This window comes from Zingiber officinale, chromosome 7A (genome assembly GCF_018446385.1).
Source record: "Zingiber officinale cultivar Zhangliang chromosome 7A, Zo_v1.1, whole genome shotgun sequence".
Taxonomy (NCBI): domain Eukaryota; kingdom Viridiplantae; phylum Streptophyta; class Magnoliopsida; order Zingiberales; family Zingiberaceae; genus Zingiber; species Zingiber officinale.
In genome coordinates, this window is record NC_055998.1 from 15,506,046 (window position 1) to 15,577,600 (window position 71,555).

The window sequence follows — 71,555 nt, forward strand, 5'->3', positions numbered from 1 at the left end:
CTATATGATTTTAGTACTAGTTTTTGCTATTTTCTTATATATTGTTAAAAATAGGAAACACCGCATTGTTGATCCTACACCGGCCACGACCCCTTCTACAGATCCTAGGTTCCCCTCAGAACAACATAGGGTAGATTTTGCTAGGTTTACATTTGAGTCTATTAAACCTAGGTATGTAGGTAGGACATTTTTTACCTAGTTCTGTCACCCCGCAGAAACTGGTTTACTGCAATAATACAGTAAACCAGGATTTGTGTGCACAGTTCTATCACAACCTCGAAAAGGTTGATGATAGTACGTACTCCACCAGAGTTGGTGGAACAGACATCCAGTTCACTCCCTCCCTGATTCGCACTAGCTTAGAGCTTAGGGAGTCTTCATGTACATTCCTATGCTACCCGAGTAGGGATCTACCATTCGATGATCCCTATTCTCATATCACCTTAGACACCATCTACATGCATTTTTTTGGGGAGGAGAGACCATTTGGCCTGACTGAGTTCAGGTCGACTCTTCTTAGGGTTCAGGACTACGTTATGTACAGAGTCCTGACAGCATGCATTTTGCCGATCACATCTCGAGACGTCTCGAAGATGTGACCGCCCCACTCATTCTTTCTATACGCCCTGAGTCAGCGCCTAGATATCGACATTGCACTGCATATGTTCTATAACATTATACATGCATCTAGTACAATCACATCTGGAGTAGTCCACATGCCCTACTGTCATATCTTGACTCAGATCTTCTCCACCTCTAGGATAGACACGACCATAGGGACACTCATCCCACTTACACTATACGACGAGTTAGGGTAGCGTAGTCTTCGATTAGCAGGTATAGAGGTCACCGCTGAGGGGATTCTGGTCTGGAAGGGTCGGCCACAGCCAGCCGCTGCTCCTATTGCTCCAAAGGCCGAGGATGCACCGGGCGAGGGAGAGGAGTGGCCCGACTTCCTAGCCGAGGAGTTTTTCGCAGATCCGTTACCTTCCACCTCTGTCGGGCCTTCCACATCAGTCGGACCTTCGACTTCGGCACCACTTTCCGTCGAGGACAGACTCGCTCAGCTCGAGATCCAGTCCATTCAGATTCGACGGGCTGTACTAGATAGCCATCGCTTCCTCCGATCTCTACGATCCGAGATAGCTGCAGGATTCGCTTCTCTCTGGGGTGAGATATGTCGCTAGGGACAGCCTGAGCCTGCACCCGAGTAGCCCCTTGCACCACCTCCAGCTGACGATCCTCCAGCTGATGATCCTGCTTTTTGATACTATCATGTATCTTGGATATTACACAGACATCTCCATTTTCTACTCTAGTTGTACTAGTGTTAGAGAACTCTACTTATTTATGCTTACCAGTTTTATTTGTTTAACTCTACACAAATAAGAATGTGTTGGGTAAAATAGATCTTAACTTTAAAATTCTTGTTGTTCTTCAAAAAAAAAGTTTTTTTAAAAAATTATTTTAAAAACTAGGAAAAATAATATTTTCAAAATCCCAGTTTTCTTAGTTTTTTTTTAAATATGGATTTAGCCTAGGATCCTTCTCCTAGAAATCATGTTCCCCTAGTTTCAGCCAAAGCATATCACAAGCACACTAGGCATAACTTGTTTGTGGTTGCAAAACTTAGAACGATGTGAGATGCATATGGTTCAGTCTGGACTCCAGAATGCTTATTTCTGTGCATCATAGTGAGTCTAGGCGTTAAAATATGTTATATACATTAATCAACTTAAGTCATCCAGCACTAGTCAAATCTAACTGGATCTATAGACTTAACTTGACTAACCAAGTGAAAGTTGTTGCCCTCTAGGCAATCAGCTAGTAGTTAGATGGTTAGACATGTGGCCAAGAACTTAAGTGCTTAATTTTAATTTTTTTTACTCATGCTTAGACATTAGGGCTCTGATACCTTACTAAAAGAAATTAATTAATTTGCAATCTCTTTAACTCAGCCCATGCTTGGACATTAAGATTTTAAGCTTATTAATCCTCCTTTGCCTTTAAATATTTTGGACTTCTTTTTCGGTTAAATATTTTGTTAACCTTTCTTAACTTTCCAAATTATTATTCAAAGAACTTTTTCAAAATTAAGAAAACATTTGCTAACAAAGCTTTTCAAATTTATTTAAGTCTTTCAAATCTCTTCAAAATCTACTAAGTATCTTTTAATAAGTTTTGAAAATTTAGCTAAATATTTATTTTTTAACCGATTTTGAAAATTTAGCTAAGTATTTTTCTAACAGATTTTGAAAATTTAGCTAAATATTTTTCTCACGGATTTTCAAAATTTAGCTAAGTACTTTTTTCTAACAGAGTTTCAAAATTTAGCTAAGTAATTTTTTCTAACAGATTTTCAAAATTTAGCTAAGACTTTCAAAGTATTTCCTGAAGTATGTTTCAATATGTTTTTCAAATTTTACAACATATTCTTCAAAGAGTTCAACTAAGTTTCAAAAATTGACTAACATTATCCTTCAAAGTCAACGTATTATTAGCCTCTTAAACTCAGTTGACGAAATATATCTCTTTAGACCCTTATTTCACTTAATTAAGAATTCTATAATTAATTTCAAAAAGCTAAGTGTTATCAAAGTATCTTTATCCCTCTTTAAAGCCTAATGTTTATTTAATTCTCTATGTTTCAAACTATAAAATCTGTTTGAAAAGTTAGAATTATTCAAACTTGCTTATTTTTGATAAATGGCAAAGGGGGAGAGTAGGGAAAATTCAAAGTAGGAAAATTCAACTTTATAAAGAGAGCCTTTATTAAGGGGGAGCCTTACAAATTTTAAGTTAGTTTTGGCTTAACTATGCTTGCATTCTTTGTAACTTAAACTTTGAAAAATATTTATCCATTTTACTTAACTCTGAATTTCATTTGCCATAATAAAAAAATGGGGAGATTGTTGGTGCAGGAAGCATCCGATGATCGAACCGTTATTTTGATAATGGCAAAGGAATTCATAGTTAAGGTTATGTTGTTATCTAACAAGGTTCATGGAGCTTGCAGGAAAGTCCTAAGTGGTACTTAGGCAAAAGTCCTAACTGCGGTTAGACAGGTGGAAAACCCTAGGGGGCGGTAACCCTATATTATAGGGGGTGGTAACCCTATGCGGAAAGTCTTGTGGGTCAAGGGCTTCAGGCAAAAGTCCTAGGGGGTGGTAACCCTAGGTGGAAAGTCCTGGTGTCGTGAACCAGGTGGAAGACTGGACGAGCCGGGAAGCGGGAGTCCAGCAGAAAGTCCGGAAGCATCGAGCGCCGAGCAAAAGTCCAGTCGATCTGGAGGATCGTACTAGTCGATCTGGAGGATCGTACTGGCAACAGATAAATCTCCTGAGTGGAGTAGGTGAGGACGCGTTCCTTGTAGAGGGAACAATAGGCGTCGGGTCGACCTACGATTATCGGTCGAAAATCCGAAGTCAGACCCGGACAGTCAGAAGACTGTCATAATATTCTATTATCTTGATTAATATCTGTGCTAACTTGGTTTTGTAGGATGTGTTTGTGGACTAAAATGTTTTGCAAGGATAAAAACTAGAGTTTAGCCTCGGAGGAACAGTGTCCGAGGCGCCTCCATAGAGCTTGGAGGTGTCTCGAGTGCAAACCGAAGTCAGCTATCCAGAGGAGCTGGAGGGGCCTCAGACCAAGGCTGGAAGGCGCCTTAAGGAGGCTTGAAGGTGCCTTGAACCAGATAAAGTTCGACCTGGTCTGTGCTGATCCACCCGTGCGACTCGACGGGCTGGAGGCGCCTTGGACAAGCTTGGAGGTGCCTCCAGCACAGTATAAAAGAGGGGTTCGAGGCAGCACTCAGTACAATGAATTCCAAGCAATCCTTATGCTGCAAGCTGCTTACGAGACGATCCCGAAGTGCTGCAACAACATCCCGACGACCCGAAGCTTCAGTTTCCATTTTGCTGTTATCGGTATAAGTTTCATTTGCAGTTAATTTGTACTTAGCTTGTAATAGATTTTACGAAATATAGTTGTTGCCCACCGTAAACGCTCAACAAGCGTGGGCCTTGGAGTAGGAGTCGCTCAAGGCTCCAAACCAAGTAAATCTTGGTGTGTTTTTGTGTCTTTGTCTTTATTTCATTTCCGCTGCTTAATTACTCGAACGATTTACGAAAGTTTTACGATTCCGAAATGCGAAATAGCCACAAGCGCTATTCACCCCCCTCTAGCGCTTTCGATCCAACAGTTAACGTTATTCAAGAAGTTGTTGGTGTGGGAAGCACCAGACGATCGAACCTGTATTTTGATTATGTAAAGGGTCCAAAGTTAAGTTGTCTTATGATCTAACAAGGTTGATTGAGCTTGCAGGAAAATTCCTAAGTGTTCTTAGGTAAAAGTCCTAGTGGATTCTAGACAGGTGGAAAACCCTAAGGGGTGGTAATCCTAGGTTCAAGGGGGTGGTAACTCTAGGTGATGAAAAGTCCTAGCTACGGTTAGACAGGTGGAAAACCCTAGGGGGTAACCCTAGGTCCTAGGGGGAGGTAACCCTAGGCGAAAAGTCTTGACAGGTCGAGCGTTTTAGGCAAAATCTTAGAGTCAGAGACTCTAGGTTGAAATCCTGGTGGTCGCAGACTAAGTGGAAGTCTGGATAGGTCGTGGAGTGGGCGTCTAGCATGAAGACCGGAAGCCTCGGGCGCTGAGCAAAAGTTCAGTCGGTCTGGAGGATCGGTCTGACAACAAGTAACTTCTCTTGAGAGGAGTAGGTGATGATGCATTCCCCGAAGAGGGAACAGTAGACGTCGATTCGACCTAGAGTTTCGATGAAGCTCTAGGTCAGAACCGGACAGTCAGAGGTTGTCAAATCTCATTTTATATATATTATTTTATGCCTAGACTAACTTTATTTTACAGAAAATAAAGGGCTGGAAAAAGCTGGTTTGGGCGCCCGGAGTTGGTCCAAGCGCCCGAAACTCAAAAGTTATCTGCAAGCTGATGTGTCGTGCGTCGATTGGCCAAACCACATAATCCAGGCTTCCGGAGGGGTTCCAGACACCCGAAACAACCTATAAAAGCAGGCTTCGACCAGGAGATCCACAACAACATTCCGAACAAGTTTCGCTTCTTCGAGCTACTCAAAAAACGCTTCTACGACATCCGAAAGCTCTGATGACGATTCTATTGAAGATTTTCTTATACAAAGTTGTCGGTATTCTTTAATTTTCAAATTACTTGTAAAACTGTATTTGTACTCTTTCCGACTGATTAATGATTATCCATCGAAAGCACTCTCACGTGCAGGCCTTGGAGTAGGAGTCGCTGCAGGCTCTGAACCAAGTAAATTCTTGGTGTTTGTGTTATTTATCTTTATTTTCCACTGTGTATTTACTCAAAATGAATGAATTAGTCACGAACGCTATTCACCCCCCTCCCAACACTTTACGATCCTACAGAAGCTTCTCTGACTCTAGTTTATAAAGAAAAAGAGGATGTACAGATTCACCCTGACTGATTAGAGGCCATCACACATATCGCAGCCGATCTGAGCCCCGAGAACAAAGTAGAATTGATTGTCTATTTGACGCACAACAACAATGTCTTCTCTTGGACTCCCCAAGCACTCACGGGTAACTCACTGACAGTGATGGAACACATGCTTCACATCTGCTCGGATGCTCAACCGGTTAATTAAAGGAAAAGAGACTTCGGAGCCTAGCAGAATCAAATTATCTTAGTAGAGGTGGATAAGCTGTTTGAAGCGGGGCATATTCGTGAAGTTTAATTCTCGAACTGGTAAACAAATGTGATGCTAGTGTAGAAGCCTGGTAATAAATGGCGGGTTTACGTAGACTTTAGAGATTTAAACAAGGTGTGCCCAAAAGACTATTAATTTACCACACATAGATTAGGGGGTCAACTCAACAACTGGTTGCGAGGTGGTATGCATGTTGAATGCATATCAAGGCTATTATCAAGTCCCCTGGCAAAATAGGATCAAGAAAAGGTTAGTTTTATCATTACTAAAGGAACATTGTTATAATGTCATGTCGTTCAGATTGAAGAATACGAGAGCAAGATACCAGTGGCATATAAACAAAGTATTTCAAAAGCACATCAGCAGAAATATGAAGGTATATATAGATGATATAATAATTATTGGTGCAATATCCCTAGGTCAAGATTGACTAGGTTGACTGAGCTTGAGTTGACTCAAACGTGAGTCTTGATGTTTGAGTTGATCAGTGGATCGATTGAGCAAGGTTCAATCAATTGAGTCCCAACCCAATTGATTGAAAAGGCTGATTTTGGCTAGGAAAGTCTGATTTCAGCACTTTAAGCCACTTTTAGCCTCATTAACTACTCCTAAACTCTTGGAATATATTTATATACATTTAAGGGTAGTTTTTGTTGGTGCGAGAAGCATCCGATGATCGAATCTAAGTTTTGATAATGGAAAATGGTTCAAAGTTAAGGTTATTTGTTATCTAACGTGTTTGAATGAGCTTGCAGGAAAGTCTTAAGTGTACTTAGGCAAAAGTCCTAGCTGCGGTTAGGCAGGTGGAAAACCCTAGGGGGAGGTAACCCTAGGTCCTAGGGGGTGGTAACCCTAGGCGGGAAGTCTTGGCGGGTCGAGGGCTTTGGGTAAAAGTCCTAGAGTCGAGGACTCTAGGTGGAAAGTCCTAGTGTCGCGAACCAGGTGAAAGACTGGGCGGGTCATGGAGCGGACGTCCAGCGGAAAGTCCTGGAGCCTCGGACGCTGAGCAAAGGTACAGTTGGTCTGGAGGATCAACTGACAACAGGTAAACTCTCTGAGTGGAGTAGATGAGGATGCATTCCCTGGTGAGGGAACAGTAGGAGTCGGTTCGATCTAGGGTTTCCGGTTGAAAATCCGAAGTCAGAACCGGACAATCCGGTGACTGTCAAATTATTATGTTTAATTTATTTTGTTGTACTAAATTCTATCTTGTAGGATGCGTTTTATATTTTGGACTAACTGATCTTGCAGGGGGTGAAAAAGCAGCAAAAGCCTCGGAGGAACAGTCCTGAGGCGCCCTTCATGGAGCTTGGAGGCGCCTTATGTCATTGGTTGATGACCTCTGCGCAGCAGGGCAGAGGACACCCTCATGAAGCTTGAGGACTCCCTGGACGCTGAGCAGAGGGTGCCCTCATGGAGCTTGAGGGCACCCTGGACCCAGGTGGAGGGTGCCCTCCATGCGGTTGGAGGCACCCTCACACGGATAAGCTGTGAAGTGGTCAGAGCTCATCCACGCTGCGGATTCGGTGCGGATGAGGGCACCCTCCATGGTGTTGGAGGCGCTCTCAACGGGCTTTATAAGGCATCTTCGAGTAGTAGCAAAGGACAACAACGAAATCGCAATCTCTCTTCTCCGTGATGCTCAAAAGATGATCCAGAAAAGCTATAGCAAGATCCCGACGACCAGGAACTTCAAACTTATTATTTTCTGTTGTTGGTATATATTTTATTACTGCTTTAATTGTATTTCAAACTGTAATATTCCTGTGCTTATAGTGATTGCCCAAAGTAAACGCTCAACGAGCGTAGGCCTTGGAGTAGGAGTCGTCCCAAGCTCCAAACCAAGTAAATCTTGGAGTTCGTGTGATTGTTTGTTTATTATTTCCACTGCATTTTACTTTGAGTTTTCCGAAACGAAAGTGAAAGCCATGACGCTATTCACCCCCCTCTAGCGCTTTCGATCCAACAATTGGTATCAGAGCAAGGTTGCTTCGAATTGGTGAAACCACCATTCAAGAAATCTTTTTCTTTCTTTTGTGGTAATTTTATGATTTTTCAGAGTCGATCGGAATCAGTTTAATTGCCACCTTCCGATCCATTTTTTTTTTGCAATCGAAGATTTTGCTCGAAGCTGGTGCAACACCACTCGAGTTCGTGTTTTAATTTCTTAATTCTGCACTACTAATCCAAGACTAAGTCTTGGAATAAGTTTTCTATTTTTTTTGTGTGTGCGAGATTTCCTTTGCTATAATGGCCCATCAAGAAGGCTACAGCATAGCCCGCCCTCGACTCTTCACCGGTGAGGACTTCGGCTACTGGAAGGGCCAATGGAGTCATATCTTCAAACTCAGTTCGAGATATGGATGATCATCAAGACTGGGATCACACTTCCACTCTATAGCTCTGGAAAACCGGTACCATGCGAGAATTGGGGCGCATGCATAATCAAGAAGGTCGAGGTCAACGCTAAAGCAACCTGCACCCTCCAATGCGGACTAACAAAGGAGGAGCTGAACCGAGTCATCCCATTCTCAAGCGCGAAAGAGCTATGGGAAAACTGATCGAGTTGCACGAGGGCACGTCTGACACAAAGGTAAGTAAGCACGACTTACTCTTTAATAAATTATATAACATCAAAATGCAGGAAGGAGAGACAGCAAGCCAACTTCACGCGCGAATTTAAGACTTGCTGAATGGACTCCACGTGATCAGACAGAAAGTGGAGAACCGCGACGTCATAAGGTACGCATTCAACGCCTTTCCAAGGAATACATTGTGGGCATCAATGGTAGATGCCTACAAAGATTCTAAGGATTCTCAGGATTTGTCTTTAATTAAACTAGATGAGTTATTTTTCAAATTTGAATTACATGAATAGACTAATGCACATCCAGTCGAGAAAGGTATTGCATTGATCGCAGGTACAAGCAAGACAAAGGAGGCAAGAAAGAAGCTTCAGATCAAACATGAGTCCGAAGAAGAATCAGACTCAGACAAAGATGATGAAGACGAGGACGACGAAATAGCGATCGAACTCGTCAACCTAGTACGCAAGCTCTATAGAAAGAAGAAGATGCTCACAAAGAAGGATATCAAGAAGGTGGTTCAATCCAAAAAGGTACAGACAAGTCCAAAGGTGAAGTTCGAAGTAACCTGCTACGGATGCAATCAAAAGGGGCACATCAAGGTCAATTGTCCAAACATAAAAGAAGCAAAGAAGCAGAGGAAGAAGAAAGCACTTCAAGCCACATGGGACGAGTTCTCTTAAGAAGATTCCGACGAAGAGCTCGAACAGACGAGCTTTCTTGCACTGACGACCTGAGAACACATCGACGAATCGGAGACCGAGAGCGAATCGGAAGCTGAGTTCGAGCGAAGCCACGGATCCGTATCCGTTTCCGAAGGGCCTAAACCCACTGTAAGTGCTTGTCAGATAGATAAGTTATACAATTTAGTTAATTATTTATTGCGTAAGTTAGCTAAATCTAATGTCCAGGTCAAGTCACTTCAAAAGGAGGTAACAACCTTTAAAGAAGTGACTAACCTTAGCTCCTTGACTGATCTCGATCAGACTGGAACCTCAACTCAAGTCCAAAAGCTTGAGAAAGAGAATTCTAGCCTGAAAGATCAAGTCAAGGAACTAGCTAAAGGAAACATTGAAATGGTTTACTCTAGGTTCCAAGAATCTTGATATGATTCTTGGAAAACAGCGAGTCGTTTACAACAGATCCAGACTTGGATTTAAAACTATGCGCAAATACAAGTCTTATTTATCTCTTGTTAATAGAACAAATAGCAAATTAGTCCAAGCATGGGTCCCCAAGTCTAACATGGTTAATCAAGTTGGACTTGGACAATATTGGGTCTCTAAGGATCAAATCCATTACCTTGATAGATCATATCGAGGCTATGATCCAGGGGGAGCCAATAAGAAGACCATTTTTAGAATTGTTTGATGATTACTTTTACTGCTTTTATTATACATGCTTAGATTAGGCTAGATAAGGACCTAGGCGTAATTTACACTTGACTAGTTAGACCTAGGGGTTTCAAAAGGAAAATTAAATATCCAATTTCTTTGAAATGCTTTGTCTAGTAGTGGTGGATGATCCCATATCCAAGAAGGTCTAGTGTCTCGCCACAGCTTAGAAGTTAATCTTTGAAATGTATATTTAATTGACTAATTGAAAAACCTGAGTCTAACCCAAATGTAAATTAATCCTTAGACATAATTTAAATCAAAGATAAAATTAACTATTTCACAAAATTCATAAGGTTTCCTGATTGATAACTTAGAAATGGGTGAGATGGACTTATGTAAAATTTAGATATAATTAATTTAACTTAAAATAAATTAAATCAATTAACTTATTTAAGAAATCAATTGTAACTTAATTAATTAAATCAACTAAATCAATTAACTTATTTAATAAATCAATTTTAACTTAATTAATTAAATCAACCAAATCAATTAAACTTATTTAATAAATCAATTTTAACTTAATTAACAAAATCAATAAATAAATCAATTTAACTTAGTAAATCAATCTAACATAATTATCAAAATAAGTTAAAAAATACTTAGTCTAACCAATTTAGAACTTAAAACTGATTAACTCAATAAAATCATCTCACAATCACCCATAGGGATACCATGTTTGATAACTTAGACTGGGTGAGATGGAATATTAAAAGTTAATTTCAATCAAACTATCTTTTTATCCATCAAATTGAACCAAATCAAATACTTTATGTGTAGGAACATAAAGATTTGGATCAATAGATGCTAGATAATGGATGCTCTAGGCACATGACTGGAGATAGATTGAAATTCACTAAGCTGAAGTTCAAGAACCTAGGGGTCGTTGCAGTCGGCAACGACAGAACACTCAAGGTAATCGGAACAGGTAATATCCAACTGAGTTCCAATTTCTATATTCAAAAAGTTTTATTGGTTGATTGATTAAATTTTAACTTACTAAGTATTAGGCAATTATGTGACTCAGGGTACTTAGTCACATTTTCAAAATCTGAGTGCTTAATTAAAAATGTTGAAAATCCTAAAATCACACTTAAAGAAATTAGGAAAAAGAATATCTATTCAATTAATCTACCAACCTCCTCACTTAAGTGTCTATTGACACAACAAGAGGAAACTAAGTTGTGGCACAGAAGACTGGGTCACACTCATACTAGACTCATTTCTAAAATGAGTCAAAATGGCTTAGTTAGAGGCTTGCCCAAATTAAAATTTACCAAAAATTCAATTTGTAATGCATGTCAACAGGGTAAACAAACCAAGTCAACCCATAAGTCAACCAACTTAAGTAGAACTAACTCAATATTTGAGCTCTTATACTTAGACTTGTTTGATTCACATGGAGCTAAGTCACTAAGCAAAAACCAATATTTCTTAGTAATAATTGATGATTACTCAAGATTTACTTGGGTCAAATTTCTAAAATCTAAAGATGAAACCTATGAAATCTTTAAAACCTTTTGTAACTTAGTAGAAAATGAAAAAGATACTAAAATTAAAAGAATTAGAAGTGACCATAGAGGGGGAATTTGAAAACCTCAAATTTATTGAATTTTGCGAGATTAATGGATATAAACATGAATACTTATGCCCTATAACCCCCCCCCCCCTCCCCCAACAAAATGGTTTAGTAGAATGGAAAAATAGAACCCTACAAGAAGCCACTAGAACCATGTTAAATGAATACACCTTAAATAATCAATTTTGGGTTGAAGCAATTAATACAGCTTGTTACATTCAAAATAGAATTTTAATCAATAAAATTTAAAATAAACCCCCATATAAAATATATTATAATAAAATTACCAACTTAAACTATTTAAAGGTGTGTGAGTGTAAAGTGCTTATTTTAAACACTAAGAACTACTTAGGAAAATTCACGTCAAAATCAACCCCAGGAATCTTTTTAGGGCATTCCACAACCAGTAGGGTCTATAGAGTTTATAACAAAAATACCCTAAAAGTTGAAGAAACAATTAATGTGGTTTTTGATGAAGAAGATAATTTACCTAACTCAATAAATGAGAATATTAATCAAAACACTGAAAATATCAATAAAAGAAACATAGAAGATGATAAAAATGTTCAAATTAAATCTAGTCAATTATAAGAACCAATCATTGACACTAACATAAGACCATCAAGAACAAGTACTAATCACCCATCTGACTAAATTTTGGGCGATCCAACCTTAGGAGTTTGTACTAGGTCATCTTATAAAAATCTAAGTCAAATAACCCTCATTTCTATAATTAAACCCAAAACTATAGAAGAAGCCCTATCTGACCCAGACTGGACATTAGCAATGCAAGAAGAGTTAGTCCAATTTGAAAGAAACCAGATCTGAGAATTAGTACCTAAACCCATAAATAAAACCATAGTCGACACTAAATGGGTATTTAGAAATAAATTGGATGATCATGACGAAATAGTAAGAAATAAAACTAGGTTAGTTGCTAAAGGGTTCAGCCAAGTAGAAGAGTTAGACTACGATGAAACCTATGCACCCGTAGCCAGACTTGAATATATTAGAATGTTGTTGGCTTATGCACACATAAAGGATTCAAGCTATATCAAATGGATGTAAAGTCCGCCTTCTTAAATATGTTTATTAAGGAAGAAGTATATGTTAGTCAACCCCCAGGATTTGAGGAGTTGGACCATCCAAATCATGTTTTTAGATTAAAAAAGGCCCTAAATGGACTAAAACAAGCACCTAGAGCTTGATATGAAATACTATCAAATTATCTAATATCTAAAGGTTTTAAACAGGGTCAAATAGATCAACCCTTATTTGTAAAAACCTTAGAAAAAGATATTTTTATAGCCCAAATTTATGTAGACGATATAATCTTTTGCTCAACGATAACTAAATTTTTAAAAGAATTTACCAAGTTAATGGAAAGTAAATTTGAAATGAGCCTAGTAGGAGAACTCAACTTTTTCTTAGGCTTACAAATTAAACAAACCAAAGATGGTATTTATATATTTCAAAAAAAAATATGCTAAGGAATTAATTAGAAAATTTGGAATGGAAAATTCAAAAATTATAAATACTCCAATGGCTACTAACATTAAAATAGACTCAGACTTAGAAGGAAAGCTAGTAGACTTGAAATACTATCGAAGTGCGATAGGAAGTCTACTGTACCTAACTGCAAGTCGACCGAACATCCTATTTGCAGTAGGTATGTGCGCAAAATATCAATCTTGTGCAAAAGAGTCACACTTAACAAATGTTAAAAGAATACTTAGGTATATTAAAGGTACCCTAAATGTAGGACTTTGATACCCTAGTACTTGCATCTTTGACCTAATTGGCTATTCTGACTCAGATTATGTCGGGTGTAAACTAGATAGAAAAAGTACAAGTGGTAGCTACCAATTTCTAGGTCAGTGCCTAGTAAGTTGGTCAAGCAGAAAGCAATACTTTGTTGTTTTATCCACTACTGAAGTTGAGTACATAGCCCTAGAGAAATGCACATCTCAACTATTATGGATGATGCATACCTTAAAGGACTATCAACTAGAATATAAAAACACAAAAATTTCAATTGATAATATAAGCTCAATCAACTTAACTAAGAATCTAATTCACCACTCAAGGACTAAACACATAGAAGTAAAACATCACTTTGCAAGGGATCATGTAGTTAAGGGTGACATTGTACTTAACTATGTTGAGTCCAAGTCAAACCTGGCTGACATTTTCACAAAATCCTTACTTGAACTTGAGTTCAATACACTTAGAAGGCAAATAGGGATGTGCTTGGTAGAATAGAGAATGCTTTCAAAATTGATTCTTCTTTTGCAATTTCAAAAATTATACTTTGATTTCAAATTCTAGGAAAAATATTTCCAAAATCCCAATTTTATGAGTTTTTCAAAATATTGGATTTAGCCTAAGAATTTACCCCCAAAGCATGTGCCCCTAGTTCTTAGCTAGAGCATCTCACAAGCACATTAGGATTACCTTGCTTGTGAATGAAAAATACTTAGAATGGTATGAGATGAATAGGGTACTACCTGGACTTTAGAATACTTATGTCTGTGCATCGACATAAGTCTGGGCAATAAATATAAAATTTATATTAATCAAATTAAGTAATCCATGTTTAGTCAAAACTAACTGGAACATTTGTCTAATTTGACTAACCAAGTGAAAGCTACTATCTCATGGTAAACAACTAGTAACTAAATGTTAGACATTTGTTTGAAAGTAGAATTTTTATCTCTTGTTACTCATGTCTGGACTCTAGGACTTTAAATTAGCTGGTATGAATCAGGGGGAGTGAAAAAATTCTTTTAACCAAGTTATTTTTGACTTGTTTTAAAATAAAATTATTTTGACTTTTTTTTAAAATAAAATTATTTTTTGACTTGGAAAATTATTTTTGACTTGAATTTAAAATGAAATTATTTTTTACTTGGATTTAAAATTATTTTTTAAACTTGGCCTTGAAATATAAAAGATTTTTGACTTATTATGCTTAAGGTTGGATTAAATTATTTTGAACTAAAATCTAAATTAAATTTAAAAGGTTAAGCCTAGTATTTTTTTCAAAGTTTTTAACTATTTTTAATTTTTTAAGTTTTATGAAAATTAGCTTGGTTTTAATACTTGAATTTAATTTATTAACTTAACTTACAAACCTATTATTTTGACTAAATATTATTTGCCAAGTCATTTTCAAAAATTCATAAAGGTGAATATTTTTCCAAGCTATCTTTCAAGGGGAGCAGATTATCTTTTCTTTCCATCCCTTTCTCTACTTTATGTATTTTTGATTTATGGAAAAGGGGGAGAGGAAGGTGAAAATTAAGAAAGTTAAAGTAAAAATGAATAAAAGCGAATACTAGAAACATTTTTTTACATTTACTTAACATTGCAATTGCTTGATTCTTAATATTGCATTTATACTTACTGAGTACTTTCTATTTTACTTAACTTTGAATTTTGTTGCAATAATCAAAAAAGGGGATATTGTTGGTGCTGAAAGCATCCGACGATCGAACCTAAGTTTTGATAATGGAAAAGGGTTCAAAGTTAAGGTTATTTGTTATCTAACGTGTTTGAATGAGCTTGTAAGAAAGTCCTAAGTGTACTTAGGCAAAAGTCCTAGCTGCAGTTAGACAGGTGGAAAACCTTAGGGGGAGGTAACCCTAGGTCCTAGGGGGTGGTAACCCTAGGCGGGAAGTCTTGGCGGGTCGAGGGCTTCGAGCAAAAGTCCTAGAGTCGAGGACTCTAGGTGGAAAGTCCTAGTATCACGAACCAGGTGAAAGACTGGGCGGGTCATGGAGTGGACGTCCAATGGAAAGTCCTGGAGCCTCGGGCACTGAGAAAAAGTTCAGTTGATCTGGAGGATCAACTGGCAACAGGTAAACTCTCTTGAGTGGAGTAGGGAAGGACACGTTCCCCGGTGAGGGAACAGTAGGGTCGGTTCGACCTAGGGGTTTCGGTCAAAAATCTGAAGTCAGAATCGAACAGTCTGGTGACTATAAAATTATTATGTTTAACTTATTTTGTTGTGCTAAACTCTATCTTACAGGATGTGTTTTGTATTTTGAACTAACACATCTTGCAGGGGGTGAAAAAGCAGCAAAAGCCTCGGATAAACAGTCCTGAGGCGCCCTCCATAGAGCTTGGAGGCACCTCAGGTCACTGGTTGAAGACCTCCGTGCAGCAGGGTAGAGGGCACCCTCATGGAACTTGAGGGCGCCTTGGACGCTGAGCAGAGGGCACCCTCATGGAGCTTGAGGGCGCCCTGGACGCGATTGGAGGGTGTCCTCTATGCGGTTGGAGGCGCCCTCAGGTGGATAAGTTACGAAGTGGTCAGAGCTCATCCATGCTGCGGATTCAGTACAGATGAGGGTGTTCTCCATGGTGTTAGAGGTGCCCTCAACGGGCTTTATAAGGCATCTTCGAGCAGCAGCAAAGAACAACGACGAAATTGCAATATATTTTCTCCGTGTTGCTCAAAAGACGATCTAGAAGTGGTCAGAGCTCATCTATACTGCGGATTCAATACAGATGAGGGTGTCCTCCATGGTGTTAGAGGTGCCCTCAACAGGCTTTATAAGGCATCTTCGAGTAGCACCAAAGAACAACGACGAAATCACAATCTATTTTCTCCATGTTGCTCAAAAGATGATCTAGAAAAGCTATAGCAAGACCCTGATGACCAGGAGCTTCAAACTTATTATTTTCTGTTGTCGGAATATACTTTATTACTGCTTTAATTGTACTTCAAACTATAATATTCCTGTGCTTATAGTGATTGCCCAAAGTAAACGCTCAACGAGCATGAGCCTTGGAGTATGAGTCACCCCAGGCTCCAAACCAAGTAAATCTTGGAGTTTGTGTGATTGTTTGTTTATTATTTCCGCTGCATTTTACTTTGAATTTTTTGAAACAAAAGTGAAATCCACGAGCGCTATTCATCCTCCCCCCTCTAGTGCTTTCGATCCAACAGTTTTCATGATGAAAACAAGGAGAAATGGTTAAAGACCACTAGATTGAAGTTAGATTGAGATTTGCATTTAAATATTGATACTTAAATCTCAAAACTTCAAGTTTTTAGGTTTTCTAAAGATTTAGGAACTCCAAGTCATTGTTGGTGTGATGACAGAAGTTTGGAGCATGTCTTTAGGGGGAGTTATTTTTTAAGGACATGAAAATTAATTTTTCAAACAGCTTGGAAGGTGGTTTACCTTCTTTAGAGTAAATGTTCAAGGCTGAGCATTAAAAAATAATGGAGAGTGGATATCTTTGTTGTTAAGTTGTGAATGTTCAAGGATGAGCATTATGAAGTGGATTAATGCTCAAGGGTGTGCATTGGCTACAATGAAGGGTATGAGACCTTCATTGTTGGAATGATGAATGCTCGTGGATAAGCAGTGTGACATGGTTTAATACTCAAGGGTGAACATTGGATACGGTGAAGCGTATGAGATCTTCATTGTAGTGTTGTGAACAACATGTGAGGTTGTGAACAACATTGAGTAACTCTTCAGGGGGAGAGCTTTTGATGTGTGCCAATTGGGGGAGAATGTAGGGTTTACGTTAGGCCTTCATTGCCCCTCTAGGAAAATTTAGGGGAGAATGCTCTCTAGGATAGGGAGAGAATGAAGGAAACCCTCATTTATGCATTAGCATGAAGGGAAAGTTGAGGCTATCGAAAAGGGGGAGATTGTAGGTACAATATTCCTAGGTCAAGGTTGATCAGGTTGACTGAGCTTGAGTTGGCTCAAACTTGAGTCTTGATGTTTGAGTTTCAATGTTTGACAATACATAGAGATTATAGATGCAATCATCCGATTAGGGAGATTGTTGATATAATTCTCCACTGGTCAAGGACTGACCAGTTAGATGTGAAGAAGAGTCAAGTTGATCAAAGAGTTGACCGAATACTTGACTAGGAAAGTTCTAACTGGATGTTAGGCAAGGGAAAGTCTTGGTGAGTGAAGTCAGGCGAAAGACCTAGTGAGTGAAGCTAGGCAGTTGGAAAATCCTAATGAGTGAAGCCAGGTGAAAGACCTAGTGAGTGAAACTAGGCAGGTGAAAGTCCTGGTGAGTGAAGCCAGGCAGTGGGAAAATTCTAGTGAGTGAAGATAGGTGAAAGTCCTGGTGAGTGAAGCTAGGCAGATGGAAAGTCCTGGTGAGTGAAGCTAGGCAAATGGAAAGTCCTGGTGAGTGAAGCTAGGCAGATGGAAAGTCCAAGTGAATGAAGCTAGGCAGATGCAAAGACCTGGTGAGTGAAGCCAGGTATGTGAAAATCTAGGCGGGTCAAGGTTGATCGGACACCTGGTGTTAGGAAGTCCAAGTAGATCAAAGGAGTGACCAGATACTCAGCACAAGGAAATCCAGATGGGTCAAGGGTAATCGGACATCTGGTGGAAGGAAGTCCAAGTGGGTCATGGAGGACCGGACACTTGGTATGAGACAGTAAATCCAAGTGGGGCAAGGTTGACTGGACACTTGGCATGAGGAGAAAAGTCCAAGTGGGTCAAAGAATTGACCAGACACTTAGTGAAGAAGTCCCGACAGGTTAAGGTTGACCGGATGCTAGGCATGTAGAGTTCCAACAGGTCACAGTTGACCAGATGTTGGAATTGGGAGCCCTTGAGCTTGGGTTAAGCAAGTCAAGGGTGGCCAATCGATCAACCGATCGATTGAATCGAAGCCCAATCGATCAACCGATTTATTGGGAGAGTGGTGCGATAAACAGCAACTCAATCGATCGGTTGATTGATTGGGAGCTTATATCGCGTGCACAGAAGTCTTCCCAATCGATTAGCTGATCGATTAGGCACCGCCAATTGATCAGCCGATCGATTAGCAGCTAGAAATCGCACGCGACGCATTAAAGGCTGAATCGATTGGGCGATCGATTCAGGCATTTTACAACAGAGCACAGAGGCACTCTGAATCAATCGACCTATCGATTCAAGTCTCCCCAATTGATTGGTCAATCAATTGGGTTGTGACCGTTGTGAAGGAAGCGTCGAGTTTAAAGTCATCTTCCTCATAGCGACTCCGCACTACTTCCTCTCCACTTCTTGCGATCATTTCTCACAGGTTTATGCCAGTTCTTGAAGCTTCTTAGAGCAAGGTATTGCTGCACTTCCAAGGTCAAGAGATGTTCCACACAAGAAGGAGAAGCAAGTTAGGGTTTCCTCACTGTAAATCTTGTAAGATTTGTTACTGTATAAGCTTATTTTTCTTTCTTCTTATATTGAGAGGTTGTACAAGGCTTTTCCGCCTTTGGTAGTTACTGAGAAGGAGTGTTTTCATTAGTGGAGTGTATGTCGCGTGTGGATCCTTGGATTAGTCACCCCTATTCTTGAGGTGGATACGAAGTAAATCTACGTGTTAGCATTGTGAGTCTTGTTTCAAGTTCTTTCCATTGCATATCAACAACACCGAAGCAAGTAAACGGAGCATAACGAGTTATTCCCCCCCCCCCCCCCCCCCCCCCCTCTAGCATCAATTGACCTTAACAATAATCAAATCCCTCTAAGCTGTCGATTTATATAGAGGAGGCGTGCTAGACCCTGAGGAAGTATGGAGTCAAGCTCAACCCCAACAAATATTTATTTGGGGTTAAGAGTGGACGGTTCCTTGGTTACATCATGATCGAGCGAGGAATTGAAGCTAACTCAAGTAAGGTGAAAGCCCTCCAAGATATGCCTCGCCATAGAATCTGAAGGAAGCGCAGTGCCTAACTCGACGAATCACAACTTTATCCCGATTCATCTTAAGGTCATTCGATCGAAGTCTACCATTCTTCAAGATACTTGGTCGAGCCACCAAATTCAGTGGGGCACTGAATGTGACAAGGCGTTGGAGCATCTTAAAAACTATTTATCTTCTTTACCTATACTTGCGAAGCCCATTATTGGTAAGCCACTGTGGATATATTTGCCTTCCACTGAGAGGTTGTCTGGTTGGTGTTGGTATGAGAAGACGATAATGAGCAGCAACCCGCTTATTTTTTAAGTCATTTTTTAAAAGACATTGAATGCGGCTACACTACTCTCAAGAAGTTTTCATATGGGGTGGTCTTAGCCTCTCGGAGGTTACGCCCTTACTTTATTTCTCACCCCATAATTATTTTAACTAACTGTTGGTGTGGTTAGCACTGACGGTCTAACTCAGGTTTTGATAAATGACAAAATAATGTTAAGTTAGTTTCAATGTGATCTAACACATTGACGAAGTGTGCAGGAGAAATCCAACTAGGTTGACGGGCTGACTTGATAGCTGGCATGAAGTCGAGCTAGGTCGACGGGCTGACCTGATAACTGGCACGAAGTCCAACTAGGTTGACGGGCTGACCTGATAGCTGGCACGAAGTCTAGATGGATCAACAGGCTGACCGGACGTCTGGCAGGTAAGTTAAAGTAAGTTACTGGAGGGGAGTGACTTGGTGAGGACGCGTTCCCCGTTTGAGGGAACAGTAGACGTCGATCCAACTTAGAACCATTTCAGAAATCTAAGTTAAGATCGTGACTAGATTTTGGTCTCGGTGAGACGAAATCTAATTACTACTCTTTCATTATATTTGTGCTAACTTTTGTTTTGCAGGGTAGTATAACTTTTATTTTGCCTCGAACTAACATTTTCTTGCAGGAGAAGGACTTTCTGGAAGATGGCGGTCTAGGCGCCCAGAAGGGCCCGGAAGGCAAAAATTCTATCCTGCCCCAACGAAGAGCACGCTAATTGGCTGGACCTACGTCATGGTCTGGGCGCCTAGAGCATCCTATATAAGGAGGTCTCGCCCTAGAGCAAAATACAACAACGTCTTCCAACGACTGCTCTACTGCGTTGTGCTTCTGCGACTCTACGACTCTGCGAAGCTTCTCTGACAACCTGCGACTAAAGTTTTTTTTTATTATTGTTGTCGGTATTTTCTCTCTAAAGTTCTTGTACTTACATTTGTAATCTGATTTTGTGAACTATTAGTGATTGCCCAACGAAAGCACTCGACAAGTGCGAGCCTTGGAGTAGGAGTCGACGAAGGCTCTGAACCAAGTAAAAACAGTCTGTGTTAGCATTGCTCTTATTTTTCCGCTGCTTACTCTAACTCGCTACAAATTTTGAATCGCTATTCACCTCCCCCCCCCTCTAGCAAACTCTACGATCTAACAAGTGGTATCAGAGCTGGTACCACTCTGATTTGGTGCAACCACCAATCAGACAAAAGGGGTGAATTCCTTTTTACATTTTTTTCGGCTTTAAGTTTTTCGAAACAATCCAAACTGGTATTGTTACCTTTTTGGATCTTTTTTTCGTAGCAAGTTAAACTGAATTGGTGCAATACTAATTCAATTTTAAATTTTCTTTCTTTCTCCCACACTGCTAATCCAAGACCAACTCTTGGGATTTCTTTTTTCTTGTTTTTTGTGTGTAAGGTAAAATGTCTCAAATTGAAGGTTTCAGCACAGTCCGTCCCCCTCTATTCATCGGTGACGATTTCCCCTATTGGAAGAAGTGAATGGAGGTCTATCTGAAGATCGATTTCGACCAGTGGTTTACCGTCACCAAAGGATACAAGGCGCCGGTCGATATCTCCGGAAATCCACTAGACCAGGAACAATGGAATTTGGACATGAAGAAGAAATCCCAGACGGATTTCAAAGCACTCAACACTCTGCAATGTGAATTGATGAAGGAAGAGCTGAATTGGGTGGGACCACACCAAAATGCGAAGGAATTATGAGACAAGCTCGTTGAACTACACGAAGAAACGAGTGACACCAAGGTAACTAAACATGATCTTTTTCTGAATAGATTATTTAATATTAAAATGCAGGAAGGAAAAACAGCAAGTCAGCTCCACACGAGGATCAAAGACATCCTCAACGGACTTCACGCGATAGGCCACCAAATGGAGAATCACGATTTGATCAGGTACGCTCTAAACACGTTTCCTCGAAATGCATTGTGGGCATCCATCGTGGATGCCTACAAGATTTTAAAGAATCTTTCTAAGTTAAAATTAGATGAGCTATTTTGTGAACTTGAGCTACATGAGCAAACTAATGCCAGAACTGAGAAATGTATCTCTTTGTTTACAGGTTCCTCCAAGGAAAAGATAAAGACCAAGCCTGAAACCTGAAGATGAGTCTGACCAAGATTCAGAAGACGAAGAGTACCTGGTGAACTTGGTAAGGAAGATGTTCACCAGGAGGAAGAAGAACTTCAACAGAAAAGACATGTAGAACCACAACTAAACCAAGAAACGTGACCTGCTTTGGGTGCAACAACAAGGGCTACTACAAGCACGAGTGCCCAAAATTGAAGAATAAGAAGTCAAAGACAATCAAGAAGAAGGCACTTAAAACAATGTGGGATGACTCGTCTTCAGAAGAATTGGAGGTCGAAGATCAGAAGCACCAAAGCCACCTCACGTTAATGACCCCTGAATCAAAGGACGAATTGGAAGACGGGTCTGAACCCGAATCGAGCCACGAGTCCGTACTCGTTTCCGAAGTTCCCGAAGAGGTATACCTTAGTTTAATAAGAAATTTTTTAAATCATTGCACGTTTAGATAGAAAATTAACTGCAATTGAAAATGAAGATAAAATACTCCTTGAGGAAAACCAAAACCTCAAGGAACAAATCACAAATTCTAATCCAACTCAAGCTTTAACACTTGAGGAGGAAAATTCAATACTAAAAGCTGAAATCAATAAATTAGAAGGGCTTTTAGAGAAATTTACAACTAGATCTAAAAATTTAGATCTTATATTAAATAATCAAAAAGCTATTTACAATAAATCTGGACTTGGATACAAGTCGAATTCAAATAAGTCGTTTATATCTCTAATAACTCAATACAAACAATAAATTAAAGTTTGGGTTCCGAAAGTATGCTTAATCACGCAAGTAGGAATTAACCAATATTATATACCCAAAGATAAAATATATTATGTAAAATCAAATAAATTAAATCAAAAGCCAAAATACAAACCTAGACCGACTAAACCAAAAACAAATTATGTTACACTACAAAAAAAAAAAAATAGTTTTATCCAAAAATCAAATTATCATGAAGTTAAATACAATTATAAAAGTAATCGACGTAAACCCAAAATTAAAACCTAAATCAGATTAATAATTCAGGGGGAAGTTCCAAAATAATTGGCACCTCCAAAAATAATCTACCCGACAGGGTAACCAATAACTAACTTACTCGGCAAGGTAATTAGGACTAGTTTAAAAAGGGACAACAGTTTAACTTAACCTACGGTACTGGTGAAGTTTTGGATGATAGTACATTAGGAAAACTCTGTCTATGCATGTCTAGGAAGATATGTCTTCGACCTGGTGCATTTGGCTTAGTGGAACTAACCGAAACTACCCCTCCTAACTAATTAGACAAAGGTTTTGTACTAAGTTCAATAGATAGGACTATTTGGAAAATCTCGAAAGCATGGTTACTCTAATGATGTTCAAGTGACTCACCATAGTCCAGAAGTTTATCTAAAGAATACCTATTTGTTGAGCTCAAAGCTAAACCTGAATCTAACACAAAGTTAAACCAAACCTTAAAAATTGAAATTAACTTCATCTAACAAAAATTATAGGTTTCCCTGATTGGAAACATAGATCGGGTGAGATGACTAAGCACTTCAAATCAAACAAAATCGAATCAAATCAAATCGATTCGAATTGAACCAAATCGAATCAAATCGAACCAAATCGAATCAAATCGAATCGAATCGAATCGAATCAAATCGAACCGAATTAAATTAAATCTAATTAAATTAAATTAAACCAAATCAATTTAACATAACAATTATTTTAAAATTATTTTTTTTAAAAAAAATTAACTTAAAAATTATTTTTAAAATTAATTTAACTTAAAAATTATTTTAAAAAATTAATTTAACCTAAAAATTATTTTAAAATTTAATTTAACTTAAAAATTATTTGACTTAAAAATTATTTTAAAAAATTAATTTAACTTAAAAATTATTTTAAAATTTAATTTAACTTAAAAATTATTTTAAAAAAATTAATTTAACTTAACAATTATTTTAAAAATTAATTTATATTAAAAATTATTTTAAAAATTAATTTAACTTTTAAAAAAAATAATTTAACTTAAAAATTATTATAAAAATTAATTTAACTTAAAAATTATTTTAACTTTAAAATTATTTTAAAAATTAATTTAAATTAAAAATTATTTTAAAATTTAATTTAACTTAGAAATTATTTTAAAAATTAATTTAACTTAAAAATTATTTTATAAATTAATTTATTTTAGAAATTATTTTAAAAATTAATTTAACTTAAAAATTATTTCAAAATTACTTACTAAATTATTTTAATTAAAAAACCATTTTAACTTAATATATATATATATATATATATATATATATATATATATATATATATACCGGCCAGAAACCAGGGGCGCCCGTCCCTGGTAACACCTTGCAAGTGCCCGGAAGGTGCTCTGGCCGCCCTTTATATAGGGCAGCACGGGCGCCCCTAAATCCTTGTACCTCCTCCTTCCACTCTTGCCAAGGCTCTCACCGAGCTTTAACGCAAGAGGGATTAAAATTAAAATTTTTACTTACTTCTTCAGTTATTACGTTGCTGCGAGTCAACCGAGGTCATCATTTCTAGTCTTTTTATTCACAATGCGTCGGTAAACTTTCGTTCCTCTTCTAAATTTTTTAAACATTTCTTATAATTTATTTCTTAGTCTAGTTTTTCTTTGATAAAGTAGGAAACATCTTAATACTGGTGTTGGGCCCTCTACTGCTAGTACTGACTCAACCATTTATATGTCTATCTAGACTAGGTGTTTAGATAGACAGTTTTTCTTGCGCTCTTGCATCCCAGCTGTAGAGGTCATTGACTACTACAACTTGCAGAGCCTTGTTTACTATACCAGTTCAGTAAACATAGGTTTATGTGTTGAACTGTACAACAACTTAGTCAATGTAGATGACCTTGCATAAGCTACTAGGATAGCTGGTACTGATATCACGCTATCCCCTACCATCATCCAGACCTTTTTAGGTCTACGACCATCTACATGCACTTTTCAGTGCTATCCACCTAGGGATCTACCATTTGATGATCCTTACTCGCATAGTACTCTTGATACAATTTATTCATATGGGAGGGGGGGGGGGGGGGGGGGGCGAGTACCCACTGTTACCATGTTTAGGTCAGTTTCCCTTCAAGTTCAGGACTATATCCTCTATAGAGTTTTAGTCTCCTTTGCCGTTGACCACTCGCGACGTCGTGATGATGCGTCCATTTCACTCTTTTCTCCTTTATGCCTTTTGCCATAGATTAGATATAGACATTAGCTTACATATCTTTCATGTCATTATCTACTCAGCCAGAGTCACCATCAGCAGGCGGGTTCATATGTCGTACTACCATATTTTGACGACATATATTGCCTCCTTACATATTGATGTCACCAGAGGTGATGTCCGAGTTCTAACTGAGTTCAACGTTGTAGGATCTAGGAATTTCTCTTTAGGTGGTATCCATACCGATGATGAGGGTGTCCTGTCCTGGCAAAGGGGGGCACAACACCAGCTAGACCCAGATGTAGAGCCAGATGCCCAGGAGGAGAAGGCAGAGCAGGATGAGTTTATGATCGCACTATTCGGCGAGGTCACTCCTGCTCTAGCACCGCCTTCAGCCCGAGCACCACGTCCCACTCCTCACACTCTAGGCGACCGAGTTGTCGGACTCGAGCTATCTATGATGAGTCTCCGCCAGGAGGTCTCCGATTTTCACCGAGGTATGCAGCAGGAGGTCTCCGACTTACGACAGGATATGCGATAGGAGGTCTCTGACTTGCGACAGGATGTGCGGAAGGAGATCTCCGACCTTCGACGTGACCTATCCAGCTCTCGAGAGGATGACCGAACACGTCACTCTGAGTTGATGGCGTTGTTACGCTCCTTGGGCTCCGGACCACCTCCTTCATCATCCCAGTAGACTAGGCGTTATTATTTTTTCGCCATGACTTTAGTATATTGACTGTAGTACATTTTGAGTTATTGACTTTAACTTTATATATTGTCGTGTCATGTAGACTAGGATTTTTAATTTGTAGAATTATTTTTAAAAATTATCTTTAAAATTCTAGGGTAAAATTTTTTATATTTATCAAAATTCCCTATTTTTAGAATTTTTGAAAATAAGCTTTAGCCTTAGAATAGATCAATCCCTTAGAAAGCATGCTCCTATAGATCTAAGGTTTGAGTATCTCACCAACACACTAGGGCTAACTTATTTGTGTATTTCTGAACTTAGAAAGGGGTGAGAAATATAGGCAGATTGCGTGGACTTAAAAGATGCTTATATCAGTGCATTATCATAAGTCTGGGCGTTAAAACCCAAATAAATATTAATCAGGTTAAATATTTCAGCTTAGTCAAATACTAACTGAATACAATCAACTTAACCTGACTAACCAAGTGAAAGCTGTTATCTTCTGATAGTCAGTAAGTAACTTATGGTTAGACAGCTGAAGTTTTGTTAATGTCAGGTTTAGGGGGAGGATTAATTATTTCATACTTATTATTTTTTTCTTTAAAAATATTTTTGCAAAATTACTTTTTAAAAGTATTTTTCATTTCCTTAAAAATACTTTAGCAAAATTGTTTTGAAAATTACTTTAATTTTACAAATTTAATTTTTAAAAAATGGCTTTCAAAATCTTATTTTATAACTTTCAAAAACTTATTTTATAACCTTCAAAAACTTATTTTTGAAAATGGATTTCAAAGATCTCTGATAAACTTATGTTTGAAAATTGGTATAAAATTTTTTTGCCTTAATATCTCTAATAAAAAGTTAGCTATTTTTCAAAAACTTAGCTATTTTGAAAAAGTTAAAAGATGTTGAAAACCATTTCTGATCTCAAAGATCATATTTTTTAAACAACTTTTTCACAATTTCCCTTAAACTTATTTTTCTATGTTAACTCCCCCAGGTCAACCTGAAAATTTTGTCAGAATTCTCTATTGTTAAACTTTATTCTCAAAGTTAACTTATTTTTCTAACTTATTTTCTATTGCCAACTTGAAAATTGTCTATGCTTGTATTTTTTTTATGAATGTCAAAGGGGGAGAGTTAGGTGGTTTATGTTAGTTAGCAACAAAATACCAAACATAAACCAAAGCTAACTTAAAAAGGATGACATGTCTTATATTTATGTATGTTTTTGCATAATTTTTTCACTAACTTAACCCAGGTTGTCATTGCGTCAAAAAGGGAGAGATTGTTGGTGCGGTTAGCACTGACAGTCTAACTCAGATTTTGATGAATGACAAAATAAGGTTAAGTTAGTTTCAATGTGATCTAACACTTTGATGAAGTGTGCAAGAGAAGTCCAGCTAGGTCGACGGGCTGACCTGATAGCTGGCACGAAGTCCAACTAGGTCGACGGATTGACCTGATAGCTGGCACGAAGTCCAGATAAGTCGACGGACTGATCTGATAGCTGGCATGAAGTCCATCTAGGTCAACGGGCTGACCTGATAGCTGGCACAAAGTCCAGTTAGGTCGACGGGCTGACCTGATAGCTAGCACGAAGTCCAGACGAGTCGACGGGCTGATCGGACACCTGACAGGTAAGTTAAGGTAAATCATTGGAGGGGAGTGACTTGGTGAGGCCGGGTTCCCCGTTTGAGGGAACAGTAGGCGCCGATCCAACTTAGAATCATTTCGAAAATCTAAGTTCAAATCGTGACTAGATTCCGGTCTCGGTGAGATGGAATCTAATTACTACTCTTTCATTATATTTGTGCTAACTTTTGTTTTACAGAGTAGTATAACTTTTATTTTGCCTCGGACTAATATTTTCTTGTAGGAGAAGGACTTTTTGGAAGATGGTGGTCCGGGCGCCCAGAAGGTAAAAATGCTATCCTGTTGCAACGAGGAGTGCGCTGATTGGTCGGACCTACGTCACGGTCCGGGCGCCCGGAAGGGATCCGGGCACCCGAAGCATCATATATAAGGAGGTCTCGCCCTGGAGCAAAATATAATAACGTCTTCCAATGACTGCTCTACTGCGTAGTGCTTCTGCGACGCCACGACTCTGTGAAGCTTCTCCGACAACCTGCGGCTAAAGTTTTTTTAATTATTATTTTCGATATTTTCTCTCTAAAGTTCTTGTACTTACATTTGTAATATGATTTTACGAACTATTAATGATTGCCCAACGAAATCACTTGACGAGTGCGGGCCTTGGAGTAGGAGTCGACAAAGGCTTCGAACCAAATAAAAACAATCTGTGTTAGCATTACTCTTATTTTTTCGCTGCTTACTCTAACTCGCTACGAATTTTGAAATTGCTATTCATCCCCCCCCCTCTAGCGAGCTCTACAATCTAACACTAACAACACCTTGGACTGAGTGCTTGTCAACCCAGAGGTGTTGGGAAGGTTGATCAAGTGGACCATGAAGTTAAGTGAATGCAACATACAACATCAACCTCGATCTGCCATTAAAGCTCAAGCTTTAGCCAATTTTATGACGGAGATGCAAAGTCTCGACCCGGAAGAAACTTGGAAGATTTATATGGATAGATCGTTTACTCGACAAGGCAATGAGTTGAGATTCTTATAATATCGCCGTGTGAAGATAGAATGCAAATATTTGTTCGGCTGGAGTATCGTGCTACCAACAATAAAGCAGAATATAAAGTATTAATAGTCAGTCTGTAAGCGGCTAAACATGTGGGAGCCTCTCGGGTCCTGATTGACTCGGATTCTCAATTGACAACTCAGCAACTATCAAACAATTTTGAAATAAATAACGACCAGCTGATGTTATATACGGAGGCATTTGATAAAATAGAGGGAGTCTAGGAGATGGTGCTACAGAAAATTCTCCGCTTAGAGAATCAGTACATAGATGAGTTGGCTAAATTGACCAGTTCCCTAAGCCCCTGGAAACTTGACAAGTTAGTTAAGTAATGTTATTGATAGCTCACATTGAGCAACAAGCTAAAGAAGAAATACAAAGTGATTAACGGGCCCCTTTGGTTTCGTTCCTCCAACAAGGAATTTTTCCAACCAAACGGGAGCAAGCACACATGATAAAAAAGAGAGTCGATCGGTTCACATTGGTGGGAGATCATTTATACAAGAGAGTATTTTCTCATCTGCTGCTCAAGTACGTCGAATCAGATGACATACACTACATTTTACAAGAAGTGCATCAAGGTTCATGTAGAAGCCATCCGGACAGTCAGTCACTCACTCGGAGGATTTTACTAGCCAAATATTTTTGATCCACTTTACAAGCGAACTCAGCTCGGCTCATAGCAACTTGATTATCTTATCAAAAATATTAAAATATTTCACACCGACCTACAAAATTATTGAAGACATCAATTATCTCCTGCTTATTCGACCAATGGAGTTGGATATTGTGGAGCCCTTTCCAATAGTGTCTGGTCATAAAAAGTTTCTTCTCGTAGCTGTAGATTATTTCTCTAAATGGGTGAAAGTCGAGCCACTAGCCAAGATAACCCAACGGATGGTCATCAAGTTTCTATGGCAATACATTGTGTGTTAGTTTGGGGTTCCCTATAAGCCTGTATCGAATAATGGAAGACAATTCTAAGGATGGGAGATCCAAGAATGGTGTTCCAGTTATAGCATTCTACAAGCCTTTACTTCTGTGGCTTATTCTCCAACTCCTTCGATTGGGTCACTTCTTCTGATAGTCGCTCGGCTAAGCCCTGGGAGGTGCCCGCTTCCCCGACGAAGCCTTATAATATATTTTACTCATGGTTCAACCTGACAAATTTTTGGCATAGAGTTGGGCGCTCCACCCCAACACTATCAAAGTAAGAAGATGGTTAAGTGAAGCACATGATACAAATGAATGTACGAGGGCAGAATAAGCTTATCCTAGTAGCGTATTGGGAAAAGCAGCCCACTAGCTCCTTAGGAGAGCTTGAGGCTGCTTGGGCTCATGAATCCTCCCAATTTTGGTCCAAGAGTCCTTGAATCTTTATTATATGTTTTGGGGCTAGGAACTCAGTCGAGTGTGTGGAAAGGAAGTCATGAGTGGGTAGCCTGAGGATCACCCTGACTTGCCCCTGCTTACTCGACTCACTTGTTTCTGTGGAACTGAATTTTGGCTTGCTTTTGGATTTGGAAAAGGGAGTAGAGTGTATAGTGGAAAGAGGTCGCATTAATTCAATTGGAAGCGACATCAAAAAGGCAACTGGCTCTGCCAGGATAGCTTCGATCGACAACTTAGAAAGCGAAGGTGTCCACTTGGATGAAGCTGAAATAAGTAGATCAACAACGACTTCAGGGGCAGCAGAGCTAGAGCTCTCTCCTCGCTCAGATCATGGTCGCACCACCGAAGCCACAATAGATGTTTGTGGAGCTGGGTTCACCGACTGGATGGGGGTTGCCGATTGGAGCCTTTAACGACATCTACGACCGATCAGGGGTTCAACGAAGGTCGTGGACTCCGAGAGAACAACAATAGGAAGCAATGAAGGTCGGGGTGGCATTTCTTTGGTGTTGGCGGTTGCATCACTCCCATCTACTTGGCTGGCCTCCTCTTTGCTAATCAGTTCCTTAAATTGGTCGATCAGTGATAGCTTGTGACTCGCCATCTTGGCCCCCCATGCCCCCACGCGCAAGCGCGCATCCATCTCTTTGTTTGCTAACTTTATGGAATCACCCAACAAAGTCTTCCACATGGTTTTAGCTACAAAACAAAGAAAAACAATCAATTAGATCTAATAGAAATAAGAGGATGAATATCTCACCATAGTTGTCGGACAGTCAAGTTTGGATGAGACTCAAGCCTAACATATACAACACTCCCTCAGTCAGTGGCTTGTGGATATGGTATTTCAGATTGGCTAGCTTAGTGGAGGCCTCACGGTAGACTGGCTCTTATCAGTACTTGCTCAACTCGAGAGGATTAGGCAACTCCATTTGGCACACGGTCGGGAAAGCAATGGGACGAGCTGGTCAGAGAAAGAAGAAGTGGGGTTTCCAATCTTTATTGGAAGAAGGTATTTTATCAAAAAATAATGCACCCACTCGGATTTGGAAAATGAAAACCTCGTGTTCAAATTTCTTTGGATAATAAAAATAATGGAAACCCCGAGGGTGCAAAGGGACGCGATACAGGTGGAATAATATTATAACTCTACACGGCAACCTAATGAAATTAGGTGCTAATTGCTGTAGTGGGGTGTGAAAATAAGAACATACTTTAGAAAGAAAATGATGTAAGGGAAGCGAAGGCCGACCATAAACTAGTCCTTAAAGAAAGTAATAAAATTGGTGGGAGGAAGAAGGGAACGATCGTATCCTAAAGGGATGATGATGCAATGATCGGGAGGAATATGGTAATTGAGACGCATCTCATTCACCTCCCTGTCATTAAAATCAGAAGTGGTGGAGGTGTACCAGAGCTCTTGGACGACGGGTGGAGTAGAAGCCATGAAAAAGGAACTAAGGAGATCGAAACTGGTGGAGATGTAGAACTTACTAAAGGAGCAAGGAGTTGGGGCGATCGTCGGCCATTGAGGCACATCTCGTTCACCTCCCCGCCATTGAATCAGACGCAGTGGAGGTGTACCAGAGCCCCTAGATGACGGGTGGAGTAGAAGCCATGAAAAAGGAACAAAGGAGATTGAAACTGGTGGAGACGTGGAACTTACTAATGGAGCAAGGAGTTGGGACAATCATCGGTGATGGCAAGCAAAGAGTGGAGAAGAAGAAGATGGAAAGAAGATGTGAAAATGATAAAGTGTTGTTAAAGCATAAACCTTAAAAACCCTAATGAGGATTTCTGAGAGTCATTCAATTAAGGACATCAAAAAGAGATATTTAATCTGGATCATCAAATTCGAACTGACAACATTCACATCAAATCTCAAGAGACACCTATCACATCAGATATTCTTTTTACATGCGTTCGACACTTGGTAGCCAACTGTTGGTTAGTCCTAGGAAAACATACCGGTTCCACTGTATAAAAATTTTTGTACAAGTGTCGAACCTTTCCTTAAATAACCTATTGTGTTCTTTAGAAGTTAAATTAGGAATCGCAGACGGAACTTAACATCATTGATTCCAAATTTAACTTATCTGTTCTTAATGATTTAGATTTGAATCGCAAGCGGAACTTAACACTATTGATTCAAATCCACATATGTTATTAATTCCATTAAATATTAATTTCTAAAATTGACTTCCAGGACTGCATGGCGAGGCACATGACCTTCTTGGATATGGGAGCAACTACCACCGCCTAGACAAATCCTTTTAAGGAAAGCTAATATTTAATTTCCTTAAATAACTCTAGGTTAACCAAAAAGAACAATCGAATCACAAATTCGAAAAAGAAGAAAACACAAACTCGAAAAATAAATTTGATAAACTAGATTTAATTGCCTCTTGTATTTAGAATTCTTACAAAGAAAATAACTAGTATGATGTGGAAGAAAACTACTAATTATATCTTCTCTTTGTAAGCTAATGACCTCAAGATCTTTTGTCGTATTCCTCGCCTCGCCTTGGATGTCGTGTGGGCGACGATCCTCCAAGATGAACATCACCCAAAAGCTTCTTCCTCTTCTTCTAAAATCCGACCACCGCCACCACCAAAGAGAAGAGAGCAAAAGGAAAAAAAAGAAGGGAGAGGGAGGGCCGACCACTTGAGGTTCTCCAAGTAAGAGAATAAGAATTGTATCTCATGAAGTCTCCTCACCTCTTCTTTTATATTAGTTGCCCAAGGCAAATAAGGGAAGAATTTTTACAAAAATTAAAATATTCCTCTAACTTTTTCTTTTCCCTTTTAATTTTCCTTTTCTTTCCTCTTGATTGAATCAATCACCAAAATAAATTTGATGACTTTATAATTTTAAACATGGCTGGCCACCTTGCTTGGGCACCAAGCAAGGGTGGTCGGCCCCCATAAGAGGAAAAGAATATTTATTTTTATAAAATTTTACAAGAAGAAAAACTCTTATAAAATTTTACAAGCTCTCTTTCCTAAAGTAGGAGTTAAAAAAGGAAAGTTCTAAAAATTAAAACCATATTTTAAAATTTAAAACTTCTCTTATAAAATTTCCTTTTTTAACATGGTGATAGAAATTTTAAATTTTAAAACTTCTCTTCCTTTTTTTCAACCATGAAGATGATTAAAAAAAGGAAAGTTTTAAAAACTTTTATATTCTCTTTTAAAACATGTTGCCTAATTCAAATAAGGAAAGTTTTTAAATTTAAAATCTCTCTTTTAAAACTTGTAGTTTTCTTCAAAGAGAAGATTTTAAAAATTCAAAACACCCCTCCTATTTGAATTAATCTTGGTCGGCCCCTACATGCTTGGTCACCAAGCAATAGGGTCAGCCCCTATAAAGAGGATGTGGTCAGCCCTTGCTTGGTCACCAAGCATTGGGTCGACCCCCTTCTTGGACACCAAGATAGACCTTTCTTTGGATGGACTTGAGACTTTAATGAGGCTACGACAGGGACCTAGAGTAGAAATTGATTTTGGCCTTCCGATGAGCTTGAGTATCCCGTGCTGGCCCCGAACACACAACTCAAGTTCATCGATAATAACTCATTCCACTAGAGAGTTATTATCGCATTACCGCACTAATCCCAAATTACATTATGGGCTCCTTCTTATCATGAGTGTGTTAGTCTCTCTGTGTTTAAGATAACAAATGTCCACTAACTAAGTAAGTTACTGACAACTCACTTAATTAATATCTAGCTCCAATAGTAGTACCACTCAACTTCATTGTCATGTCGGACTAAGTCCACCTGCAGGGTTTAACATGACAATCCTTATAAGCTCCTCTTGGGGACATTTTCATCCTAAATAACTAGGACACAGATTCCTTCTATAATCAACAACACACACTATAAGTAATATCATTTCCCAACTTATCGGGCATATTGATTTATCGAGCTAAACTTCACCATTTGATAAGTCAAAGAAATAAATATTAAATATATGTGCTTGTTATTTTATTAGGATTAAGAGCACACACTTCCATAATAACTAAGGTTTAGTTCTTTTATTAAGTCAGTATAAGAAAAACTTACCTAAATGGTCCTACTCAATACACTTAGAGTGTACCAGTGTAATTTATTAATCAAAATAAACTAATACTTAATTACACTACGACTATTCCGATGGTTTGTTCCTTTCCATCTTAGTCGTGAGCAACTATTTATAATTTATAAAGAACCGTCAACATGATCTTCTGTGTGTGACACCACACACCATGTTGCCTACTATATAAATTAATTGAACAATTACATTTAACAAATAAATGTAGATATTGACCAATGTAATTCTTTTATTTCAAATTAAATGTTTACAAAATCTAGGCTTTTAGTATACACTCCAACACCAAATATAGGTAGCATTTATAAGGGATGGAAGGCAATAAGCGGGCTTATAATGAAACGACATGCTCATCATGTTGGACATTAATGATAAGTGATGTGCCATATTTTCAAGGTATTAGAGTGATGTCAACTCAAGCAGACCGGTAGTATAATAACGAAGCGTCTGATTGGGAAACAAGATATCCCAAAAATGCTAGCAGCTAAGTATAACTTTGGTTTGAACTAAATGACAGTAAAAGAGAATGAAAGCCCAATCGAAGGACCAAGATCATAACAGCACAAGTGTCCGGTCAGTCGGACTTGCAACATCCTTTAACTAGATTTGAGGGGGAGACTTGTGATACGGGAATTGAGGTGGGCCCCTCGAGTTGGGTCAAAGTCCAGGAGGTCGGCTAACATGGCGATCAAAGTCAAAGAAGGGTCAACCCTTGAAGCTAGCACATTTAATCTTCGTGGCCAAGAGATTATTCAACTGGCCCAATGAACTAGTTGGACCATTCGACCAAGAGGTAATCCAACCGGACCAGTGGGCTAGTGGGCCAATCGGACACCAAGCCTCTCAATATGAACAAATAGCTCAAGAAGAGTAAGCACTCTCCAGGGCCAAGATTTTTTTAAAATAGCACGACTGAATAGCTGGGTCGAGCAATTCAGCCGAGCTGGTCTACGATCTGATCGGATAGAATAGGTGCTCGGTCCTATTGAACTCTTTGGTTAAGCTGATAAGCCAAGTTAGGAATGAATCCCCAACATCATTCTATATACGAGTGATGGCCGATCAGGACATTGGAGCTTTATCAAGTTGTCAGTAAGCAGATAGTGGTCCCTTTATCCAACGACCTCATATTCTTTTTTGGCATTTAGTGCTACGAAGGACAGTGAATATTCTATATACGAGTTGTACATCAAAAGTTTTCTCTTTGTCAAACACAGAGATTGAGGGTTCATTTTGGAAAAGATGTCAGAGCATCTTTATGACTTGTCCTTTTCTAGAAACACTTTGAGATTTGTGTATATACTTTGAGATTCGTGTACAAACAAACAAGAATACTATAAAAAGGGATCTCCATCTACAGGTGCAGGTACACTCACATTTCACAAGACTACATAATTTTCACTATTCTTACTAATGTTCAGCACCTTCTACCGATCACTGACTTGAGCATCGGAGGATCTACATCGGAAACTCTTTCTCTAGCCCCGATCACTAATGCTCCTTTTGATATGCAAGAATACTTCAAAGTTATCTTTGGAGAGTCTTCAGTTCATCAACATCTGAACCATGTATCTAGAATTCCATCTCCACCGATTTTAAATATCATCAAAGTACTTTTTTATATTATTCACTCTTAATGATACACAGATACAAAATCGTAGAACAAACATAGCCATGACCCAATATTGCAACATAAAGAAACCGAAGAAAAAGGAGCAATCTTAAATGAGAAGAAGCTCGCCACCTAACGGATAGACGCCATATTAAAGTTTAGTTTACATGAGCATGCTTCGGAAAAGCTTCTCCACCAGGAATAGATGATCCACTTGTGCGCTCTCAGTTTTTGGGAACACTGAACTTCTCAAAACGAGCTCCAATCTCATTGAGAGTTTTGAGCCCAATCAAGCCGTTGAACTCCTCAAAGGTGGTGAGCTTGTGGAGATGGTCTCTGCTCGACCCCTCATCCTTCAGCGCTCTGAGGACGTCTATTAGTGCGCGAGCAGAAGCGTAGACGGCTGTGGTGGAATGCACAATAAGGTGGAAGCCCATTTCTTTGAGCTCCTGAGGGGTGTGCAACGGTGTGTATCCGCCTTCAAGCATGTTGGCAGCTCTGAAGCCACTGGTTTTCTTGCAAACTTCTCGCATCTCGTCATCGCTCCTCGGCGCCTCAACGAAGCAGGCATCTGCTCCTGCCTGCAAATTGTTGACAATTTAGTGACAGATTCATATTTTACATGAACACTGGATGGGACTGAAGACCAACAATTTGATACCTCCATGTAGAGGTTAGCCCGGGCAATTGCATCAGCTAGACCACCTGCGGTTGCACGAGCATCAGTTCGAGCGATGAGGAAGAAATCAGAATCACCAATGGCTTCTCTCGCAGCTGCTATTTTGGCAGCATGTTCCTCGGCGGGTATCACCTGTTTGCCTTGCATATGGCCTTGTTGACAGAGACAGGAAAGAAAATCATCTTACTGTAAGAAAACATGAACAGATGCAAAATTTGTCATTTATTCTTACCACACTTCTTGGGCCAGACTTGATCCTGAAATGAATAAGAAAGTAGTAAAGTTAGCTGCAGGTGTTAGAACACGAGCAGAGAAGGCAGCAAACAAATGACATATCAGTCTCTACGATACCTCGAGGAATAAACCAGCTGCGCCTGTAGCAATTATATCCCTAACAGTCCTTTGGACATTAAGAGCATTGCCACCTCCGGTATCTGGCATATTCAAAAATTTGAATCATGACCAAAGTGGATTTTGCAAAGTAAGCAGAAAATATATTTCTTTTGTCACATATACCAACCTTTCGATTAGAAACTTTTGAAAAAAAAAAAAAACAGAAGGAAGGTTCCGTTGAATGAATTTAGCATTTCAAAATTTCTCGAATAGAAAGTGCTTTAAACAAAATTGTATTTCAAAAGGTCCTTTACCACACAATTCTACCCTACAAAAAGCTCATAATAATTTTTAAAAAAATCTGAAACAAATGTGAGCATATGAATTCAGAAAACTAACAAAAAGGTTGTTTAGGACACCGATACGTCAATATACATATATCAAGTATAGAGTTAAATTATAGAAATTGCAAATTACATCGAGAACACTTATTGCATAATCTTTAAGATAGTTCTTTACCATTTGCATCTTTCCTTCTGAATCAAGTCAATATTGATGTCTGGTTAGTCTTAAGAGTTTGCTAATACATCCAAATCTAATACCATAATAATTGACCCATGGCTCACAGATTGCCCGGATGTTTCAGCTGATTTTGAAGAACAAATCAAACAGAAACAAGCTTTTCAAACTTCTGCTCAAGTGGCGCTATCAAGCAATTGACACTCTAAAGAATGATCCATTCGGAAAGAATCCTTTTTAAGTGGGTTGTGCATAATTGAGCACTCGTAATAATGAATTGAAATTTTATTTACTACCTCATAGCTAAAACTTTTGATCTTTTACCCTGTGTTAAAAAGGCACAAAAATTAAACTCAATAAAAATTTAAATTTTTGTGTACGTTGTAGCTTTGTTCCAAAAAAAAGCCAAACACATATAGTACAACTAGGACAAAAGAGTTGAAATTTGGCAGAAAACTAGTGAACTGCTGCTGAAAGGACAGAATTAATTAACACCCTGAACGCAGGAGAACTTTACCAGCATCAACGATGAATGCAACATTAGGGGCTGCCGCACAAATTGCTCGAGCTGCATCTGCCATCTCCGGAGGCCTAAAATTTAATTAAAATAAAATTAGAAAATTACCAAAACAAACTGAAAAAGAGGAGATTTGGATTTAGGGGAAGCCGAAATATCGTGTATGCGATCGACATACGTGAGGAGGCCGATGTCGGGCAGGCCAAGCCGGGAGGCAGAGACGGCGTAACCAGATACGAAACCAGCCTTGTATCCCAAGCTCTGGAGGACGGCCGCCGAGAGCGCGTCATAGATCCCCGGCATCAGAACAATGCCATCCTCCTCAATAAGACGATGCATCCGCGTCTTCCGGGGTCCGGCGCCGTTGGAGAGAGGCTTCACGGCGACTACCGAAGGAGAGTCGGCCATCTCTGGCAGTGAAAATCGAAGCCTCTGATCGGATCTAGAAGAAGGAGAAGAAGCAGAGGCGATGGATGAAGAAGCGAGTCGAGGCGGGATTTTATAGTGCTCGTTAGCAGTTAAGGATTCAACGCGTTCGCTCACCGCGAAGGATTAGACGAACGGCCACGGCCAGACTCCTGTTCTTCCAGATCTAATTAGGACCGTCGAAGGGTGTGGAGCCCACGACGTGGGTGCGAGTAGCTGTACCATTTATTTAAATGTCAGCTCTCCCGGCGGGAAACGCAGCACCACATGTGCTGACCTGGAGTTATCGATGCCTAGTTCACAAACTCTCTGTCAAGTATACCTGGAATCCTATTAGTTAACAAATGGGTCCCTCTACAGATGGAGCCCCATCCAACACCAATCGGGAGGGTCTTGCAATCAGTGAGTGACGTATGTATATGTGGCGCACATGGTCGTATATTAACTCTGTGGGGACAACCAACCCTTTTCGGTGACGGACGGAGCAGGTGCCAGGCGCGTGATTAAAAAATTCGGCACCGTGTCCAGTAGCGCCTCGCGTCACGACTCCTCCCCATGCAGGGCCTCCGGAGGATTGTGAGACAAGTCGTGACCCGACTCGCTGCTGCACCTCCATGATTGAACCAAGAAACAATAATGCAGAGCGCTTATGATAAGCGATCGCAAGAACCATTTTACTAAGCCAAACAAATTAAATCCAAAATTTCAATTAATTCAGAGGTTAAAAACCACTAGAAAATAAACATCAACATGCCAACATGTGATTCATAATTGAGGACAAAACTCCAACAGGATCCACTGTGACCGATGGCCATGAAAAATGTGGATTTTATTTATTTTTTGAGGGGCATAATTGAGGAGGTGATCAGCAGCTCATCGAATGGTCCATGACGACAGGACTCAATCAATAAGATGGAGGCAAAATGGGTCGTTGTCCGAGTTGGGAAGCTGTCACATGGGTCCCTTCTTCGTCCGGTTTAACAAAAATACTTGTTCATTTTCCCATTGGTGTTGGAGGATTTCGACAGCTCACACATTGGCCAGCTCAGCTTCTCCCGATCCGCTTCGTTAATTGAGGTATTGATCCGGTTTTATTTAGATCATTAATATACAAGACAGGTGGGACAATTGGTGCGGAGGTCAGGCGTACTCTAGTGATTAATTATATACTTAGGGCAACAAACCTATAAATATTAGCCAGCTCACTCACGTGGTCAATAGAAAATTTTCATAAGATCGAATCAATACCGACTCAAATTGAACTGAAAACTACTAGCTAATTCGAGTTATTCTTGAATCATCCATCCTCAAACAGGAAGGCTTTAGGCATAATCTATTAAGCTTATGAGGGATCTATGCCTAGTGTCCTAATTTTATTATGACTCATTATTTTGAATATATTAAATATATTTTTATATAGATTTTTTAAGAGAATGAAAAATAATAGACCCAATGATAAAAAATTTACATCATTTTATTCTCGAGTCAAAGTTTTGAATTTTACAATCAAAATTTATTTTTAATTATATATGTTATTTGATAAGATCTCATCTATTATTCCTATCTTTCAATCATAGTATTTTCTTCTCCATATTGTGTCTATTCCAAATGAAGGATTTTATTATTTTTGAGTAATAGTGAATTAGATGCCTCTACCATTTTTCTTCTTTTATAAACATTAAATTTATTTTTTTATTTAGATATATTTACCATCACAAATTTTTAAACTTTCCTCCTGGTCTTCATTCTATCATTTACATCTATTATGATTTAAGTGATAAAAAAATATGATTTATTTTTTCTTTTGTTTTATGTCTAAAAAGACCCATTTAATTCTGAATAAATGATAATGGTGAATTTAGTTTCATTGGGATCTTCATTTTCTAGAAATTCTATTGAATTTTGTCATTTTATACATATATTTTTTATTTATTTATTTTTTATAATCCGTGGATGATGATGAGTTGAAGAGGGAAGCATGATTATTTTTATTATTATCTCATTTCATTATTTCTATTTTCTCAATTTTATCCTTTCTTTGTAAATATTGTTCTCTCTATCTGTTAGTCAAGTAATTAGATATATCTTTCTTTATTTTTAAATAATTTGAAATCTCGGTCTCAAGTCAAATCAGCTCTTGCTAATTGTAAATTCTAAAATCAAACCTGTTTATTAATAAAAGAAAAATATAAAAAACTCCTTGCATTCCTAACATGCTCATATGTGGTATTTGTAAATAATAAGACGACTACGTGTTCTTAAATATTAATGGCACATGTCTCACCTGCAAAGAAAATATTGACGGGATTTGTTTTTATTTTGTAAACGCCTACGCACAGAGCATTAGGTGAAGGACGACAATATTTGTTTTTTCAATCAATATTAAATTTACTGATTAGAGGACTTCTAATAAATAAAGTTTAAATATACATTATTATGAGAGATTTAACAATATTTTCTATGGAAAACAAAATCCTTCTAAGTAAAAGGACAAAGATTAATTAATGGTTCTTATTACTTTGTGTACACTATATATATATATATATATATATATATATATATATATATATATAAGATAGTAATTTCAAGTTGTAAGCTATATTTGATAATGAAAATTCCTTGACAAGGATTTTAGGCATGAAAAGGTAAAGTTATATAGATAATACATTACAAACCCATTGCCAACAAAAAAAAAAGACATGGAATTTGTGTTTATCATAGCTAATACACTAACTAACAATTACTTCTGTGAATTAATTAACTTATGATTAGCAGCATCAGTTGCACCTTTACGATACTAATTAAACACTTAGCAAGAAAATATATATTAATTATTATCTAATCTAATTCAGTGCATATATATATATATATATATATATATATATATATATATATATATATATATATATAAAATTTATGGTCACCACCAAGAAATAATTAATTAATTCCAGTACTCAAGAAGTAATCCCAACACCCAAGAAATCTATGAAGGCAACCTCCTTGCTCTTGAAGGGTCCCTCGTCACCATCCACATGGCTAGGGTTCATCGTTGTGGTTGAGTTATCCCAAACCTCATTTCTACAAACACCCCCATCCACACTACTTTTTTGAATCCAGTGAAATGGAGTACGACGAGGCACCTGGCCATGGAGCTTACTACAGTTTCTGAAATATTTTGGAGCCGAATGAATCATTGACCTAGAGAGGCTCCAAGGAAGGGTGGGGTTGGTGATCCCAAACTTGAAGAGCTTTCCGGCAGTGCCTTCCCCTTGATCAGGAGCTGGGCAGGAATTGAGCAGGTGGCACATGGCGGCGCTGTTGGTACTACTGTAACTGAGGAAATTATGACCTCGAGAATTAGCACTACTCTTTTTGGAATACAACTTCGAGTCCTCTCGTTGTCGTCGCGCCATGATCACATGCCAGTGGTTCTTGATGGCGTTGTCGGTCCGGCCCGGAAAGAGCCGGGCGATCAGCGCCCACTTGTTCCCGTGAACCCGGTGCGCGGCGAGGAGCCGCTCTTCCTCCTCCTCTGTGAACGGCCTTTTGTTGATTCTAGGGTCTAGTTGGTTAAACCATCTCAGCCTGCAGCTCTTACCTACAACCACTGATCATGATCATGATCTTGATATGAACGAAATTAAACTTCAGATAGTACTGATCAGTACCTGATCTGCCTTGAAGCTTCTCAGCAATGGAGTTCCAGTTCTGCGGTCCGAACTGCTCGACCAGTTGCCGCAGCTTCTCGTCTTCCCTAGGCCTCCAGTGCCCTCGAGGGCATCTCTTCGGGTCATCCATCGCGACAATTCGATAATTCTCAATCCCTAGTTAGATGATATATTGTTGGAAAGGGGAGGAAGGGAGAGGATAAATAGAATTAGGGGTTAGCTTCGAATTAGGGTTTGGATGGGAAGTCATTTTTGTCAGTTTTACACGAAAAAGTGTTTCCAAATCGATACCCCCTGAAACTTGTGTGTTTGGCAACTGGCCCATCTCACCTTCCTTATCAAATGCAGCTATCCTTGTAACTTCCTTTATAGACTATATATGCATTCAATTAACTTGACAAAATAAATTTAATTTCCCTACCAGCCATGATGTAATAAATACTAGTACTAATGAGTATTCAATCTTCTGCACTGAAGGATATATATATTATTTATGATGGTTGGAAAGGGTAGATGTTGTTTCAATAATTTTCCTTTTGTCTTCAGCTTATCATTAATAATAAAGCATATAAATGAGCTGTTTGGCTTCTCTTTTTTCTTCATATATATTAATTCGATATAAACTCCTATTTATTTTATTTTTTTTAATATGGAAATCAGTTTTCTTTTTCTTTTCTCTTGAGTTCATATTGGACAACTCAAGAGCATTCATTTATAGGATATCCAATACTACGATCCATGTTCAAATCTGTTTATGTTTCTTTTTTATCCTAAACATTAATTCCAATTTTATCCAAAAGCTTGTAAATCTAATTTTTCTTGGCTATCTTTCAGTTACATATATAACTTAAAAGTAAAGTGTTTTGTTAGCAACATATAATATATAACTGAATTATCAAAATGTTTGGTATAAATGGTAACCCTAATTTTTACAGGATCAAAATTTCTAGGTTTTATGAACCTTGTACGTGGCGTGCAAGTATGGCATGCATCAATATTAAATTTATAGGTAGCCCATCTCATTTTCTTCACCTTCTTGTAGATGCCAAGTCCAACGTTACTGATGATGGAGAATTTTCTGAAAGGTTATACTTGTTCTTATTGATGGAAGCCTGAAAACCCACTCCCCTCGTTCGATCTCCTTCGAAAGCTTTTCGGCAAGTCGTCAGTCCAAATTAAACCAACTAAACAGATTTAACTAGTTTCTCCTGTAATCAAATACTAGGGTTTAGGTCACTTTTCCTTATTCATCCTTGAAACTGTCTGAGTTAAAAGATTAAAGTTAACAAGATATTGGAATACAGAAGGATGGTCCATTGCATGTGTCTTTGATTTGTTGGTCGGAGAAAGAAAATTAAGGTGGAGTCTGTTTTGGACAAAGAGCTAGGAAAGGCTGCTGGTTCTTATGGAGGAGGAATGAGGAAGGCACAGCAAGAAAGGTGTATGCTTAATAAATGAAGAGTATATTGGATGACCAAATCTCTGAGATATTGCAGGAACATTAATTAATGATTCCAACAAACTTAGATATATGTGTATGTAGTTAATTAATGTGGAGAAAGCTACTGTTAATTACATGTCGTCTGAAAGCTGAGAAGGTTGTCCAGCATAGTCCATGCACATGAGAATTGAAGGACGCAACTCACTATGCAACAGGGAAATTTCACACTACTCTCAACTTATGATAATATTAACGATTATTCAACTTATGATAATATTAACGATAATTGATACGGTGAGTGAAGGCGGAAGGGCTATGTAGCAGGACTCGACCAATACAGGGTGGCATGTTTCTTGATGAAAGCAGATGTCCAAGACTTGGTTAAAGTAAATATCATCACTCTCCGGCCGCCTGAGTTGTCGACTTTCCGACCTGCTGACCTCCCGAGCTGCCTACTTCCCGACCTCTTGACATGTGAAGGGACACAGCGGTTACTAATATGAAGGAGACACCCTTTAAAAAGATGTCTTTCCGCCCTGTATAAGGAAAAGAGAGGGAATGCTCTAGGGGTCTACCATCTCATATGCTTTATTATTCTCTTAACAATCTCTTCTACTTTACTCTGTTTTTATTTTAGTTCGTTCTTTCTATTATACTCTTTTGGGGCTCCATGATGACCTAGGCATCGGAGGATTTCACCGGATAACTCCTGATGAGCCTTTTAATGTGTGCTATTCTCCACAAGATCAACTATGTCATGTCTTTGTTTTTACTTTGCTTGGCTTTTTGCTCCTTTCTATTATACTCTTTTGGAGCTCCGTGATGACTTAGGCATCAGAAAAATCTCAATGAAAGTACTCTCAGTATGCTCTTTGACGTGTGTTATTCTTCGAAGATGCTCTTTGACGTGTGTTATTCTTCGAAGAATCAACTACGCCACGTCACAAGAAGAAAGTGAGGAGAAAACTTCAACTTCATCGCTCTTTGATGTTGGTTGGATTATAATCATGGACAGATTTTTGACAGGATCAATTATAATAATGAGAACTTAAGCCCTGCACATTTCCAACTTCCGAGTTTCGATAATGATACCATGAGTTGCATTGCATAAGATTTTTGTCAGCTTCCATTCGGTAACTGAAATTGTGCAAAGGAGAAATCAATGACCCAAAAATTAAAGAACATCCAAACAAAAAGGTTTCATGAACTTCATGCTGCCAATCCGTTACAGAAACAACTCAATAGCAATTACTTCAACACTTCCGTTCATATAGCCACCAACATACAGGAAAATCCACAAGATTTCCTCGTTCACTATCAAGTTTGGGGAAAGATGGCCACTAACCATGCATTCGATGTGTTCTTGTGTTGGTTCCTTGCTGTCAAATTAGCTCTGTATTGCTCAACTACTGGGGCTCTCGGAGCACCGCAAATCCCTGCCATGTTCGTGTTTGGTGATTCTTTGGTGGATGATGGAAACAATAATGTACGAGCCACCGTTGCCCAATCGAACTTCTACCCTTATGGGATTGATTCTGTTCAAGGCCCTACAGGGAGGTTCTCTAATGGAAAAACTATAGTAGACGTCCTTTGTAAGACCCTTAGATCCTTTCATTATTTGGCTAAATAAACTAAACAATAACTCGTATCATGATGGGAGTTTTCAGGTGACCTCTTGGGTCTTCCTTACCTGCCAGCACAATCGATTGCAGGCCTCAATGGAACCGCGCTGCTTGGGGGAGTGAACTTTGCTTCAGGAAATGCAGGAATCCTAGATGAAACAGGGCAACACCTTGTGATTATATATACAGTTTTTTCATATCCCACCATCAACCATTTTGCAACCTCGAGCACTATGAAGATTATCCTTTTTCATGAATAGGGAGAAAGGGTTGCTTTGAGCCAGCAAGTGATGAACTTCGAAGGCGACTGGAATCAGCTTAGGACCTTGATGGGAGGTGGAAGGGCATTTTCTCAGTACCTTGCAAGGTCCATTGTGGTGATGGTGTTTGGGAGTAATGACTACATCAACAACTTCCTCCTGCCGGCTTTGTACTCCTCAAGCTACAACTATACTCCGCAAGATTTCGCCAACCTTCTCCTCAATCACTACACGAGACAGATACTGGTAACACAAAGTAACTGAACATTTTGTCAAATAACTTAGTTCAGAAATAACTTTTTTTTTCCTTTTTCTTTTGTCATTTGATCCTTTAGGCATTGCACAGCCTTGGCCTGCGGAAGTTCTTACTCACAGGGATTGCACCACTTGGCTGCATCCCAGAGCAACGCTCCACTGGCACTGCTCCACCAGACCGGTGCGTCGACCAAGTGAATCAGATGCTTGGCTACTTCAACGAGGGCCTGAGATCACTAGTTCAGCAAATGAACACCAATCATCCAGGAGCAATCTTTGCCTACAGCAACACATACGCAGCCCTTGGAGACATCCTCAATTCCCCCAGCAGATATGGTTGTGCACCACGCTGAAAGGTTAGATCCAAAGAAAGGAAATGTCATCTGAACCTTAAAACTACGTTTTGCAGGTTTTTCTATCATCGATCGGGGTTGCTGTGAGATAGGAAGAAACCAAGCCCAGCTTTACTGTGTTCCACTGTCCGTTCCTTGCGATGATAGGAACCGATATGTGTTCTGGGATGGCCTCCACACAACGCAAGCTGTGAACTCGATCCTTGCACAGCGGGCATTTGAAGGGCCTCCCAATGATGTTTACCCCATCAATGTGCAGCAGATGGCTCAACTGTAGACTACACAGAGGAGCATGGAATCTGTGTTTTAATAACTTCCAAAGCGTGCATCAGTATCTCAAACATATTATATATGCGAGTACATTCTATATGCATGAGATTGCAGGTGGTCTTAACATCTTAGGACATCCCATCTGCTCATGGAAAATTTTTAAGTAAATATAAGAACATCAGTTGAACGGAACAACAGTCATTATTTTGCCTATCTAAGTACTCCTCTTAGGCATAATCGGGTCAGTTAAAGGATAGAGTTGAATCTTTGGGCTCGAAGGCCTCGGGCTAAATCTGTGAACCAGTAACTTAAAACATGGAACTAGGAGAGTAAACAAGGCGGCAAGGATGAATGGTGCCGCAATAATCCAACCCAATAACTGCAAAGAGAGGTTAATAGTGAAACAATGATGTGTTGAAAACATAAATACCATCAAGTTCAAGGACAACTAAGAAATTTATGAAGAGCAAACAGATGATGGTTCACTAACCGCATGAAGTATGCTGACAAGGATAACTTTTGAGGCTTGGCCAGTTATCACCTTTTTCAGGGCATCTGTGGTTAATGGGAAATGATGGCCCCCAGAGATTAGTTCACCTAACCACAAGAATGGTACGATTAAACTGGGGGAAAACAGGAAGCCTTAGCAGTCAGAAACCAATGACAAGTGTAATAAAAATAAAAATATAGCAAGAAAATTCATTGTTTTGGTGTTGGGAGACATGTCCCAAACTAGGCATTGAGACTATCAAGAGTTCAAGAGATACCAACCTGGACAAAATTGCACCAATAAGCAAACACAAAACTGATCCAATGTGGATGTAACTAAAGCAGCAACAGCCGATACCACACTTTAAAGATCCAATGTAATTATTGGTACAATTGTATGTATTTGTCAAATAATGAAAAGGTATTGGAATGTCAATAGTTGGAAAAACAGGAATCTCATAGAGGAAAAGAAATTCAGAAATAAGTCAATCACGTTGACCACTTCAAATTCCATTTGATGTATTCAGTTCTTACTATAGAAAGTTAATTTGTTCTTCTTTTGTGAGTTGTAGCTAAATTTCATCAGTATCGGGAGACATTATGCTCCCAATTTTTTGGTTGAATAGTATGTCCTAATTTTGTAATGAAAAGATATCAACTAAAAAGAGTCATTATGCTACAAAATTAGAGAAGATGCAAGTATGATTTAAAATTTCGAGCCGTGTCGAAATTTCGGTCCCAGATCAGAACAATATAATTTCGGTAGTGTCGTGGTCATATAGTTTCAGTATGTTTTAAATATATATATATATATATATATAATTAATAGAATAATTTTATTAGGTCTATTTAAATTATCTCAATCATAACTAGGAGTTGATTAAAATTATTAACATTTTAATAATTGAAACCTACGTTGAAATCACCTTGTTGTTCTGCGGCGATCGTGGGCACGTGGATCCCGCGCAACGCGTCCGGACGCATCGCCGGGTTCGCGCGACATGATCGGATGTCACCGGGATCATACGATATGGTCGGACTCATGGTTTAAAATTTCGACCCGTGCCGAGGTTTCGGTCTCAGATCGGAACGATACGGTTTCGGTATTGTATCATGCCGTGCCGATACAGTTTCGGTATTTTTTATTTATCTATATTAATTATAAGATAAATATGTTTATGGTGTATATAAAAATAAGTTGTATATTGATTTATTATAAGTTCTCAATTATTGATTAATTTAATATTGTTAGAAAAAATAATTAAAAATAATTTTATTTAAATAGAATTGATATATCAATAATTCAAATTAAAATGGTAGTATCTATGATGATGATAATAATAATAATAATAATAATAATAATAATTAATACAAGATATTACTTTATATTAATAATAATTATATAAATTAACTATTTATTCATTTAATTAATTATTAATTAAATAATATATATTTTAAATAGTAAAAAATATCAAGTTAAAAATAAAAAAAAAATAAAAAAATATATCAGAATATAAATATTATTTATTAGATTTTTTTTTAAAAAATTAGAATTTTTTAAATTTTTTTAGAATTTTTTAAAAATTTAAATGAATTTAAAATAATAAAAAAATATATTAGAATATAAATAAGAATTATTATATTTTTTTAATTTTTAAATGAAATTTAAAACATTATTTTTTTCAGAATATTAATAAATAAAATTTATTAAATTTATTTTAATTTTAAATATATTTTATTAGGATAATTAAATTAGGGTTTATAAAAATCTCTTGAAATATCACACATCTCCTTAGGAATTGTTTAAATTAATTAAATAAAATAAATAATTATTAAAAAAGAAAAAAAAACTGGGTTCGCTAGTTCGCCCGCGATCTCATCGCGGGCGATCCTGCGGGCGGCGTCCGGCGGCGCTGAAAGCGTCGTCGGACGCCTCTGGTGGCGCTGGAGGCGTCGTCGGAAAGGTCGCCGGAAGCGTCCGACTGGGTTGCCGAACGCTTTCGGCGACGCCTTCGACGCCATAGAACACGTCGTGCACGACGCCTTCGGTGCCGAAGGCGTCGCGGGATGCCGCCGGAGGCGTCCCGCATCTCCTTCGGCGCCGACGGAGGCGTCCCGCGTCTCCTCCGGCGCCGCTGAGACGAGGACGCCTCCCGTGCTGATTTCGACCGCCCGACGGAACGATAAAAACCGTTCTGTTGGGCGGCACGGAACGACACTTCATACCATGACTCGGACTCGTCGTTGGGCTTGCACGATGCATGCAAACTCATCATCGGGCTCGCACGACACGTGTAGATGCATAGCCGGGTTCATGCGACGCGTGCGAACGCATAGCCGAGCGTGTGCGACGTGTGCGAACGCTTAGCCGGGCTCGCGCAACGCGTGCGGACACATAGCCAGGCTCGTGCAACGTGTCCGGACCTGTAGCCAGGCTCGTGTGATGTGTTCGAACACTTAGCTGGGCTCCCACGACGCTTCCACATGCGTCGTCAGGCCCGTGTGATGCATCAGGGCATGCGAGCGTTGTGCCGGTGTCGGTCCGTGGCAAGAATGAGATGTTTTGCCTGTATCGGGCGAAATGACTTGAGATTTTAATCCATGGATGCAAGTTCATAGGCCATTTGAGAACTTTAAATTAGTATTCCTTCATGTGAACCGATTGTAATCTCTCAATTTTAACCAGAAAATGTGGCAGTTAGCTAGTGATATTTTATGTACAAGTAGGTTAAAACATTAAAAAAATACCAAATTTTTGTCATAATTCACACTCCAGTGGTGCTGCAGGAACAGTCTATTTGCTAGAGGATAAAATCTGATAAAACAGAGCAAACAGAGGTCCCCCCAGAACCCTACATCTAGAAATGATCAGAATTTCTCTTTGCAGGAAAATGTGGTGAAATTCTAAGTTTATAACACCCAATACAATAATTTTTTACTGTCCATACAAAATTGACAAATAATTGATGTTTCAGTTGTTTGGGTGGTTGCCTAATTTCTACAATCTGCATGATTATAAATGCGTGTATCAAAAAATGAATGAGTGAGCAAAGCTATTAGTGAGGTAGAGGTGCTACCACTAACAGGATCTTTCAAATTAAGACAATGCATCTATAAACAATACAAGAGAATCTATATTTGCCTTATGGTGAAAGAAAGGATGATACTAAAGCATTATGCATTTTTGACAAAAATAGGAATCAAACAGAAAATAATAGGTAAATTATTTAATTCCTGATTTAGTGAAAGTAAAATAAAAAAAAAGGATAATTGGAACTTGTTTTAGTTCTAAAAGAAAATTACCTCAGTTCAATTGGTGTTGCAACAAAATTGGCAAGCATGAGAGTTGCAGCATGGCAATGTTTTCCAACCAGTCCTATTGCTAAACCACAAAGGAAAACTGTAGTTCCTGGTAATGGCAGAAGAAAAATTAATGATTGCTAATATTTAGAATGCAATTATAGTTATATCAAATTATGTATTGGGCATCCATGCAACCTAATCAAATGTTGCAATAATTCTAAACCAGTAATCCATACAAAAAATTAATCCACAACTTACACATATATAAAAATGCTCATTTTGTATGCTAATTATGATTTGAAAGTCAGAGGAACTTGAAAAATAATCAATTATCTTTCTTTAAAGAAAAACAAACAAGTCTCATGGCAAGTTGTCAATATGATAAATTTTCTATGAAGAATATCTGGTGATTGAGGTTCACTACATGGATCTTTTCCCTCCATTGAAATCAATGCAAGGCTATAACTTTTTACGATAATAACTAAGTTTTTTTTGTCTTCCTCTACTCCTCACATTCAACTTTACTGAATATATTCTTTCCTAGATAGTTGCATTTGTCATGTTAACTTTTCTAGTAAAATCACACATCCATCATGTACCTACATGTACCTGTTATCTAAGAAACCATGTAAATATAAGAATCATGTTGCTCTTACATGTTTCAGCATAAGTACATGACTTATATAATCCAGCCAAAACAAACAAATCACTTGATAACCAAAGTTGAGTGCACAGATATAACTAGACAGGTTAAAGATTTCTCTTTATAATTTATTTATAGTGATAAACAACCAACCATGACTTCATCTGAGATGCAAAAAGAGTCAGATGAGAAAAGGGAACTGATTAGATTAAATGGGTATTCAACAGGTAATTTATTGATTCTTTATCATTTGCAAACAATCTAAGTCGAGATTGATTTGTTCATAGTAAAATGCACCAAAAACAGTTTCATGCTATAAATGGCAATCAAATAATGTGCTTAATCGAGTATAATAGATACAATTAGTCTGCAAGATACATCCATCTTTTTACGTAAGTTTATCAGTACAACGTTAGCATGAATGATACACAATTAAGCCCAGAAGTCATAGTTTCATAAGGATATCAAAGTATAACAACGTAATACTCTCAATATCCTCAGCATTGAGATCATCTCAATTGTAAGAAAAGGAAAAGGAAAAAAAAACATTGTGCATCAGTCATCTACAAAGACACGCACAAGCAACTTAACTTCTTACCACATATTGGAAAGACACCAAGAGTGATTCCTAAAGCAGTAGAAAGTGCCAATTGCTTCGGTTCAGCACCCCTACATTAGAACATTCACTTATTTTAACGTAGTCATAGCTACGAAATCAGGTAATATCCACACCACAATTAACAAAAATCAACATGGAACCAAGAGCATGGACCAATGGCACAAAGATCCATTTTTCAATCATAAAAACAAGCATAAGGTTCAGAAAATAGATCTTCCAAAAGAATTACAAAGAACAAATAACACATCTGCACGTATGTTCTTTCTAATAAAATAAGATCTTGAGCGAACCTACATTATCGGGAGAACAAGGGAACGAAAGGCACAACCGGATGATCCAAAAGCTACTACGATAAATAATACCTTCTAATGATCTGCATAAGCGGATCAACAATCCTCTTCTTGAGCCAAGGCATTAAACGGAAGGGCATGTTTAACCGATACAATCCCACAAATACAGTCTTTTCCCCTTCACAATCTTTCTAGTCCAGCTACTTCCAATTCCGAAGAAGAAGAAGAAAAATCTCCGAGCTGACCTACCGAAGAGAAACCCTTCCTTGAACGAAATTCGAGTTTTCGCCGCAATTTGGATCAGATTATAGAACGTAGAGGCCCCTATTCAATCCACAAGAAACATGTCCGCCATTCGAACTCCTCCACCGGGAGGGTTCAATTTCTGGAGCGCGCAGGCGAATGGATCGCCGACCAAACACGTTGCCCCAGTTCACCCTAATCCATATTTCAGTGGAATTGATTTAATCTTTTATAAATATTTTAAAATTAAGCGTTCTCGGTATTTATAAACCTTACCATTTTTTTATCATAGAAATAAATTGATATTCATTGCTGCGTTTGTTATCACTTCACGATTTTTTTTATATTAATACTAAAATTTATTAATAAAGAATAATCCAACAAAAGAAATTTAAATTTCTCTACGATTTTAGCCGCCGTCGTTATTACGATGATTCTCACGGTTCGCCGGCCTTCGGCGAGGTCAATGGAAACAGGGGCAGAAGGTCCGGTTCGGCCATCCTCGTCCTGGACCGGGGCGACGGGTGCAAATAGAACCGCCTCTCTTTGATCGCCCGCTCCTCCTCCTCTTCGTCGATGACGATCACCTCCTCGTCTCCCCCCTCCGCCGCCTCCTCCTTCCATATATCCAGCCTGGCAAAGCCAGACGCCGGCGACGGTGCCGAGGGGCTGGCCGGTTTCGGGACGGCGACGTTGAGCCGGGAGCCGCCCCCGACTCTCCGCCGCTCGTGGAGCCGCTTGACGCCGGACAGTTTTGCGGCGTCGACCGCGGCCTGGGAGTTTCGCGGAGGCGATCGGTGCGGCTGCCAGTCGGGCCCGGTGAGGCGCTGGACGAGCTCCTTGAAGGTGGCGGCGTCGGCCTGGACGAAGGTGGTGGAAGGCGGCGCTGGTGGCTTCTCCATGGGTGCAAGACTGCGATCCAATTCTTCGTTGCGTGAAGGAATTAATTAATCAGCGAAGGAGGCTAAAAAGGAAGAACGAGGCTTGGCGTCCATTTTTGGCATATTTCATTAAGGAAAATAACCGAAATGGAGATTAATTGGGAACGGGACAGATCGAATCCCTGACGCGACGAGTTGGAGTTGCCATCTAACACAACAGTCAGGTATTAGTAGACTGGTCAACTATATCGATCAAAATTAGTTAACCTTTAATTACTCAATCATCAACAACGAATTAGGTCAAAACAAGCAGACTGGGAGAGCTCCCGAGTCAAAATGTATGCGCATTATACATTAATCATGAAAAGGTGACCGAGAGGGTGGAAGGAAGCGAGGGAGCGTCATGTGGTGAGTTTGTTACGAGGGATTAGATCATGTCTTAACCGTCTGCCTTGGGAAGTTTCGGTGTTTATTTCCTCAGTCAAATTGACTGCTCTGGGAAATCTTTTATAACACCACAAAGAAAAGTGAAAAATTATCATCGAGCATATTATTTAATGTTAAGTAAACAATGAAGATCTGTTCTTCTCTCGAGAATAAATAAGCACTAAAATGTTCATTCAAATACACTAAAGTTTATTATGTATTTTTTATGATTATATATTAAGTTACACAAAAGTGGATATATATGTGATTATTGGAGCTCCGTATATGAACTCTATTACTTTTATTGTAACTTCTCACCTAAATAAACTAAGCCTTAATCATATGTGCGTTTAGGAAATATTAAATTGTTTAAGAAATGTCTCCACCCTTAAATGGAAAGTTAGAGATACTTCTGTTCCTACTTAAAAATCTTACTTTTGTACCTACTTACGAGGAAATAATAAAGCATCTCTTGAAACTTCAAAAATAATATTTTAAAAATTCAGATGAAAAATGTAGAATAATATATGACGACTAAAGATGCTCTTAACTAATTTGTTAGTCAAAAACAAATTATAGAATTTCATATATATTCTGGTGTATGACAGCTTCTCTACTTTTGCTTGACAGTTCATGCGAACTAACTAGTTGTCATACTAATTCACAGCTCAGTGCAGCAAAAATCCAACAAACATCATATCTGCCAGCCATAATTCACAAACAGTATGTGCAACAGCTCAGCTAAAGCTATTATAAGCTGTGGCTCAGGAGAGTATTTTGTCAAAATTGTTAAGGAACATTTAAACATTAACCTATAAAGAACACGAGGATGACAGAAATATGGCAAAACTAATCCAAATGAGAAAACGGCAAACCATGTTCGAACAGTATAGCTTCATTAATATCTCTTGGCTTTTACAACATCCATCATCCAAGACTGTATAGGCTTCAAAATAATAAAAGGGCACAAAAACGAGAACTTGCAGAATCATCTTAGGGTGAAGCAAGTACTCCTGTCAAGGGAAAGTTTATAATCCCATACGAAAATCTGCCTTTGTAGCCTCAGATGCAGGAAATCCTTCCAAGCTCAGACTTTGAAAGGGAGTGGAGTGCCGCACAAGAGATTCATCAGAGTTCCTGAATACACCTTGATGACTCTGGTTGGCCATGAGAGATGCACCATCATAATAGAAATCATCATATGGTATTCCTTCGATTTCAACATGACCTACATTTCTCAAGGCCAAGGAATCTGCTACAGGAAAATATACCAGCATGAATATCCCAACGGCAATAGAAGATAGCAGCACAAGGAAAGCTAAAAATACAATGCCCTCGTACAGTGCATTGCCTGGTGGAGGAAGAACAGACAGTGCAATAAGAACAACCCTCAATGGAAGAAAGATGACGGGCATTACCAGCACATAAATTCTTCTCCTCAGACCTTTGTTGATAACCAAATTCAATAGCCTTGTGCAAATCCATATAATATAGCAACTCAGCAGAACATAAAGGACCGCAAGAATTGTAGTGCTTAATAGAGGATACATGCATATAGTATCACCATCTGATGAAGAAGCAACATATCTGAAGAACCTTGAAATGTTACTTTTCTTAGCACTATTCACTTGATTGCTATATTTGGGTCCAAAAGAAACAAGGGCAAAATGCATGGAAAGAATGGGAAAGCAGCAGAGGAGCACGTAAAAAAGGGTCTTTCTGTTCCATCGAGGACTGAGTGTGCCAAACTCTCTCTTCTGCAATGCAGAATGCAGAAGGAATGATAGCAAAAGGAACATGCTGGGTTCTGCAAAACCTAAATTTGAAAGGACATAGAACTTGCAGATATTTTTCTGCCATGCTTGGTTTGAGAAGATTTTTGGTTTCAGGTAACTGAGCCTGATTATCTCTCCAAAACCCCACCAAATAGAGACTAGAATTAGAAAAATGCGGCTAATCCAGGGCCCATTAAAGTAGTTCAACTGTGGATAACACCTTCTCTTGATGCAGAATTTAAAGTACAGGGAATGGAATATGCATACTAGACCAAGAACAGCGGCAAGGAAGACTAGGGAAATCGTCAGTATACCAAATGCATCGGTGGCAAGACGTGTCACGAGCATCACCTGAAGAACAGATTCCAAGCATGCTATCTGCCAGCATCAGAACCAAGAAGGCCCAAAAGTATGACAAAGCTAGCTGCTGCCTCAAAATTTGTGTTCACATATTTGCTCTGAAGCAAAGATGAATTTTCAAAAGCAACCATCCAATCTGTAACAAATTTGTCGAATTAGTTATACCTAATCATCATGCATAATATGAATATAGTTTTCTTTTCAAAAATAGCATTCCATGACAGGCTGTCTAGATCAAATGGTAAGACAAATCAAAGCAGATTGGTCTTGAATGCTCTATTTTTTAGAGCTTTATTTTCCAATTTGGACCAATTCAGAATAGAAACTTTACAGGCAAAGTCAATACCAGTTTCATGTGTTGCACAAACAATGATTATATTTAATGTAATATCAAAGTGCATCCACCCAAATCTCAGAACCTCTTGATTAGTTTTAGATATATCATCGGTTGGATGGATACGAAACTGTACTTGAAAGACTTCATAGAATGAATTCCGCTGCCACGACATATAAGAAAGAGTACTGACCACTATAACCTTGAAGATTTTAGAAAACCAAAATGCTTCTTTATTTTTAGCAAATGTAGATCTTAGTTAGAAGATATGTGATAAAGGGTAGTCTGGTGGACAAAGCTCCTGTCAATACGGGATCCCGGGGAAGGGTCTATTGTACACAACCTTACATCTGTAACTTGTGATCTCTAGAACGCATGGCAACGTCAGGGCTCCCCGTCTAGTTAGAAGATATGAGCATGGAAAAATTTTATACCCATCTTTTAATTTTTATGTTTCATTAGAACAACATGTACGTTGCTCAGTTGAAGATGCTCGTGACTTCCTAGTCCATTAAACTCCAAAAAAGAAAAGAGTCAATATCAAGTTCATAAAACTTAAAACATCAAGGTACTAAAACATCCAATCTAATCCACAGTCTAAACTACAGAGTTCAAACCGTAAGATACCAAGCAAACGGCAAGAAGTTGAAAGTTAATGCAAGAACTGACTGGTCTCTATGTGCAATACTGCAAAACAGATGGAACTAGCTGGCCTTAGAATAAAAAACAATAATTTGCATCTCTATGTTAGAGCTTCATCGACCATTGTTTCATTTTCAAACCCAGAATCCAATTGTAAACATACTATTAAATATGTATTTTTCCAGACACGAAGAACTCAATCAATAAACACATTGGAAGGTTGAGTCAGACTAAACCTATTGTTCGAAACCCATAGTTGGAACAACTTAACAAATAACTGGATTAAGGCAAATCAGTCAAAACTCCGAATGTCTGCAACACTCTTAACAACGGCGGCAAGAATAGTCTTCTTTAACTACGTTAAGGTATCTTCTACCTTCTAGGAAGCAAACAAAGCAATTCCATTGGCATAATATGTGAAGCAGAAAACCAGGACGTGGTGAATATAAATACTAACGCCTTTTTTTCAATCAGAGGCCCAAAACACACGCACTGCCTACGAACCACGTTTTCGACTAAATTCCAAATAATTACCACAAAGAAAAAGCTAAATAGAGGAAGCAAAAAATGAGAAAAAGCGAAGAAAATCTACCTATCAAGGAAGACAAGCGCCGTAATCAACGATGCACCCCCTCCAGACAAGATTCTCAAGCTCTTCCCTCCGGAGGCGGCAGAGAGCCAAATCCGACGATCTTCGGGCCAAAAGAGAGCCCTCCCAAATCCCAGCCGTTGACCAGGGGCCTCGGAGAACGCCGCGAGACGAAGAAACAGCGATAGCAATCCTAGTTGGAAGAAGGGGGAAAGCGAGAAAAGAGAAGAACAACGAGTAATTAGTACGACGGAGAGAGAGAGAGAGAGAGAGAGAGAGAAATGGGAGGGGGCAGGAGGAGAAAAAGGTCGAGGGAAGGAAAAGCCTGGTGACAGGCTGTCATTCCTTGACTGGTAAACTCACCCGGCGCGACGTGGCGGATCCAGCAGAGACGGTGGGTGGCGTTGTTGCTGTCCATTTACCTATCGGACGGCGCTGCCGTGTCCTGACTACGGCGACTGTTCGTTATAATTGAGCAATTCTCGTTTACCTAATAAAATCTACCCGGGTTTACTACCGGCGTTGTAACTGGAAAATATATACTCGTGCAATGCCAAAAAAAGTGATAAGCAAGCAATTTTTAACTGACAGTTATTTTTTTTCCGGACTCAGATATTACGATGATAGCAGATGAATATATTAGTCTCTAACGTTCTAATCAATTCGTCCCAGAATTAATAAAAAAAATTAAATCATGAATTATTATTAATATTTAAAATAATAATTAATATATAAGGAAAATATTTATCTCAATGAAACTCCTAGAAGACACATTTCACTATTTTCATATTTTTTTTAGAAAAAATTGACAGAGAGGGTTGCTCATTTAAAAAGTTAAAGGGTTGATTTGTTTAGAAAAAAAAATTAGAAGGGCAAAAATAAAATAGACGATTAAAAAAATTTAGAGGCCACGACAATAATTTACCTAAATCTAAATTATAAGACTAATAATATATATAATCCAATTATACTTCAAATCCACTTGGACTTGAGCAAGGCCCCTCGATAGTCCGGGCCTCCGGGAACAGCAGCTACTCTATCGGCTCTAGCATGGGATAGCTCGGGCACAACTGACCTAGGTCGACACTTGGCAACTCGACCTTCCTCATATCTCAGCCCGCCCCAGAGATTGTCCAGTAGAAAGGCTTTGAAGGTAAACATTACTAAGACATGAGATTCGATCTAGAATTACATAACTAGCTTTATTTATTTCTGCCATTCAAACTCCCAAAATTAACCAGCAACGCGTGCAATTCTCCCCTGATTCCTCAAGCCATTGCAAGCCTCCTTATGTTCATGGGGTACACTTCCGACGTAGAAGAGGAATCGTACGCTTTCCTGGCGTAGATAACATTTGCCACCTCCGTCGGATGGAACGCGTCCCAGAACAAATACCTCGATCGGTCCTCGCACGGCGTCTGAAACGGCAAGCAAGTTATCTGCCCGTTGTTCCTTCCCACTCCACAACAGCCCTTGTCCACCACATTGAACCCTGCCCGAAACAAAAACGATCGATCAGTCGATCGATGCCGTAAGCCGTTGCATTCCAATCAATGAATTACGTACCATAAGCCGTTGCATTCGAGGCAACGTCCTTGGAGCTCTCGAAAGTGTTGAGATAAATGAATTTGGCGTTCGGCAGCTGGGCGTTGAAGCGATTAACCATTCTGAGAAGGCCCGTGTTAAAGATCGATACCGCCTTGTTGATCTCCTCGTTGCATGGATCTTTCTTGTTGCTACGATTATTGTTATTTCGAGCGAGTTCATACGGTATGCACCCTATCTGCCCCACTCCCACGATCACCATCTTCCTTGCTCCCAAATCGTACATTTCCTATGCAATTGATTACTATGAACTGTTCGTATGAATTCAGATAGCGTAAGGAAATTAATTAAATTGTGCATACTGAGAGTTGTCTTGAGTAGTCTTGAAGGAGGAGAGCAGAGTAAGTACTGGGGCTGTACTCTCGGCTAGTGGAGTACATGGTGGGCATGAAATAGTTGTTGAGGTAGTCGTTGCTTCCCAAGCCCATGTAGTAGATGCACTTGCCGAGGTACTCTGTCGCCCGAGTGGTGTTGCCTCTGAACATTCTCGTCATCATCGTCGCCGTATCGCGGAAGTGGTTCACTTGTTGAGCCAAAGGGTAGTGGTCGCCCTGTTTCAAAACTACATCGTCACAAAAATGTGGTAATATTCTTCCACTAGTAGTACTGTTTGTAGTATATATATACCAGATTGTTGCCAGTTTCATCTCTGATGCCAGCAGCGCCGGAAGCGAAGTTCAAGCCTTTTGAAATGTCAGATCTTTGCGCCGCCGCATAGGGCGGAATGAAGCTCCGGAAGCCAAGTAGTTGAGCTGTGCACCGGTGTTGTTTGTATCAAAGCTTGTGCTAGCTATGAGGTACATGTATGTATGTAGGTAGGTACCTAGAACGTCGACGGTGGTGCGGCCGTTGGTGAAGCGGCCGGAGGAGCCTTCGGTGAAGTCGATGCCGTAAGGGCGGTAATTGGCCCTGGCGAGCGTGAGGATGTTGTTGTTGTTGCCGTTGTCGACGAGCGAGTCGCCAAAGATGAAGAGGCATGGGACTTGAGGTTGGGCCTGGCCGGAGAGGAACCATGCTCGACTTGTAATTGCCTGGAGCAAGTTAAGGGCGAGAATGAATTGTGCTAACATGGTTTTCATGGGGGAACACTTGCTATACGGTGGGCAAATGCTCAGGGTTTAATTTATAGGAATTGGAGTGGGAAAAGTGTGGTCGGTAGTTGTTGCGATAACGAAGAGGAAAGGGCAGTGGTTTAAATGGAGGTAAAAAGCTCTCGTGAGGTTTTAAAATTGGATGGTGTGGTTCATGGATTTCATTTGGCTTTGTGCATTAATGGAGGTGGCGGCGAAGGAATAGAAGGAGGAAGATGATTGCAAGGCGGCAGCAAGCGGTGCAGTACTGCAGTTGTGGAGGTAGGTGCACCTTTTAATGCTTCTTGAGCTCTCGTGAGTAGATTCTAATTTGGATCCGATCTTGATTAATTATAGTTTTGTTTCTCGTTTTAATCCAATTACGCTAATCATTGTTTTCATAATCATGCCAAATAAACCAAATGACTATAGAACGCTTGTTTTCTAACTCTGATCCGCACAAATTGATGTTCGCTATTGATATAGGATATTACAGACGGGCTTAGGTATAATGCGTCAGTTAAAGTCAAGGTAATATGATAATCAAAGTTAAGGGGAGTTGACAGTCAACGTGTTACTCTTAACAGAACTTTGCTCTTCACCCAGTGTTAAGACCTTCAATATTAGGACAATTAGCCCAAGAGCCAGTCGGACTTAGGGGGGCCTCTCGAACTTAGAGGGCCTAGTGCTCCATTCCTGTATTAAGACGTCTATTATATATCCGATCATTCGATAACCAATCGAGTTCAAGGGATCTCTGACCTACCACAGAGCCGGTCAATCATATGTCCGTCCGGAGCAAGGGGATCTAGCTTCCCACTCAGTATGAGTCTTTCAGCGTATAATCAATCGACCTTATTACCGATCGACCCTATGAGTTTTCTCACATGATAGTTGACGCCGAGCAAAATATGTATTTTATTTTGGGGGATGAAGTTGCAGAAGGATTAATAAGAAAACAAGAGAGAAGTAATAAAAAAAAAGGAATAGTCTAAATTAGACTTAAACTTATTATAAAATCAAGTGTGCAAATAATAAGAGATGTAGTCGTAACATATCTTAAGCGAAACCAATTGATTCAATATCAAAATAACTTATCCTAAATATCATCTAAACATAGGTTTATATAGGTCTCAAAAACTTTTAAAAAAATATAAATGAAAAAAAAAATCAATTAGACTTATTCTCTAAGATTTAGGATAATTAACTAACAAGATATATTCTCTAAGATTTAAGATAAATTAATGAATAAGACTTGGTTCTCTAAGATTTAGAACAAAATTAAATATAATTTTAAAAAAATTAAACTTAATTAATGGATAATTACTTAAAAAAAATCCAATTAGGACCCCCTTCTGCATCAGTCGCTTGAAGTTGAAGAGAACTCATCTTCAAGTTTAGCGTGGATGTATCTAGCTCCAAAACACAATGACTTAGGTGTTTTACCTTAAAAACATCAGAAATTTTTAAATGACTAGGAAGTCACAATCTGTAGACATTGTCATTAATCTTTTCTAGTATCGCACAAGGTCCATTCTTCTGATCTTTGAGCTTATTATATTCACCAATAAGAAAACGATCACAAGTTAATAAAATTCAAACCATATCACCAACGTCAAAAAAAAAAAACCTGATGTCGATGTCGATCTGCCCTGATCTTGTACTCGGCGTTGCTTTCCTGAATAACCTTCTTAACCTGCTCATGAATGACCTGAAGATGCTTAGCCATCTCCTCATCCTTAGGGTTAGCTTGTCCTAGACGTGAAATAGGGACTAAATCTAGTACCTCGGATGAGTTTCGTTAATAAACAACTTCAAAAGGACTCAAATCAATGGTATTGTTCTTTGATCTGTTGTATGCGAATTCTACTTGAGGTAAAATCAGATCTCATTGCTTCGGTTTGGTTCCTGTGAGACATCTTAGAAGATTTCCTAAGCTTCAATTAACTATCTCGGTTTGACCATCTATCTGAGGGTGATAAGCGCTGTTGAAGTTTAGCTTTCCCTATAAGGTCTTCCAAAATTGACAGACAAATTTAGTATCACAATCTGAAGTACTAGCTGTGGAATCGAGTTTTTATCCACAATGACGTGGAGTTTTACCGTTGCATCAGGGATAAATTTTTATCCCGCTCCAGGAGCCTAGAACCCTTCCAGGCGCCCCCGACCAAGGCTATAAATACAACCTTGGTCTAGAAGCTTTTCAATCAACAAACATTTCTTGTCTACAACACTTGTGCGCTTCCTTTGTTAGTTTAGCTTTTATTTTTCTGTGCTTCATTGTTGTAAAGAGACTTCTCCACTTAAAAGAGATTGTTAGTGCATTAACTTCCTTAGATTAATAATCTCCTCGGTTGTAATCAAGTAAAACTGTGAGCCTTGTCCTTTTTGGTTTATCTTTTTATTTTCATTGTATGCAAGTGTTCTTTTAAAGTCCGAGAAGGGTATTTTGTTTTTGTTTTGTGTAGGGCTATCCAACCCTCATTTTAGCCGACCCAAGGGGACCCAACACGGGTGTCGTCAAATAATAAAAGATATCGATCTCACGAGGACTGGATATAAGCACTAGAGATCTATCACGACGAATTAGCTAAACGATCGATTGTTTAAAATTTATGCACTAAAGTGAAGAGAAACAAAGAGAAACAATGCTGCAAAAAGGCGGGTTCCGCCGCCCAGCGGCCCCCTACGCCTGCCCCATGGTATTGTAGGAGGAAGGTAAATCAGGGTGAATGCTGGGTTGGCAAGTTGATGGTTGTTCGAGGCTTTAAGCCAGCAGACGGGGATATTATCCCACATTGCAACTGGCGACACTCGAACCGTCGCTCCATGCTGCAAACATACCATCAACTTACCAACTGATCCAGCCCCTGGGGGCACAGAAACAAAGAGAAACAAGATTAAGAGGAAGAAAGAGAGAGAGAGAGAGAGTTGAGGACTTTGGTTGGAGGGAAACATTCTATGAGTTTAGTTTCACTGTGATGCTAATTAATGAACCTAGGATCACCAACTACCTATCCTCTGTTCCTATCCACACGTAGGAAAGTTGATTCATTACTGACACTTCCCCGCGGTGATCATGTCGGAGTGTCATCTCTATTAACATCCAAAGTTACCTAATGGAAGTGATTCTCTTATAAAATCCGGTTCAAGGGTTATCCTTATCACTAGGACCCCGGTTATACATCCATAAGAATTCATTAAACACTTGATAATATGAATATAGAAATAACCCAATAAGCCTAATTCAATACTACCTTATAGAGAATTACTCCCGTTTTTGAGGCAATGCTTTAGATGTCCGATTAAAGGATTACCCTTGTCATTAGGTTCCCCCAATCATATAATCTAGTGCATCCCCTTTACGGGGTAACTAAAACCATATAATCATTCAACCAAACATGAAAATTAAGTACAAACACATCATACATACATTAGATAGAATGAATACAAAGCATAACAATGTTATATGGAAAGAAAATTAGTAAATCCAAGAGTATACATCAATTTCATATCATAATTACTTTCTTAATCCTAGAACAATGTGATCTACTCCATAACAAGGAGGAAAGAATCCAAAGACAATGAAATTACAAGTATCAAAACTCAATCTAAAAAGAAGAAGGGGAGAGAAGCTTATCTGATGCGTCGAGCAGTATTTGGATCCAATCTTTTACTTCTAGAGTCGAGGAAGATGATGAAAATGACTTCAGATCATCGAATGGGTGTAGATCTTGACCAAGATGAGTCTCCCAAAAGGGAGAACCCTCCTCCCTTGATGAAGGGGAAGAACTCCCTCTATATAGAGCAAGGCATTGGCTAGGGAGTGGCCCGTGTCACGGTCGTGGCCCATTGACACAGCAAGACCTTGAATCAGCTCAGCTTGAGTGACATGGTCGTACCTTTTGGCATGGCCAGGACTTGATTGAGCTCTGGTGGAATGGCATGACCGTGTGAATCCACACGGACAAAGCCTTCCTCTTCTCTGGATGAATGGTATACGGTCGTGCCTTTTGGCATGACTGTGTGCTGCTTGCTCATGGGAGAGGGGATACGACAGTGTGAAACCACACAACCAAAACTCTGCTTCTTATTTTTTCTCTCTGAAGTATGTTTCACACCATTTTTGCTCCAAAAATGTATCCTATTTACAAAAAATCAAACAAAAGTAGATCTCTGATAAAGAGTGTAATTATGCTAAAAATATAACAAATAGGGGTGAAAATACATCAAATAAACGCAAAGAAAGCAAGTGAATGTGTGTTAAAGCATGTATAAAAATATATATATTTTACACACATCATAGCTCATTCTCAACTTAGGTCAGAGTTGTTTTCACTTCATTATAGGATGATTCTAACTCATGCAGACGGTCTTTGGCCAAGACTTTGTTAGATCAAGCTTCCTCATAAGTAGCTGTCAGTTCACTTCTTGAAGATTAAGCCTTTGTTGGTAATCTTCCAGCTCATCCCTAGTAGTTTTTGTTAGGGTTGCAAGGTTACAAATATAGTCTCATATTAAAAACACATGGAAAAGATCATGAGTTTATAAGAGAAAAGATATCTCCATTGGCATGAGACCTTTTGTGTAGAGCCCAAGAGTAAAACCATGAGGGGTTAGGCCCAAAGTGGACAATAACATCCCATTGTGGAGATATCTAAATTCTTTTCGATCCTACAATTGGTATTAGAGCTCGGACTACCACAATGTTTAATCACCGACTGTGCACAATGTTGGATCGAGAAGCGCTAGAGGAGGGGGGGTGAATAGCGCTCGTGGCTATTTCGCATTTTGGAATCGACTTCGTAAAACTCGACGAGTAATAAGAGTAATAAAGCAGCGGAAAATAAAAGACACACAACTCGAACACAGGTCATTTACTTGGTTCGGAGCCTGTGACGACTCCTACTCCAAGGCTCGCGGTCGTTGACCACTTTCAAAAGGCAACAAATATAGAATCGATAAAGTTTACAAGAATAACAATTACAGCTCAAATTAAAATAATGATCTTATACCGACAACTAGAGATGAGGAAACGAAGCTCCGGGTCGTCGGGAGATTGTCGCAGCACTTCGGGATCGTGTCGTTAGTAGCTTTTCGCAGAAGGGTCGCTTGGATGATGATATGTTGAGTGCTGCCTCGAACCCCTCTTTTATACTGTGCTGGAGGCGCCTCCAAACGTGTCCAAGGCGCCTCCAAGCTGCCGGGTCGCACTGGTGGATCAACACAAACCTGGTCGTACCTTATATGGTTTAAGGTGCCTTCAAGCCTTGGTCCAAGGCGCCTCTTGAGCTCCTCTTGAGGACATTATCAACCTAATATCTCTAGGACACAGTTTCCTTCTATAATCAACAACACACACTATAAGTGATACCATTTCCCAACTTATCGGGCTTATTGATTCATCGAACTAAATCTCACCCATTGATAAATTAAAGAAATAAATATCAAATACATGTGCTTGTTATTATATTAGGATTAAGAGCACACACTTCCATAATAACCGAGGTCTTTGTTTCTTTATAAAATCAGTATAAAAGAAACGACCTCAAATGGTCCTACTCAATACACTCTAAGTGTACTAGTGTAATTATACAGTCAAGATAAACTGATACCTAATTACACTACGACCTTCTAATGGTTTGTTCCTTTCCATTTCGGTCGTGAGCTACTGTTTATAATTTATAAGGTACTGATAACATCATCTTCTGTATGTGACACCACATACTATGTACTGTTGGTACTGAAGAAGAAGAAGAAGGAGAGAAAGCTAGCATCTCTTGGAGCTTGGTTAGTATTTTGATTTTCTTCTTTGGTGAAGTTCTTCCTTTGTGGCCGAACCTTGCTTGGAGGAGAAGAAGGTGGTTGGTGGTTTCTCATCTCGGTAGATCGTTGCCCACACAACGTCCGAGGTTAGAAGAGGAATACGATAGAAGATCAAGAGGTTTTTCTACAAGGTATAACTAGTAATTTCTATTTCCGCATCATGCTAGTTATTTATGGAAATAATACCAAATACAAGAGGCTTACGTTCTAGAATTTCGAATATGTTTTTTCGAAGTTGTGTTCTTTTGTTTTTTCTTTTCCTTGTGATTTGATTGTTCTCTTTGGTTAACCTAAAGTTATTTTAGGAAATTAAATATTAGCTTTCTATTAAAGGTTTTGTCTAGTCAGTGGTGGTTGCTCCCATATCCAAGAAGGCCATGTGCCTCGCCACGTCGAGATTGGGAACCTTTTATGGAAATTAATATTTAATGAAATTAATAACAAGGAGACTTGGGTCGAACGTGTTAAGTTCCGCAGAGATCCAAGTCAAAACCTAAAGAACAAATAGATTAAGTTTTGGATCAAACGTGTTTAGTTCCGCGAGCGATCCAAAATTTAATTTAAAAGAACACATGGTAGTTAGGAAAGGTTCGGACCTTTGTACAAAATTTTTGCATGAACCTATAGGTTTTAGAGTAGCAACCAACAATTGGTATCGAGCTAGGGTTTTGCCTCTGTATTTGGTATTTAGTTTAATTATGCACATGTCATACATAATTTAGGCGGGATAATAGTAGGATGTGCTAACTTTGTGGATCGCAGGATCCAACTATTATGGCTTTTAGTTATTATGTGTGATTGGACCCTTGGACATGTCAAGGGCATTTAATGTGTGTGCATGATTGTATTAAAATACAGAGGAGCTATATTTAGTTTTATTAGGATTTTATTTTTGATCTAGATACATGTACATTCCTTTTATGGAATATAGGATCAAAATGTAAAATTCTATTTATGTCATGGATCGAATCTTGCAAAGCGTGGAACCTTCTAAGGACCAGAGGCGCAATGGAACTAGGAGCAAGATGGATGCGACTAGACCCGGTGGCGGTGGCCAAATTTGGCAGCAGCTTGGGATGACAACACACGGAGGACAATTAGAGATAAAAGCCATAATAGTTGAAAATTAAATTTTCTATTTATTGCTTTTATATTGTGCTGTGTGTGCATGTTAGTTTACAAGTTTAAGTAGGCTAGCATAGTTAAAATTCCTCATTTATAAATAACTAAGTGGGAGAGGGATTTTTAAATAAATCCCATGGTCTCCATTACTGGTTTGTAAGTGATGCAAACAAGCTTGCGCGTTGGCTCTGAGTGCCTTCCTCCATAACGGATGAGCTTGTTTGCGGATCACTAGAACAAACTTCCATTTTTGGATGACTATAGGAAGTTAATTAAGAGCGTGTGATCTTCCCCAACAAAAGGGGCATAATCTTATTAATGTACTTAGTGTCAAGTAATGGTATACACTTAGACACATCTAATAGTATCCTCCCTAACGGAGTCACTGCTATTATTTGTGTGACCAAATGATACCAACTATTAATTTTATTTGTCAAAAAGTTAGGTTGACAAGATAATAAAATTAATGGGTTAAAACCCTCCTTTTACAAATGTTGAATTTGTATACGTCCACACTAACGTGGCATACAAAATTCACGGTGTTATGAGGTGTTGGTTAATTTAAAATAGTATTGTTTGAGGAATCAATATTATTCTAAATTTAGAGTTCTGACCAAAAGTTATTTGTGATTCTTAGGATGTCTTTCAACCCACTGTCCATCATACTCAGAATAGACTTATTGGACCAAACTACATAGATTGGAAAAGAAACACGGACATTGTTCTTACTTCTGAAGCTATAATATGTCTATCGACCCAATGCCCATCATACCTCTTGGTGAATCTACCCAAGAGGAGATTGAATATCATAGGAAATGGGTAAAAGCGGATGAGATGGCGCGGTGTTACATTTTGGCTTCAATGTCAAATGTATTGCAACATCGACATCAAGATTTACCAACGACTATGATATTATGAACAATCTCAAGGAACTCTTTGGTCATCGGGATAGGGCTTCTAGGCAAGAAGCCATGAGAAAGATAATGACCACCATGCAAGAGGGTACTCTGTGAGGATCATATCCTAAAGATGATGGCTTATCCGAACGAGATACTGATCCTTGGAGGAGAAATTGATGGGAAACCCGGATCGATATGATCCTCCAAACGCTACCTAGAAGTTTTGAGCGGTTTCTTTGAACTATAATATGAATAAGAGGTTTATTCATTAGCGGAACTACTTAGAACTTCAAGCAGGAGAAGGATTATTTCGTCACAATGCTTAAATTCACTATGTCTTGAAAATGGTTCTACTTCTAAACCGAAAGGAAAGAAGAAGAAGAAACAAGTTGGTTCAGCAAAGAAAGTGAATAAATCTTAGAGTACAGGATTTAAAGCTGGAATGAAGAAGCCGAAGGGCAAGTGCTTCATCTGTAAGCAGGCAGGACATTGGAAGGCGGACTGTCCTCGTAGGAACCAAAACAAAGGTATATCTCATACTCTAGTTGTTGAAACATGTTTAGCGGTGTTATCTACCAGCACCTGGTGTGTAGATACGGGAGCCACTGATCATGTCTGCAATTCCTTGCAGGGGTTCCAGGAAACCCGACGACTATCTGAAGGAGAAATTACCGTCTACATGGGCAATGCTACTAAGGTGGCAGCTGTTGCAGTGGGAGACGTCTACTTATCTTTTAGTAGAAATAGGAATTTGGTTTTAAGAAATTGTCTTTATGTACCCAGTTTTAGAAAGAATTTAATTTCAGTTTCTAAACTGTTTTTAGATGGATATTCAGTTTCCTTTAGTAACGATGTAGTTATTAAAAGAAATAAAGTGATTATCTGTTCTGGTGCATTAGTTGGCAATTTGTATACTTTAAATCCAATTTCTTCCACAAAGCAAAACATGGAAATTTATAACTCATCTTCTAATTCTAATAAGAGAAAAGAACCTTCAGAAATGAACCAAGCATATCTTTGGCATCTAAGACTTGGTCATATTAATTTAAGTAGGATTCAGAGGCTTATAGCCGATGGACTTTTGAGTTCATTAGAGTTGGAAAATTTTCCAACTTGTGAATCTTGCTTAGAAGGTAAAATGACCAAGAGGCCGTTCAAGGCCAAGGGGTATAGAGCCAAAGAAGTGTTAGAGTTGGTTCACTCTGATTTGTGTGGTCCTATGTCTGTCCAGGCAAGAGGAGGTTTTGAATATTTTGTCTCTTTCATAGACGATTATTCAAGATATGGATACATTTACCTAATGCGCCGCAAGTCCGAGTGCTTTGATAAGTTCAAAGAATACAAGGCTGATGTGGAGAAACGACTAGGTAAAAGTATCAAGACACTATGATCTGATCGTGGTGGCGAATACCTCTTAGGAGAGTTTAGGAATTACTTATCGGAGGTCGGATTCAATCCGCACCTGGTACACCCCAACAGAATGGTGTGGCAGAACGAAGGAATAGGACTCTTATGGAGATGGTTAGATCGATGATGAGTTATTCAGAATTACCAAATTCGTTTTGGGGATATGCTCTGGAAACAGCAGTGTATGTTCTGAACTTAGTACCTTCTAAATCAGTTTCTTCTACTCCCATAGAATTGTGGAATGGGCGAAAACCCAGTCTAAGACATATTCGGATTTGGGGTAGTCCAGCACATGTGCTGAAACCAGATGTTGATAAGTTAGAATCTCGTACAGAAGTTCGCGTGTTTGTAGGATATCCCAAAGGAACGAAAGGTGGTTTATTTTATAGTCCTAAAGACCAGAAGGTCATTGTTAGCACCAATGCCCAGTTTTTAGAAGAAGACTATATAATGGATCACAAGCCCAGTAGTAAAGTTGTTTTAGAAGAACTTAGAGAGGACACGTCTACTTCAGTACCAACAGTACAAGATGAAGTACCACAAGAGACTGCAACACGTGTCACACATGATACACAACCACAGACAGTGCCTCGTCGTAGTGGGAGGGTTGTAAGGCAGCCTGAGAGATTCATGTTTTTGGGAGAGTCTTCGGACTTGATCCCGGGTAAACATGAACCTGATCCCCGAACATATGACGAAGCACTCCAAGATATAGATGCAGCATCTTGGCAAAAGGCAATGAATTCTGAAATAGAGTCTATGTACTCTAATAAAGTCTGGGAGCTTGTAGAACCACCTGATGGTGTAAAAGTCGTTGGATGCAAGTGGATCTACAAAAGGAAAAGAGGGACAGACGGGAAGGTAGAGACCTTCAAAGCTAGGCTTGTTGCGAAAGGGTACACTCAGAAAGAGGGAATCGATTATGAGGAGACCTTTTCACCGGTAGCCATGCTTAAGTCTATCCGGATACTCTTATCCATTGTTGCTCATATGGATTATGAGATTTGGCAAATGGATGTCAAGACGGCATTCCTTAATGGAAGTCTTGAAGAGAACATTCATATGAAGCAACCAGAAGGGTTCATTGAAAAAGGCAAAGAGCATCTAGTGTGCAAGCTCAATTGGTCCATTTATGGACTGAAGCAAGCTTCAAGGTCTTGGAACATCCGGTTTAATGAAGTAATCCAGTCATATGGATTTATTCAAAGTCCGGATGAGTCTTGTGTATATAAGAAGTGTAACGGAAACGTGGTGGTATTTCTTGTACTATACGTAGATGATATTTTGTTAATTGGCAACAATGTCAAGGTATTATCAGACGTAAGGGTATGGTTGTCCAAACAATTTGATATGAAGGACTTAGGAGAATGTGCACACATTCTTGGGATCAAAGTTATAAGAGATCGTAAGAAAAGAATGTTGTGTCTATCCCAAGCTTCATATATAGATACAATCCTTGCTCGTTTTAGCATGTAGGGTTCCAAGAAAGGTTTCTTACCTTTTAGACATGGAGTAGCTCTATCTAAAGAGATGTCTCCAAAGACATCAAAAGAGATAGAGGACATGAAAGTTGTTATGCTTCGGTGTAGGAAGCCTAATGTATGCAATCTATGTACGAGACCCGATATCTGTTCTGCCGTGGGCATGGTCGTCAGATATCGAGTAACCTGGACAAGGACATTGGACTGCGATAAAGCATATATTGAAGTACACGAGAAGGACTAGAGAGTATATGCTAGTTTACCAAGCAGACGATCTGCTCACTGAGGGTTACACGGATTAAGATTTCCAATCAGATAGGGATAACAGTAAGTCTACATCAGGCTATGTGTTTACTTTAGGAGGAGGAGCCATTTCATGGAGGAGTGTTAAGCAGAAATGCATTTCGGACTCAACCATGGAAAATGAGTATGTAGCAGCCTCTGAGGCGACTAAAGAAGCAGTATGGCTCAAGAACTTTCTAATGGACTTAGATGTGATTCCTGGTTTGCCCAAAATCATCACAATTTATTGTGATAATAGCGGTGCAGTTGCAAACTCGAAGGTACCATGAGCCCATAAGGCAAGTAAACATATAGAGCGCAAGTACCACCTGATACGAGATATCGTGAAGCGAGGAGAAGTTGTCATCGCCAAGATTGCATCAGCAGATAACCTGGCAGATCCTTTCACTAAGGCCCTTCCGGCGAAAGCTTTCGATCGGCATGTGGAGGGAATGGGAATCAGATGTATGGTAGAAGATATGGCAGCTTAGTCATTAGTATAAGTGGGAGATTGTTGGAATGTATACTGAAAGCCTAAGCTTTGTAAACATTTATTATGAATAAAGAATCACATTTGGTCTAATTGTCTACATTTGTTTGTAGTTGTTCATTTAATTTATATTGTAGATAACATAGTATGTGGTGTCACATACAGAAGATGATGTTATCAGTACCTTATAAATTATAAACAGTAGCTCACGACCAAAATGGAAAAGGAACAAACCATTAGAAGGTCGTAGTGTAATTAGATATTAGTTTATCTTGACTATATAATTACACTAGTACACTCAGAGTGTATTGAGTAGGACCATTTGAGGTCGTTTCTTTTATACTGACTTTATAAAGGAACAAAGACCTCAGTTATTATGGAAGTGTGTGCTCTTAATCCTAATATAATAACAAGCACATATATTTGATATTTATTTCTTTAATTTATCAATGGGTGAGATTTAGTTCGTTGAATCAATAAACCCGATAAGTTGGGAAATGGTATTACTTATAGTGTGTGTTGTTGATTATAGAAGGAAGCGTGTCCTAGAGATACTAGGTTGATAATGTCCTCAAGAGGAGCTCATAAAGATTGTCATGTTAAAACCTGGCGGTGGACTTAGTCCGACATGACAATAAGGTTGAGTGGTACTACTCTTGGACTTAGATATTAATTAAATGAGTTGTCAGTAACTCACTTAATTAGTGGACATTCGATATCTTAAACAGGAGACTAACACACTCATAATAAGAAGGAGCCCAAAATGTAATTTGGGATTGGTGCGGTAGTTCAATGATAGTTCTCTAGTGGAATGAATTATCATTGATAAAATTAAGTTGTGTGTTGGCGAACACGGGATTAATTTTATCGGGAGACCAAAACCAATTCCTCCTCTCGGTCCCTATCGTAGCCTCTTATTTATAGAGTTCTATACCCACCTATACCCACCTTCTATACCCACCCAATAGGGGCCGGCCAAGCTAGCTTGGGAACCAAGCTAGGGCCGGCCTAGGTATATTATTGGGTGGCCGGCCCTAGCTTGAACCCAAGTTAGTAGGGCCGGCCAAAATAAATTAAAAAAGAAATTTAATTTTAATTTTTATTATAATGTGGAAGATATAATTTAAAGAGAATTAGAATTAAAATATCTCTCTTGTAAAAAATTTACAAAAGATTAAAGAAAGAGATTAGATCTCTTTCCTTATTTGTAGATTGGAGAGATGTTTTATTTTCTCTTTAAAATTATTCACATGTTAATAAAATTAAAATTATAGATATTTCCTTTTATTAACCATGAAGAGATTTTAAAGAGAAATTTTATTTTTTAAAATTTCCGGAAACAAATTAGGAAGTTTTAATTGTTGATTAAAACTTGTCCTCTTTTGTTTTCCAATGATGTGGCCGGCCACTTGAAATTGATTTGGGAAATTTTATTTTATTTCTCTCAATTAAAT

General features: G+C 38.8%; 6 protein-coding genes across 6 annotated transcripts; 1 reads left to right on the plus strand and 5 right to left on the minus strand.

Moving 5' to 3' along the window:
- Positions 1-34,963: 34,963 nt before the first annotated feature.
- LOC122001031 (carboxyvinyl-carboxyphosphonate phosphorylmutase, chloroplastic-like) lies at positions 34,964-37,502 on the minus strand. The gene is made up of 6 exons (XM_042555587.1): positions 37,209-37,502; positions 37,031-37,104; positions 36,013-36,095; positions 35,894-35,918; positions 35,644-35,813; positions 34,964-35,563 (listed from the first exon to the last, which is right to left on the minus strand). Exons 1-6 carry the CDS (start codon positions 37,436-37,438, stop codon positions 35,207-35,209), a joined length of 939 nt encoding a protein of 312 aa, XP_042411521.1. The 5' UTR covers positions 37,439-37,502; the 3' UTR covers positions 34,964-35,206.
- A 2,888-nt stretch (positions 37,503-40,390) lies between these two features.
- LOC121999938 (transcription factor MYB54-like) lies at positions 40,391-41,468 on the minus strand. Its single transcript, XM_042554549.1, has 2 exons — positions 41,125-41,468; positions 40,391-41,054 (listed from the first exon to the last, which is right to left on the minus strand). Exons 1-2 carry the CDS (start codon positions 41,252-41,254, stop codon positions 40,411-40,413), a joined length of 774 nt encoding a protein of 257 aa, XP_042410483.1. The 5' UTR covers positions 41,255-41,468; the 3' UTR covers positions 40,391-40,410.
- Positions 41,469-43,727: 2,259 nt separating this feature from the next.
- On the plus strand, positions 43,728-45,332 carry LOC121999233 (GDSL esterase/lipase At1g71250-like). The gene is made up of 5 exons (XM_042553937.1): positions 43,728-44,157; positions 44,233-44,360; positions 44,448-44,693; positions 44,783-45,038; positions 45,112-45,332. Exons 1-5 carry the CDS (start codon positions 43,728-43,730, stop codon positions 45,330-45,332), a joined length of 1,281 nt encoding a protein of 426 aa, XP_042409871.1.
- Positions 45,333-51,349: 6,017 nt separating this feature from the next.
- On the minus strand, positions 51,350-51,814 carry LOC121999234 (VQ motif-containing protein 31-like). The gene has a single exon (XM_042553938.1). It carries the CDS (start codon positions 51,812-51,814, stop codon positions 51,350-51,352), a length of 465 nt encoding a protein of 154 aa, XP_042409872.1.
- Positions 51,815-53,096: 1,282 nt separating this feature from the next.
- On the minus strand, positions 53,097-56,217 carry LOC122001032. Its single transcript, XM_042555588.1, has 2 exons — positions 55,923-56,217; positions 53,097-54,490 (listed from the first exon to the last, which is right to left on the minus strand). The coding sequence occupies exon 2, from the start codon at positions 54,340-54,342 to the stop codon at positions 53,248-53,250; it is 1,095 nt and encodes a 364-aa protein (XP_042411522.1). The 5' UTR covers positions 54,343-54,490; positions 55,923-56,217; the 3' UTR covers positions 53,097-53,247.
- A 704-nt stretch (positions 56,218-56,921) lies between these two features.
- Positions 56,922-58,858, minus strand: LOC121999939 (GDSL esterase/lipase At1g33811-like). The gene is made up of 5 exons (XM_042554550.1): positions 58,348-58,858; positions 58,152-58,276; positions 57,827-58,075; positions 57,486-57,753; positions 56,922-57,411 (listed from the first exon to the last, which is right to left on the minus strand). Exons 1-5 carry the CDS (start codon positions 58,601-58,603, stop codon positions 57,188-57,190), a joined length of 1,122 nt encoding a protein of 373 aa, XP_042410484.1. The 5' UTR covers positions 58,604-58,858; the 3' UTR covers positions 56,922-57,187.
- Between the last annotated feature and the right edge of the window lie 12,697 nt (positions 58,859-71,555).

Excerpts from the sequence above, each read along its gene's own strand:
- LOC122001031 (XM_042555587.1), bottom strand. The coding sequence starts at position 37,438 with ATGGCCGACTCTCCTTCGGTAGTCGCCGTGAAGCCTCTCTCCAACGGC. Across the intron at positions 37,105-37,208 it reads CCCGACATCGGCCTCCTCAC|GCCTCCGGAGATGGCAGATG; the intron begins GTATGTCGATCG and ends ATTAAATTTTAG. Across the intron at positions 35,564-35,643 it reads GGGCTAACCTCTACATGGAG|GCAGGAGCAGATGCCTGCTT; the intron begins GTATCAAATTGT and ends AACAATTTGCAG.
- LOC121999938 (XM_042554549.1), bottom strand. The coding sequence starts at position 41,254 with ATGGATGACCCGAAGAGATGCCCTCGAGGGCACTGGAGGCCTAGGGAA. Across the intron at positions 41,055-41,124 it reads GAAGCTTCAAGGCAGATCAG|GTAAGAGCTGCAGGCTGAGA; the intron begins GTACTGATCAGT and ends CAGTGGTTGTAG.
- LOC121999233 (XM_042553937.1), top strand. The coding sequence starts at position 43,728 with ATGACCCAAAAATTAAAGAACATCCAAACAAAAAGGTTTCATGAACTT. Across the intron at positions 44,158-44,232 it reads AACTATAGTAGACGTCCTTT|GTGACCTCTTGGGTCTTCCT; the intron begins GTAAGACCCTTA and ends GGGAGTTTTCAG. Across the intron at positions 44,361-44,447 it reads ATGAAACAGGGCAACACCTT|GGAGAAAGGGTTGCTTTGAG; the intron begins GTGATTATATAT and ends TTTCATGAATAG.
- LOC121999234 (XM_042553938.1), bottom strand. The coding sequence starts at position 51,814 with ATGGAGAAGCCACCAGCGCCGCCTTCCACCACCTTCGTCCAGGCCGAC.
- LOC122001032 (XM_042555588.1), bottom strand. The coding sequence starts at position 54,342 with ATGCTCGTGACACGTCTTGCCACCGATGCATTTGGTATACTGACGATT.
- LOC121999939 (XM_042554550.1), bottom strand. The coding sequence starts at position 58,603 with ATGAAAACCATGTTAGCACAATTCATTCTCGCCCTTAACTTGCTCCAG. Across the intron at positions 58,277-58,347 it reads CACCACCGTCGACGTTCTAG|CTCAACTACTTGGCTTCCGG; the intron begins GTACCTACCTAC and ends ACCGGTGCACAG. Across the intron at positions 57,754-57,826 it reads ACTACTCAAGACAACTCTCA|GAAATGTACGATTTGGGAGC; the intron begins GTATGCACAATT and ends TCAATTGCATAG.